Source organism: Melopsittacus undulatus (genome assembly GCF_012275295.1).
Source record: "Melopsittacus undulatus isolate bMelUnd1 chromosome W unlocalized genomic scaffold, bMelUnd1.mat.Z SUPER_W_unloc_2, whole genome shotgun sequence".
Taxonomy (NCBI): Eukaryota; Metazoa; Chordata; class Aves; order Psittaciformes; family Psittaculidae; genus Melopsittacus; species Melopsittacus undulatus.
This window is the reverse complement of record NW_022993944.1, coordinates 2855474-2927270: the sequence shown is the minus strand read 5'-3', so window position 1 is coordinate 2927270 and position 71797 is coordinate 2855474. Positions and strand designations below refer to the sequence as shown.

At 44.1% G+C, this 71797-nt stretch overlaps 1 protein-coding gene across 3 annotated transcripts; it reads left to right on the top strand.

The window, feature by feature from the left end:
• The first annotated feature begins 24787 nt into the window (after nucleotides 1-24787).
• On the top strand, nucleotides 24788-62303 carry LOC117438226 (nuclear transport factor 2). Of its 3 annotated transcripts, none has more exons than XM_034073724.1 (5): nucleotides 24788-24888; nucleotides 45238-45362; nucleotides 48766-48837; nucleotides 52592-52690; nucleotides 61767-62303. In XM_034073724.1, the coding sequence occupies exons 2-5, from the start codon at nucleotides 45264-45266 to the stop codon at nucleotides 61878-61880; spliced, it is 384 nt and encodes a 127-aa protein (XP_033929615.1). In that variant the 5' UTR covers nucleotides 24788-24888; nucleotides 45238-45263; the 3' UTR covers nucleotides 61881-62303. The 3 variants fall into 3 exon arrangements, with proteins under 3 accessions (XP_033929615.1, XP_033929616.1, XP_033929617.1); XM_034073725.1 differs by lacking the exon at nucleotides 24788-24888 and adding an exon at nucleotides 24939-25301; XM_034073726.1 differs by lacking the exons at nucleotides 24788-24888; nucleotides 48766-48837 and having other exon boundaries at nucleotides 44932-45362.
• The last annotated feature ends 9494 nt before the right edge of the window (nucleotides 62304-71797 follow it).

Here is a 71797-nt window from a genome sequence, read left to right as displayed (position 1 = left end):
CTATATGAACTGTTGAAGGGAAATCCTCCCTCTTTAGAACGAACTAATTCAGCAGAGGGGGATTTTAGAAATTTCAAAACAGAGCTAATGAGAGCTGCAGCTCTGTGACTTCTGGATGTAACTAAATCCTTTTGGCTATATTCCTATGAAGAACAGGGAATAGCTTTGGGGGTCCTTGCTCGAAATCTAGGACCCTACAGAAGGGCAGTGACGTTTTTCAAAACAGCTGGATGAAGCAAGCAAAGGATGGCCCAGAGGCCTAAGGGCTGTGGCAGCAGTTGTCATGAATATTGAAGAAGCTCGCAAATTCACCTTGGGACAAAAATTACTGTGCTAATGTCCCGTGTTGTATCAGCAGTCCTGGAACAGAAAGTAGCCCACTGGTTATCTCCTTCATGTTTTTTTTAAATACCAGGCCACCCTTGTGGAACAAGATGATATAGAAAGTGTGGTCACTAACGTTGTCAATCCAGCATCCTTTTGCAGGAACAATCGACAGAACCACTAACACAAGACTGCTTGGCCACCATAGAGACTGTATATTTGAGCCGACCAGACTTGAAAGAAAAACCTCTGGAAGATGCTGATTCTTGGTTTACTGATGGTAGTAGCTTCATGAAGAATGGTAAACGAAAGGCAGGATATGCCATTACCACCACTTCACAGGTAACAGGGGCTAAACCTTTACCCTCGAACACTTCTGCCCAGAAGGCAGAAAAAAAATAGCATTAATGAGAGCCCTGGAATTGGCTAAAGACAAAAGGATAAATATTTGGACTGATTATGTACATGGTGCTATCTGAAAAGAATGAGGACTTTTGAACAAACATGCTGCAGAAATTCTACAATTACTGGAGGCTGTTCAGCTACCTGAAGAAGTAGCTGTTATGTACTGTAAAGGACATCAACAAGGTGACTCTGATCAGGAAATTGGAAATAATTTGGCCAATTCTGAAGCCAAACGAGCAGTTGAACAATCACAAATCATGTCCTTAATCCGTGATGGCAAACTAATAATTGAAAAATCTAAACCTAGGTATTCAAAAGGGGATAAAAATTGATTGAGGATCTAAAAGGACAGGAAAATAAAGAGGATTGGGTTCAGATACCTGATGGGCGAATTGTAATTTCCTATAACCAACTCTGGAAGTTAGTTCAGGGAGAACATAATAAAACTCATTGGGGTAGCAACTCTTTATATAAATATTTAGACAAACAAATTGTAGGAAGAAATCTATACAACACAGTTCAATCAGTGACAAAACAATGTCAGCTATGTCTTAAGAATAAGCATAAAACTGAAAATAGAAATCAAATTGGGACAATTGTAAGAGGAAGTTTCCTGGGACAGCAGCGGCAAATAGATTTTTCTGAATTATCAAGAAAAGGGGGTTATCAATATTTGTTGGAGTTAACAGATACTTTTTCTGGCTGGCCAGAAGCATTCCCTTGTAGGATAAATAATGCAAGACAACTGATTAAAACATTATTTAATGAGATAATACCTTGCTTTGGAGTACCAGCAGCAATTTCTTCCAACCGAGGTTTGCAGTTTAGTGCAAAATTGTTATGAGAAATTAGCAAAAATTGGAAATTGATTGACTAGTACATGCTCCATACAGGCCTCAGGCCAGTGGACATGTAGAAAAGATAAACTATCTGATCAAACAACAAATTAGGAAAATATGTCAGGAAATGAAATTATATTGGCACCAAGGTTTACCACTGGCTCTATTAAGATTTCGAACTAAACCTCGGTGGAAAGAAGAGGTTAGCCCGTTTGTAATTTTATATGGAAGACCATAACAGTCCCAAGTTAAAGGAGAAAGTCTGCAGGAAGTGGGGGAAGGTTATCTCTGACAGTTTTTGGTCAATCTGGGAAAAGAATTGGAGGAGATAAATAAGAGAGTAGCAGGGACAAGAGCAAGAGGTTTGGATTATCTGATTCACCCTTTCAGATCTAGAGACTGGGTTTATGTTAAGAATTTTTCAGGAGATCCTCTACAGGACAACTTGAGTGGACTGTACCAGATATTACTGACCACCTTTACAGCAGTGAAGATAAAGGAACAACCTGCTTGGATACAGAATAAAGAAAGCACCAGAACCAGAGAAGACGTGGCAGATGGAACCTTCAGTACTCTTACGTATGAAATTGCGTCGGTGATAATTTGGACTCATATGATAACTGGTGCACAAGTTTGAGACCAGAATTTATACCTGAAATTAATGCAAAATGTTACTGAAGTTTTAATCGTAGTGACTGTCGGGTGTGTGCACAGTTGCCTAAATCAAGAGAAAGCCTGGAACTGCCATTAATTGGAGTTCCAATTCCTAACACTGTTTCATGGACAAATCTGTGGGTGAACACTAGCAATTTGTATTCAAATGAAAGGTTCAAATTTGGAATAGTTAATCCTAATCCAGGCAATAAATATTACCCCTGTGCACAAAGATGTATTACACCAGGAACCAGGGTAGGAGACTATACTTTCTTAAATGCCACAGATGTAGGTCACCATTCAAATTGCAATTACACTATTAATATAGATGGTATCGTAGTTCAGTGGTGGCCCGTTCCTAAAGGGAAAGGATGGTATTGGTTATGTGGAGAAAATGCTTATAAAACTTTACCCCAACTGGAAGGGGGCATGCACCTTAGGTGCTATAATACCCAATTTTACTATTATCAACAGGTATCCTTCCGGAACCTGGATTAGAAGTTTTGTTAAACGGATTAAGCAAAGGTTTAACCCTATTATTGAACGGCACACTGCATTTCATAGTTTTGTGAGAGGGCTAATTCCATCTTTGGGAGTAAGTGAATTAGAGAAAGCAATTGTAAATATCTCAGCAACCATAGAGGAAATGGAAAGTAAAGGTATTGATATAATGCAGGCAGAACAACAAAACATAACGAGCCTATCTAAAGTGGTATAAAACCGAATGGCTCCAGACATGTTATTGGCATCAGAAGGAGGAGTTTGTTCCATAATCAATGAAAGCTGTTGTTCCTACATAGACCAAAGTGGCAGAATTGAAACATATCTAGAGGAAATTTGGAAACAAACTAAGATATTTCATGGGACGGCCATGGATGACACCTCCTATGGTTTCGAAGAAATATGGAAAAACTACATGGTTACCTAATCTCTCCTGGTTGAGGCAACTGATTGCAAGAATATGGATGTTAATTATTTTAATATTGTTTACTTGTGGTATGATACAATGTTCCCTCTGGTGTTGTAAACTATCTATGATAAATTATGAAGATTGGAAAAGGAAATCAGGCACCAAGTAGAAATGGGAAATTATTTCAAAGGACTTTGGATGGTAATGGTAATATATAAGATGTTGCAAAAGAATTTGCAAAAGGACAGAAAAAGGGGGGAATTGAAACAAGGGGAACAGAAAATCACAAAATGGAATTTATAAACCTTTAGAATTAGTTTTAAGCAATGTTAAGTTCAATGGCTTTGTAACAGTAGCAGTGGGAAATTACTGAGGTGCATAATACATAGAAAAAATAGAGTACAGCTAGAGAACATACTGGCACAAGATAAATCGTTATAGTTGATGTGGTCTTAAGAAAAACAGTCTAGAAAAACAGGACACAGGGATAAGGAGTATCTGGGAATAGCAGGTGTCCAGGATAGGCTGTGGGTAAACTAACTGATAAGTAGGAGGATAGGGGGATTATTATGTCTCTGGTGCTAGTGAACCAATTAAACTGGTATGAGCATCTACTGCGCGTGCTTCAAAGGCTGCCAGAAGTGATGAAGATTTTTGGAAGAAGTAAACGACCCTCAGAGACCACCACCACAGTTCTGTACGCATGCGGGGAGCTTTCTGGAAAATGATGTAATCCATACGTAGCCTCATGAATATGTATGTATGCCCAGGGACTATATAAGGATGGCTTGTGTAGTAATAGAGAGACACACGTTAGGAGGAGTTATCCCCCGTGTCTCCCGGCGCCGCAATAAAGAATACCTGCTTGTCAGCTTGAAAACTTTGTTGGCAAGTTTGTTCCTGGAGTTTTCTCCGAATCACTATGCTTAAACAAAAGTATTGTCTGTCCTAAATACCTGCCATTGCCATCTTGCCAAGGCATTGATTACTGCTGGAGGGGAAGAAGCAGATGCTAATTCTACTGACAAAAGCAGATGAAAGGTCCTGCTGATAAGCCAGGGAGAGGCAGACTGGGCGATCAAGCCTTAAGACCATGACAAAAGCACAAATGTTTGGTCCTATTAATAAGCGGCAGGAGAAGCAGACTGGGCGCCGACTAACCCTAAGTCCATGTTTGAAGATTAAAAGGTGTAAAGGTTAAGAAGAGGGAGACTCATTTACTTCATCCTGAAACCCCTGCCCATGATTAGAAGGGGCACTGCGCAAGTGCAAAGGACCTTCTGGCTCATTATAATACGAAGCGGGGATAGATAATAAATATGTATAGGCGGATCGGGTGAGCCCAGGTTTTCGCTGTATCCCAAGTTTTGGGAGCCAGGACGGACCTGCTAGGGGGGCAGGTGAAGGGTAAGCGAACCCACCAGGTTTCTGCTGTATCTCAGATTCTGAGAACCGTGAGGAGAGTAAGCGGAACCATAGTGTGAGTGGGGGATCCCATGTGTAACTTTGTGTTTTTGTGTGACTGAGACGTAGCATAGCTACAAAGCGAGTGTGGAGTCCCAGTCCGCGGTTCCGTGTCTCCGCGAGGAGAGCGGCCGGAGACGGACGAAGCGTCTATATTTTTTTTGTACCTGTGTGTCCTGTCTGTGAGCGGGGGGGCCTGGCTGCCCCTCCCGCTATCCTGTCTGTGTAACCCTGTGTGTGTCCTGTCTGTGAGCAGCTTAGAAAAGGGCGGAGGGGGAGTGTCCGGCTGCCCCTCTCGCTGCTTTTTTTTTTTTATCCTGTGCATCTTGTGTGTGTACAGCCATTAAATTATAGATACCCAATCGGTAATTCTCTGAGAACAGAAATAAAATGATTATTTTGTGGAAAAAGCCACAAAAGTTCTGGAGGATCCTCTGGGAGGGTAAAAAAGGAAAACTGGGAAAATATTTGTAAAAAAAAAAAAAAAAAAAAAGTATCAGAAAATTTGAAGAGGCATGATTGTAAAGGAAATTTTGCTGTAACCGAAACTATGATCTAACAACAGGGGAGCTGATCTTCAGAACCCAGAGATATTATTGTACTGACCCCCTTAAGAATATCATACAACTTGTGTGTAGGTGCTCTCATTTTTATAAGTGCATTTGCAGAGCACTGGGGATGAGAAGCTATAGAGATCTATAAAAGATTGGCTGAAATGGGAGCCGGTCAAGACAAGGAAATTCTGAAGAAAAGCCCATTGGGTTACATTTTGGCACATTGGAAAGAACTGAGAGGGTCTTCTGGGGCCTCTGTAAACAAGAAAACGTTGGTAAAATATTGTAACCAATGCTGACCTTCATACACTTTAGAAGATCAGGAAAAATGACCTAAAATGGAACTTTGAATTATTATATATTGTTATAATTAATGTTGTTTTTGAGGTGATAAGGAAAATGGAATGAAGTAATGTATGCAGATATGACAGAGTGCAAAATTAATATACCTCTTCCTGATGCCTTAATTTTGACTTTGGAAAAGGACAGGAAAAACTAAAAGCTAAAGAAATGTTGTTCAGATTGTGATATTGGGGAAAGATGTTAAGAAGTTAAGATGTTAGAAGGAGAGAGCTCGAGCAGCTCCTGTGTTTGAGCATGGAATGGGTGCCGGGATAGGCAAACAAATGGAAACAGACATGTTGACAGATGGGACTGAAGGGTTGTTGGATAAATGTGGACTGGGAGTAAAGGAGGAAACATGGAAAGTGGATAAAAAGAAAGCGGTTGCTTTAAAACTGGTGGAGAAGGAATGTTGAACAGAGGTGGGGGAGTAGGCTTTTCTGTGGAACCGGATCTGTGTGTGTGTTATGAGGAATCTGGACCCTGGAAGTGAGACTGCCCTGGAGGGGAGTGCCATGGGGCGGCTGCAGTGAATGAATTAGAACTAGAATGACATAAAAGCTGAAAAGAAGAGAGTTTATCCCCTCGTTGGGAGGGACCATTTCTTGTTCTTTTAACTACAGAAACGGCGATAAGAGCTGCTGAAAAAAGGTGGACACACGCGTCTCGAGTAAAAGGACCCATAAAAAAAAAATGGAAAGTTGTGACTGAACCCAGAGACGCCAAGCTGACCCTCTAGAGGACTTGGATAAGTAACTGAGAGAATTCATATTGACTCCTGTAAATCTGATATGAGAAATGAAGATATAGTTGAAATTATTTTAAGAAACCATAGGATAAGGGCCAGTATTAGTCCATGTCCTCCTATATGCAAACACTGCAATTTGTATATTAGACCTAAGTGTCCCAATTGTTTGAAGCATATTATTACTCATAGGAGAGACCATGAACAATTTTTGAGAAATCAATTACAGTTCTTTTTGCATTCAGTGTGAAATTACCACCTCGTTGGAACAGTTGTTGTGGGTCAAATACTACTGTCATAGTAGCCGACGGGGAATATACCTTTAACCTACCAGAGAGGGCAAGACCGGAGGGAGTCGGTGCTGCAGCTGAAAAGGTCTGCCGAGGGCTGCAACCCCTGGGGCTGTGACCGCTGAGCACTATGATCCTGACCGGACCTCTTTTGGTGTCGGTTCTGATAGGAACCATATGAGAAGATGCGGTGGCTTTTAAAAACATTCACAACAACTATAGTTGAATGTATTACCACAACTAGATGAAGGAGAATAACCTCTAAAACCTTGGTATATCACACTGTTTATGAATGCAAAGGAACAAAGATAGGCAGTTGCATATATAATCAAACCCAGTATGAATTGTGTCAGGAAAAACAAGCAAAACTGTGTGTTATGATCCAAAGGAACTTCCAACCTTGTATTGGGGTAGAAATGAGAACAAATTCAGAAGAAGGGAAATTAATTGGAACAAGTGAAGTTATAACCAATTTGAGTACCTCACTGCCAATGATTTTTGATGCATATGATATTATAGATGAGGATTTAGATACTAATTGTGGAAGTCTAGAATGGAGGCAGTACTACAGTAGCCAACCAAAATATATTTGCCCAGGTGGATACCAATGTCATATAAATCCTGATTATGTACCTAATCAAACAGCTAGGTATCAGTCATCACACCTCTGTGGAAGAAAAGGATGGTCTTGTGTATGCTGGGATACTGCAGGCTAGGGATGTGATTATCAATGTAAGACTTTACAAGCTTCAATAGCAAGAATACAAACAAACAATAACTGTACAACCCGTGCCTGCAATCCAATAAATTTAACTCTCATAGATTTGAAAAAAAAAAAAAAATGGAAACAGAAGCAAGTAACTAAAATTGGACTTAAAATATATGGAACTGGGGAAGACCCAAATGTGATTATTAGTATTAAGAAAAAAAAAAAAAAACTGGAGTCCAATATGAAATTCTCACAGTTGCTAAAAATCTCCTTGTAAATCTTGCTGAAAATATATCTAAAGCATTGAATGTAACTAACTGCTATGTTTGTAGGGGAACTAACCAGGGAAAGAGATGGGCCTGGGAGGCAATGGAGAGTAATATAAGCGACCCTACAATCTGGAAAAATCGAAAAGGAAACAAAAGGAGACAACAATGGATCTTGCAAATGGGTATAATCGGAAAAAGTTGTTGGCAAAATTTAGAAAATGGTGTAAAACCAATAGGAAATTTACTTTGTGAAGGGGGTTATATGTGGAAGAGAGCAAAGAAAGACTGGGGAAGATGGGGAAATCCCATAGAAATAAATCACCAATTCAGTAACTGGACTAATGAAACTAACATACCAAACAGTTGGCCTACTCCAAATGGATATTATTGAATCTGTGGTAAAATAACTTTTGCATTTTTACCCCAAAATTGGACAGGTTCATGTATATTAGGAACGATCAGACCTATTTTCTTCTTATTAAGGAGAAAACAATATAAAAGAGAGTTACAAAATGGAAAGACAATGAGTGGCCACCTGAATGAATAATCTATTATGATTTGACAACTTGGGCAGAAGATGTATCCTGGGGATACAGAACTCCTATATGTATGTTGAATAGAATTATAAGGTCACAAACTGTGGTAGAAATAGTAGTAAATAAAACAGAAAATGTATTAGGATTAATTGCAAAGCAAAATACTAAAATGAAAACTGCAATATATCAGAATCGTGTGGTTTTAGATTGCCTGTTGGCTCAAGAAGGAGTGGTCTGTGGAAAATTTAATCTTAGTGATTGCTGTTTAGGATTAGATCTATTGTTCTTAAAAGAAGGAGGGTTATGTGTAGCTCTCAATGAAGAATGTTGTTCTTTTGCTGACCATACTGGAGTAGTCCAGGACACCATGTCTGAACTCCGGAAAAGGTTAGATCAACGTAAGAAAGATCGTGAGGCGGGCAGGTCATGGTATGAAAACTGGTTTAATGTTTCACCTTGGCTAACCACTTTGTTGTCCACTTTAGCAGGACTGCTTATCATGTTGATTTTGGGACTTATATTTGGGCCTTGTATATTATGCTATATTTTACACTTTATTAGGGAACGATTTGACATAGCTAAACTGCTTATTTTAACTATGAGGTCTGGGGCAAATTATAAGAGTGTATCTATTGATGAGGATGAAGATTGTTGTGAATATATTATGTCACGTAGGGGCTACACTGATTGTAATTGTGAGGTATTACCCTGTGAGTGTTCTGATAAATGTTGGGATTGTAGAAAAAGGTTTATTTGCAGTGCTGAGAATGAAAGCAGCATCTAATAAACAATAATAGGATAAAAAGAAAAAGGGGGGATTGTGAAAAACTAAAGAATAAGGTATTGTTTATTAAGATATGATACACGGGTAGCCAATGTACAGGGGGGTAATACAGAGAAATTGTACAAGGGAGTTAAAGGAATTCCTTTGCTTAAACAAAAGTATTGTCTGTCCTAAATATCTGCCATTGCCACCTTGCCAAGGCATTGATTACTGCTGGAGGGGAAGAAGCAGATGCTAGTTCTGCTGACAAAAGCAGATGAAAGGTCCTGCTGATAAGCCGGGGAGAAGCAGACTGGGTGATCAAGCCTTAAGACCATGACAAAAACACAGATGTTTGTTCCTACTGATAAGTGGCAGGAGAAGCAGACTGGGCGCCAACTAACCCTAAGTCCATGTCTGAAGATTAAAAGGTGAAAAGGTTAAGAAGAGGAAGACTCATTTACTTCATCTGGAAGACCCCTGCCCACAGGAGGAAGACTCATTTACTTCATCCTGAGACCCCTGCCCATGATCAGAAGGGGCACTGCGCAAGTGCAAAGGACCTTCCGGCTCATTATAATACGAAGCGGGGATAGGTAATAAATATGTATAGGCGGATTGAGCAATCTCATGTCTATGTATACCTTAAGAGAATAAGTGTAAAGGGACAACCACCCTGAGGTGTGCATGCTTTGGAGGAGGTATCCCCATGCACCTCAGCGCTGAATAAAAGCATACCTACTTTACAACTTTAACTAGTTGTGGAGTCTATCCGCGCATCAATTTGGCGAGCCAGCCAGGAGACCTCTGTCCGGCTGCAGGATCGGCCAAGGGGTGGACATCCTCGGCGCCACAGGCCGTTTGCCTGGAGGACCTCCACTTCTCGTCTGCTCACTGCGGGGACAGACAACAACCTGTGCCGGCTGCGGAGAAACGGTATGCTTGGGGTTTTGGTAATTTGGGTTTTGGTAATTTAGGTTTTGGTAACTTAGGTGGCCTGTAAGGCGTACGCGTGGCCCGGGGCTGCTGGTAAGGCGCGCAGAGACGTCTGGCGCACAGCGAAGTTCCCCTTGGTTGGTATGGCTTGCAAGCGGGGGGCTCGCCGACCGATAGAGCGGCTGCTAGCGATCCTGGGAGCGGATCGGGTGAGCCCGGGTTTTCGCTGTATCCCAAGTTTTGGGAGCCAGGACGGACCTGCTAGGGGGGCAGGTGAAGGGTAAGCGAACCCACCAGGTTTCTGCTGTATCTCAAATTCTGAGAACCGTGAGGAGGGTAAGCGGAACCATAGTGTGAGTGGGGGATCCCATGTGTAATTTTGTGTTTCTGTGTGACTGAGACGTAGCATAGCTACGAAGCGAGTGTGGAGTCCCAATCCGCGGTTCCGTGTCTCCGCGAGGAGAGTGGCCGGAGACGGACGAAGTGTCTATGTTTTGTGGTCCTGTATCTGTCCTGTGTATAAAATTAAAAGAAAAGAAAAAAAAAAGAAAAAAAAATGTAAAAATGTCAAAAAAAGAAAAAAAGAGGCATGATTGCAAAGGAAATTTTGCTGTAACTGAAACTTGTGTAGGTGCTCTCATTTTCATAAGTGCATTTGCAGAGCACTGAGAAAGAAGCTATAGAGATTTGTAAAAGATTGGCTGAAATGGGAGCCGGTCAAAACAAGGAAATTCTGAAGAAAAGCCCATTGGGTTACATTTTGGCACATTGGAAAGAACTGAGAGGATCTTCTGGGGCCTCTGTAAACAAGAAAACGTTGGTAAAATATTGTAACCAATGCTGACCTTCATATACTTTGGAAGATCAAGGAAAATGGCCCAAGAATGGAACTTTGAATTATGGTACATTGTTATAATTAATGTTGTTTTGAAGTGACAAGGAAAATGGAATGTATGCAGATGTGACAGTGCAAAATTAATATACCTCTTCCTGATCCCTTAATTTTGGCTTTGGAAAAGGACAGGAAAAACTAAAAGCTAAAGAGATGTTGTTCAGATTGTGATACTGGGGAAAGATGTTTAAAGTTAAGGAGGGAGCTGGAGCAGCTCCTGTGTTTGAGCATGGGATGGGTGCCGGGATAGACAAACAAGTGGAAACAGACATGTTGATAAATGCGGACTGGGAGTAAAGAAGGAAACATGGAAAGTGGATAAAAAAAAGCGGTTGCTTTGAAACTGGTGGAGAAGGAATGTTGAGTAGACGTGGGGGAGTAGGCTCTTCTGTGGAACCAGATCGGTGTGTGTGCTATGGGGAGTCTGGACCCTGGAAGTGAGACTGCCCTGGAGGGGAGTGCCATGGGGGGGCTGCAGTGAATGAATTAGAACAAGAATGACATAAAAGCTGGAAAGAAGAGAGTTTATCCCCTCGTTGGGAGGGACCTTTTCTTGTTCTTTTAACTACAGAAACGGCAATAAGAACTGCTGAAAAAGGGTGGACACATGCGTCATGAATAAAAGGAAAGAATGGAAAGTTGTGACTGAACCCGGAGACATCAAGCTGACCCTCAAGAGGACTCGGATAAGTAACTGAAGGAATTTATATTGACTCCTGTAAATTTGATATGGGAAATGCAGATATAGTTGAAATTATTTTAAGAGCCAAGTGTCCCAGTTGTTTGAAGTATATTATTACTGGTAGGGGAGACCACGAATAGTTTTTGAGAAATCAATTACAGTTCTTTTTGCATTCGGTGTGAAATTACCACCTCGTTGGAATAGTTGTTGTGGGGTATACCTTTAACCTACCAGAGAGGGCAAGACCGGAGGGAGTCGGTGCTGCAGCTGAAAAGGTCTGCCAAGGGCTGCAACCCCTGGGGCTGTGACCGCTGAGCACTATGATCCTGACCAGACCTCTTTTGGTGTCAGTTCTGATAGGAAAATCATTCACAACAACTGTAGTGAATGCATTACCACAACTAGACAAGGGAGAGTAATCTCTCAAATAATGATCTACCACACCGTTTATGAATGCAAAGGAACAAAGAAAGGCAGTTGCATATATAATCAAACTCAGTGAGAACAAATTCAGAAGGAAGATTAATTGGAGTAAGTTACAATGAAGTTATAACCAATTCGAGTACCTCACTGTCAATAATTTTTGATAATTTAGATACTAATTGTGGAAGTTTAGAGTGGAGGTGGTACTATAGTAGCCAACCAAAATATATTTGCCCAGGTGGATACACCTCTGTGGAAGAAAAGGATGGTCTTGTGTATGCTGGAATACTGCAGGCTGGAGATATGACTATCAATGTAAGACTCTATGAGGTTTAATAGCAGGAATAGCTGTACAACCCGTGCCTGCAAGCCAGTAAATTTAACTGAAATTTAACTGAAAAATTGGAAACAGAAAAAAAAGTAACTAAAATTGGACTTAAAATATATGGAACTGGAGAAGACCCAAATGTGATTATTAGTATTAAGATCAAAGAAAAATATAAAGAGTCAATACAACATCATGTATTATCATGAAATGGAAACTGGAGTCCAATATGAAATTCCCACAGTTGCTAAAAAAAAATCTCTTTGTAAATCTTGCTGAAAATATAGCTAAAGCATTGAATGTAACTAACTGCTGTGTTTTTGGGGGAACTAACCGGGGAGAGAGATGGCCCTGGGAGGCAATGGAGAGTAATATAAGTGACCCTGCAGTCTGGAAAAATCTAAAAAGGAACAAATGGACCAGGCCAACAATGGCAGATTGACTTTACAGAACTGCCAAGGAAGGGGGGTATAGGCATTTGTTACTAAATTGAATAATAATCAAATGGTTTGCTGTCTTGGATTTAAAGGACTCTTTCTTTGCTTAATATTGGCCAAAGAAAACCCGAATTTATTGGCTTTTGAATAAGGAAAATCCTGGCACTGTAAGGAAAACTCAACTAATTTGGACAGTATTACCTGAAGGGTTTAAAACCAGTCCGACAAGTTTTGAAATCAGTTAACACTAATCCACCACTCAGAGGACAATATGTACCTATTAATTGCTACAGGAACAAAGGAAGAATATGTCTTGTTAATGGTGGGATTGTTGAATTTTCTGGGACTGAATGATTATCAGGTATCCAGACAAAAGGCCAAACTAATTCAAACCTGAGTTTCCTACCTAGGATATGAAACAACAGGAGAACATAGAAGTTGGAACTGCTAGAAAAGAAGCCATTTATCAAACACCATGACCATCAGCCATCAAGGAGTACGTACCTGGGAATGACTGGATGATGCAGACATGGATACATGATTATGGTGTTCTGGTAAGACCACTATATGAACTGTTAAAAGAAACTTCTCTCTTTGGAATAGACTGATTCTGTAGAGGAGGGCTTTAAAACAGAGCTAATGAGAACTGCAGCTCTGTGACTTCCGGATGTGACTAAATCATTTTGGCTATATTCCTATGAAGAGCAGGGAATAGCTTTGGTCCTTGCTCAGAAACTAGGACCCTATAAGAAGACAGTGGTGCATTTTTCAAAACAGCTGGATGAAGCAAGCAAAGGATAGCCCAGATGCCCAAGGGCTGTGGCTGCAGTGGTCATGAACATTGAAGAGGCTTGCAAATTTACCTTGGGACAAAAGATTACTGTACTAGTGTCTCATGTTGTATTAGCAGTTCTGGAACAGAAAGAAGCCCACTGGTTATCTCCTTCATGGTTTTTTTTTTGGTTTTTAAATTTAAGCTGGTGACTCTGATCAGGAAACTGGAAATAATTTGGCCAATATTGAAGCCAAACAAGAAGCTGAATCCATGATGGCAAACTAACAATTGAGAAATCTAAACCTAGATATTCAAAGGAGGATAGAAAATTGATTGAAGATCTCAAAGGACAGGGAAAAAGGGGGTTGGGTTCAGATACATGATGGGCGAATTGTAATTCCCTGTAATCAACTCTGGAAGATACTTCAGGAGGGCAAATAAATTTTCCTGAGTTACCGAGAACAGGTTACCAATATTTGTTGGTGTTAACGGATACTTTTTCAGGGTGGTCAGAAGCATTCCCTTGTAGAATAAATAATGTAAGACAAGTAATTGGAACATCGTTATATGATATACCTTGTTTTGGAGCACCAGAGGCAATTTCTTCCGACCGAAGCTCGCACTTTAGAGCAAAATAGTTACAAGAAACTAGCAAAAATTAGAAGCTGATTGGCAACTACATGTACCATACAGGCCCCAGGTCAGTGGGCAAGTAGAAAAGATGATACATCTGATCAAAACATCAGACTGGTAAAATATGTCAGGAAATAAATAAATATTGGTACCAAGCCTTACCACTGGCTCTATTAAGGCTTTGAATTAAACCTCGGTCAAAAGAAAAGGCTAGACCATGTAAAATTTTATATGGAAGACCATATGGGGTCCAACAGGGAGTGCCTCTCCAAGTGGGAGAAGAAAACCATGTGGCTGGAACTCGAAAAAGAGGACTGGAGAGTCCAGTACATAATATACAACCTGGAGATTAAATCTTTCAGACCCACAGAGGAAGAAGATCTCAAACCAAGGTGGAAGGGGCCGTTCCAAGTATTACTCACAACTTTCACTACTATCAAAATTAGAGAACAAAGCGTCTGAATTCAAAAAGGCTCCAAAAGCTCCCTGGAAAGTCACATCGAGCGGTAATAACAGACAAATTTGTGAAAGATAGAGTGATCCATGAGTGTTAACACAATGTTGCAATTGTAATCAGAATATAAATCCAGGTATGAGATAAGGGCAGTACAAGTTCTGCACATACTACATGAAGCTTGGCCTAATTAGGTGTATACCCGGCTGCTAGTGTCCGTTTGGTGTACACCCACAAGAGGCAACAGGCATCCTGTGGTTTACAGTCACAGGGGACAGTGAGCATCTTGTGGTTTGGGTCTGCAAGACACAGTGGATGTCTTGTACAAAAAGTTTTAAGTGTAAAACAAGAAGCAGCGGGCGTCCTATGGTTTACAATCACAGGAGGCAGTGGGCATCTTGTAGTTAGGGTCCTGCAAGACACAGTGGGTGTCTTGTAGAAAAAGTTTTGGTTTTTAAGCAGCAGGCATCTGGTGGTTTGAGTCCTGCAAGATACAGTGGGTGTCTTGTAGAAAAGGTTTTGAGGATTTCAAAGGTATGTGCTGCATGAAAGTAATCTGACCATTCTGAATCAATCCATGCTAAGCTGGGAAAACTGCAGGGGAATATGCAAAAGCTTAAAATTGTTGGAAGTGGATTGGATGAGGAGTTACTGAATGGTTCAAAGATATACTTAACCAAGGCCTTCTCCAGGTATAATTTTAACATGGATAGGTCTGTCATAAATAATAGAGTAAAAGAATTTACTCACTTTATAGAAAAAGGGGGGACTGATACACGGGTAGCCAATGTACAGGGGGGTAATACAGAGAAATTGTACAAGGGAGTTAAAGGAATTCCTTTGCTTAAACAAAAGTATTGTCTGTCCTAAATATCTGCCATTGCCACCTTGCCAAGGCATTGATTACTGCTGGAGGGGAAGAAGCAGATGCTAGTTCTGCTGACAAAAGCAGATGAAATGTCCTGCTGATAAGCCGGGGAGAAGCAGACTGGGTGATCAAGCCTTAAGACCATGACAAAAACACAGATGTTTGTTCCTACTGATAAGTGGCAGGAGAAGCAGACTGGGCGCCAACTAACCCTAAGTCCATGTCTGAAGATTAAAAGGTGAAAAGGTTAAGAAGAGGAAGACTCATTTACTTCATCTGGAAGACCCCTGCCCACAGGAGGAAGACTCATTTACTTCATCCTGAGACCCCTGCCCATGATCAGAAGGGGCACTGCGCAAGTGCAAAGGACCTTCCGGCTCATTATAATACGAAGCGGGGATAGGTAATAAATATGTATAGGCGGATTGAGCAATCTCATGTCTATGTATACCTTAAGAGAATAAGTGTAAAGGGACAACCACCCTGAGGTGTGCATGCTTTGGAGGAGGTATCCCCATGCACCTCAGCGCTGAATAAAAGCATACCTACTTTACAACTTTAACTAGTTGTGGAGTCTATCCGCGCATCAGATATATGTTAGGTATATATATATGTTAAGCCCAATATAAAGGTTAGACAACAAAAGATATGAAATTGCTTATGCACACAGTTAACGGACACAGTTTATGCAAGATAAGATAAACCACAATCGCTTACACCAATTAAACCAGAAACCGTTTATGCAAACATAAGATGACCACAAGGTGTTACAGAAACTGGCTTGCAAGATGTTCCAGGAACTGGCAGAAATAAGACAAACCACTCCATATAAGGACATAAATGAAGGGTCAACTATGGAACAAAGGAGGAAGACTTCTTACTTCGGCCTCACCGACCACCGGGAGGCAGAGGTCGACCCCCTAGCAACAGCTGAAGCGTGCGCAGAGTACCTCAACTACGTCATGAACACGGAAGTAAAAGATGTATAAGGGAGGGCTTTTTGAACTGCTCAGTACGGCAGTAGGCGGAGCGCAGACTCCCCTGCCGTCCAGCGCTGTCTTTGCTCATATTCTACTTGCTATAATTAATAAAATTCTAATTGGATTATGATCCGTTGTGGTCTCAATTTATAACAGTCCTTTGCACTTGCGCAGTGCCCCTTCTGATCATGGGCAGGGGTCTCAGGATGAAGTAAATGAGTCTTCCTCCTGTGGGCAGGGGTCTTCAAGATGAAGTAAATGAGTCTTCCTCTTCTTAACCTTTACACCTTTTAATCTTCAGACATGGACTTAGGGTTAGTTGGCGCCCAGTCTGCTTCTCCTGCCGCTTATCAGTAGGAACAAACATCTGTGTTTTTGTCATGGTCTTAAGGCTTGGTCACCCAGTCTGCCTCTCCTGCCGCCTATCAGCAGGACCTTTCATCTGCTTTTGTCAGTAGAATTAGCATCTGTTTCTTCCCCTCCAGCAGTAATCAATGCCTTGGCAAGATGGCAATGGCAGGTACTTAAGACAGACAACACTTTTGTTTAAACAAAGGAATTCCTTTAACTTCCTTGTACAATTTTTCTGTATTACCCCCCTGTACATTGGTTACCAGTGCATCAGAATATGATTTAGGTATGTCTTTCACACAAGTAAAACATCCCCAAACCCAGTTCTCTCCTTCTCAGGAACACCAATTTATCCTAAAGCCTGAAATTTCCAGGCTTGGGTTCTATGTTTGGAACTGACTCCACATCACATTAGCTAGTATGAGGGACCGCAGGGGGTCCACGCAAATCCTTCTCCTTTGTCTTTCCATATGAAGAACAAATAAGAAGTAGCTTTTTCTGTATATTCACAGCTTTGCATTGGTGTGTAATCAACTCAGTTCTTATACCTTCCTAGAGAAATCCGACGGGTCAGGCTCGCCATGCACAAACTGTTCACTCATGTAAGAGTGCCACAGATTCCACAATTTAAAAAATAGTTTTTGTTCATGACACAAATTCTTAAGCAGAGACCACAAAGAACTGTGATCAGGATGATGCCATTCATTCCACAGACATCTTTCCCCTGCCAGGGTGGAGAGACATCAGTAGCAGACTCAAGGTGCAGAGCACATGGATACATCTAAGGATAGAAGTTGGAGATCTGAGAACATCATGATAAAGGCAGTGGAAAAGCTCATCATTTTCTCCCAGGCATGAACCAGCACCTCAGTCAGAAAACAAGGGTGAAAGGGGAAGAAAATCACATCTTTATTGTTCAGCTACTCTTCACCTGGACTCAGCAGAGTAACAGCTACCTGTAGTCTCCATTTCCAGGCTACATAGGGCAAGAAACCATAAGATAGTGAAACAAGGGGAACATAAAATCACAAAATGGAATATATAAACCTTTAAAATTAGTTGTAAGTAATGTTAAGTTCGATGGCTTTGTAGCAGTAGCAGTGGAAAGTTACTGAGGTGCTTAGTACATAGAAGAAAAAATAGAGTACAGATAGAGAACATACTGGCATAAGATAAATCGTTCTAGTTGAGGTAGTTTTAAGAAAAATAGGCTAGAAAAACAGGATGCAGGGATAGGGAGTATCTGGGAATAGCAGGTGTCCAGGATGGGCTATGGGTAAACTAACTGATAAGCAGGAGGACAAGGGGACTGTTATGTCTCTGGTGCTAACGAACGAACTAAACTGGTGTAAACAGCTACTGCACATGCTTCAGAGGCTACCAAGAATGATGAAGATCGTTGGAAGAAGTAAACGACCCTCAGAGACCACCACCACAATTCTGTACGCATGCAGGGAGCTTTCTGGAAAATGATGTAATCCATACATAATCTCATGAATATGTATGTATGCTCAAGGACTATATAAGGATGGCTTGTGTAGCAATAGAAGAGACACACGCTAGGTGGAGCTATCCCCCGTGTCTCTCGGCGCCGCAATAAAGAATACCTGCTTGTCAGCTTGAAAACTTTGTTGGCGAGTTTGTTCCTGGAGTTTTCTCGGAATCAATAGCAACCAATAGAGCATTGGCACACAGGTTTGCCTTTTTTTCATGGAAGAAACTTGTTGGAAGACATTATCTACCCGGGCTTGCACAAAGTATTTGACACTGTCCCACATGACATCCTTGTCTCTAAATTAGAGACATCAGTTTGACAGGTGGAACAGTTGATGGATAAATAACTGGTTGGATGGCTGCACACAAAGAGTTGTGGTCAACAGCTCAATGTCCAACTGGAGAACAGTAACGAGAGGTGTCCCTCAGGGGTCAGTGTTGGGACCGGTCTTGTTCAACATCTTTGTCAGTGACATGGACAGTGGGACTGAGTGCACCCTCAGCAAGTTTGCCAATGACACCAAGCTGAGTGGTTCAGTTGATATGCTGGAGGGAAGGAATGCCATCCAGAGGGACCTCAACACGCTTGTGAGATGGGCCGATGCCAGCCTCATGAAGTTCAACCAAGCCAAGTTCAAGGTCCTACACCTGGGTGGGGGCAATCCCAGACACAGCTACAGGTTGGGCAAAGAAGAGATTTAGGGCAGCCCTATGAAGAAGAACTTGGGGGTGTTGGTTGATGAGAAACTGAACATGAGCCAGCTTCAGTGTACACTCACCCCGGAAAGCCAACTGTATCCTGGGCTGCATCAAAAGGAACGTGACCAGCAGGACGAAGGAGGTGATCCTGCTCCTCTACTCTACTCTTGTCAGACCTCACCTGGAGTATTGTGTACAGTTCTGGTGTCCTCAACATAAAAAGTACATGGAACTGTCAGAGCAAGTCCAGAGGAGGGCCTTGAGGATGATCGGGGGCTGGAACACCTCCTGTATGAAGAGAGGCTGAGAAAGTTGGGGCTGTTCAGCCTGGAGAAGAGAAGGCTGCATGGAGACCTTATAGCAGCCTTTCAGTATCTGAAGGGGCCTACAAGGTTGCTGGGGAGGGACTCTTCATCAGGAACTGTACTGATAGGACAAGGGCTAATGGTTTCAAACTTAGGGGAGATTTGGGTTAGATATAAGGAAGTAGTTCTTTACTGTGAGGGTGGTGAGGCACTGGAATGGGTTGCCCAAAGAATTTGTGAATACTCCATCCCTGGCAGTGTTCAAGGCCAGGTTGGATGGAGTTTTGGGTGACATGGCCTAATGTGAAGTGTCCCTGCCTATGTCAGGTGGGTTGGAACTAGATGATATTAAGTTCCTTTCCAACCCCAACTATTCTATGATTCTAAGACACCTGGAGGGGGCTTTGGACAAGGGCCTGAAAGGACAGGACAAGGGGGAAAGGCTTTAACCTGACAGAGGGAAGACTGAGATACAATCTTAGGTTCCTCTCTGTGAGGGAGGTGAGGCACTGGCACAGGTTGCCCAGAGAAGCTGTGGCTGTCCCATCCCTGGCAGTGTTCAAGGCCAGGCTGAAAAGGTCTTGGAGCAACCTGATCTAGTGGAAGGTGTCCCTGTGACAGGGTGTTGGAACTGGATGAGCTTCAAGGTCCCTTCCAACCCAAGCTATCATAGAATGATTCTGACATTAAGTTTAGGTTATCTAACAAGAGCTAGACAGAGAAAAATATATATATTAAAAAAAAGTATTTGGTCAGCTTGTTTGCAGTGAAAGAAGTTGGCACAGAAAGTATGGAGTGGTAGAAAAACACCTTCAAATAAATACTTACAAACAGATAAGTGGTCTAAAAAACATGGATTTGGCCCACACAACATCCACTCAAATGGCAGCAGACTTAAGAGGGTGCAGAAGTCCTTGTTATTGGGTAGTACTGAGTACTAGGAAAAGCAATAAATCTGGCTGATCTTGATCCTCTTTCCTCAGCTCTAACGTTGCACTAATGGAATCATAGAATAGTTAGGATTGGAACAGACCTTAAGATCATCTAGTTCCAACCCCCCTGCCATGGACAGGGACAAATCACACTACACCATGTAATTCAAGGCTCTGTCCAACCTGGCCTCAAAAACTGCCAGGGATGGAGCATTCACAACTTCCTTGGGTAACCCATTCCAGTGCCTCACCACCCTCATAGTAAAGAACTTCTTCCTTATACCTAATCTAAACTTTCCTGTTTAAGTTTGAACACACCACCCCTTGTCCTAATACTACAGTCCCTAATAGAGTCCCTTCCCAGCATCCTTATAGCCCTCTTCAGATACTGGAAGGCTGCTATGAGGTCTCCATGCAGCCTTCTCTTCCCCAGGCTGGGGTCTCACAGAGGTGAGAGTGACTGGTCTGTAGTTCCCTAGGTCTTCCCTTCCTGAAACTGGGGGTTATATTTCCTTTTTTCTGGTCATCGGGAACTTCACCTGGCTGCCATGGCTTTTCAAATATGATGGACAGTGGCTTTGCAACTTCATTCACCACTTCCTTCAGGACCCATGGATGGGTTTCATCAGGTCCCATGGACTTGTGCATGTACAGTTTCTTAAAATTATCTCGAACAAGATCCTACAGTGGACCTAAGATCTTCATTCTCACAGTCCCTGCACCTGCCTTCCAAGACTTGAGTGGTGTGGTCAGAGCATTTGCCAGTGAAGACTGAGTCAAAGAAGTTATTGAGAACCTCAGCCTTCTCCAAATCCAGGGTAGCCAGTTCTCCTGATAGCTTCCAGAGAGGGCCCACATTGTCCTTAGTCTGTCTGTTATTTGCAATGTACCTATAGAAGCCCTTCCTGTTATCTTTCACATCCCTTGCCAGATTTAATTCTAACTGGGCCTTAGCTTTCCTAACCTGGTCCCTAGCTTCCCAGAAAATATCCCTATATTATTTCCAGGCCACCTGTCCTTGCTTCCACCTTTTATAAGCTTATTTTTTTCCCTCTAAGTTTCTTCAGCAGTTCCTTATCCATCCATGGAGGTCTCCTGTCCCTCCTGCCACATTTCCTTCTAGTCAGGACTCAGCACTCCTGAGCTTGGAGCAGGTGATCCTTGAATATCAACCATCAACCAGTCTTGGGCCTCGGTGCCCTCTAGGGCTTTATCCCATGGAACCTTACTAAGCAGATTCCTGATGAGGCCAAAGTCTGCTCTCTTGAAGTCCAGGGCAGTGAGCTTGCTGCATGCCTGTCTCACTGCCCTGAGGATCTCAGACTCCACCATCTCATGATCGCTTCAGCCAAAGCTTCCCTGGAGCATCACATTTCCAATCAGCCCCTCCCTGTTGATGAGCACGAGGTCAAGCATGGCACCTCTCCTTGTTGGCTCATCTATTATTTGCAGGAGGAAGTTGTCTTCCACACAATCAAGGAACCTCCTGGATTGCTTATGCCAGGCCATATTGTCCCTCCAACAGATATCAGGGTGGTTGAAGTCCCCCATGAAGAGAAGGGCCTGTGAGTGTGAGGCTGTTCCTATCTGTCACTTCATCCAGAGTCCCCTTGATCAGGTGGCCTGTAACAGATCCCCACAGTAATGTCCCCCATAGCTGTTCTCTCTTTGACCCTGACTCAAAAACCCTGTTGATTGATCATCTGTCCCCAGACAGAGTTCTATACTCTCCAGCCTATCTTTGACATAAATAGCAACTCCCCCTCCCCACCTGCCAGGCCTGTCTTTCCTAAAGAACCTGTAACCTTCCATTCCAGCACTCCAATCATAGGAGCCATCCCACCATGTTTCTGTGATGCCAATGACATCATATCCCTGTAGTCATGCACACATCCCTAATTCCTTTTGCTTATTCCCCATAGTAGAGGTGTTGTTATGGCAGCATCTCAGCCGAGCTCCAAATAAAGCCAACTCATTGGCTGGAGCAGCTGAAATATCTCATCACTCCAACCATTTATTACAGGTGCTGGCAAGCAACTGGGAGAGTTGGGATGGATTGAAGCTTCCCTCCCCCAACACATCTAACTTAAAGCTGCCTTAAGGCACTGGAGCTGCTCTAAGCTCTCCCTTTATAGGAGCCTTCTCCACACTGAACCAGCACAGCTCTCTCAGCCTGGCTCCAGAGCAGAGCTGCTCCAGCCCTTGCAGTAGCTCCGTGGCCTTCTCTGGACTCGGTCTGTTAGCGTAAGTATGCACACATAACCACCGGAATGATTATATGAGGTGCTTTACTGCAGCGCTGGGAAACCAGGGGCACTCGCCCAAATCTGGCTTCCCCTTTTTCACATTGTGTTCACAATTTATACGTTAAAAGTTTCACAGTTAATGCATATTCAACATCGGTTGTTACATCACTAATACATATGCATCAGGGATTGCCTCATCAGCCCATTACGGCATCAGCCTCTTCTGCGCTTGCAGGAGTCTTCCTCAGATGAAGTAAGCAGTCTTCCTCACAGTGTATTTTTCACCTTTGGCACAGTTGAACGCCCCAGTAATCACACAACTCGCTAAACCCAGCCATATCTGTAATTCTTCTGATAACTAGCAAAGATTTAAAACAGTGTGACCTTCCTACAAAATTTATAGCAGGACGGGCAGAAAAGGAGTATCCCAAGCTAGCAGATGTTTGGGAGGCTCTGTCTCTAAACTAACTGATAAGTACAAGGATGGTGTGAAATAACTCCTTCATGTTGTGAAATATGAATTCACTTCTCTAAACAAGATAACAAGGTTTTATTAAGGGACAAAGTCAATAAAGCAAAAGCAAACAGCGTTGGGCACATGACCATAGCCAGAGGCGCAAGTGATTAGTATTTGGTACAGGTTTATATACTTTCACTATTGCATTAGTCACATACATATTCATAATCCCTGCATATAGGCAGGGAATATTATAATTAAGTCCAGTAATTTATTATCATACGTCTCCTCCTCTTGGCATCTGCGCACTGCTCTTCAATAATTGTGGGCAGGGGTCTTAAGGATGAAGTAAGCAGTCTTCCTCATGTGAGTAGGGGTCTTCAAGATGAAGTAAGCAGTCTTCCTTACAGTGTGCTTTTCACCTTTGGCACAGTTGGATGCCCCAGTAATCACACAACTCGCTAAAAACAGCCATATCTGTAATTATTCTAATAACTAACAATGATTTAAAACAGTGTGACCTTCCTGCAAAATTTATAGCAGGACGGGCAGACAAGGAGTATCCCAAGCTAGTAGATGTTTGGGAGGCACTGTCTCTAAACTAACTGGTAAGTAAAGGATGGTGTGAAATAACTCATTTATGTTTAATGGGGTCACTAAATCTTGTTATCTCACCACAGACTTACAACACAAACATTGTTCTTTAAAACTAAAGATACTTTAGAGGACCAGTGTGAAACAGTTAACTCACATTTAGTGGGGCCACTAAATTCCACAGGCTAACAACATAAACATTGTTCTCTTTCTACAACCTAAGTTAAGCTAAAAAGTACTTTAACTCTGTATTTTACAGGCATTAGCTTTTCTTCTATCAAGCATGCAAACCCCCCCCTTTTCTTCTTTTTAACTTTACAGATTCTTCTACTATGTGACTCCAGTTTGCTCATCTTATGTCTTTATTGAGCTTTGGTTTTGTTACTATAAACTTGTATAGTTATATCCACATAACCACATCTATGATTTGTGAAAGCCAATACATTTATGTGTTTATCACAATGTTTAGTGTGGTCACTAAATCCTGTTATCTCACCACAGACTTACAACACTAACATTGTTCTTTAAAACTAAAGATACTTTAGAGGATTAGTGTGAAACAACTCACATTTAATGGGGCCACTAAATTCCACAGGCTAACAACATAAACATTGTTCTCTTTCTACAACCTATGTGAAGCTAAAAAGTACTTTAACTCTATTTTACAGGCACTAGCTTTTCTTCTATCAAGCATACAAACCCCCTTTTACTTTTTCTTAATCCATTTGGCTTGAGCCATAATTTTCATTTCTGGCTTTTCTCATTTGCTCATTTTTTTGCAAAGATTAGTTTTGCCTTCTCAAAGGGATCATCACGAGACCGAATTTTTAACATAAAATTTCACCCTTTTCTAGCACGTCCAACAGCTCCACATCCTTCTTGGGCTGTTACCCCAGAGCTGGATGCAGGACTGCAGGTGGGGGTTCCTCAAAGGGCAGTAGATGGGGAGAATCACAGAGATCTGTAGCTCTGACTGCTTCTCATTTCCTCCTTCCTCGCTCGGGGCCTATAGTCCTCAGAGCTTCCCTGTCCGGGGTAACATCCCATCCCAATTACAGGTCTGGTACAGCTGTAGTGAAAGTCCAGGCCTAAGGTGGGTTGAGGGTCCCATCATCCACCGCGGCCCTCACAGGGCCGCGATCCTCCTGCTACTGGCTCGCAAGAGGACAGAGCACGGTAGAGTCACCCAAGGAAGGCTGGGTGGTAGTGGAACAGGCAGGAGCGCTAGGTTTGCCTAGTAGCGGCTCCAAGACCGTGACGGAGAACTCAAGGTGGACTCTAGTGAGGTGAGAGAAACCGCCCTCCTTTACCTGCGCCTTCCCTTCCGTGTTCCGCCACTATCCCACAGTGCTCCTCAACACCGTCTTGCGAACCTAGCGCCGCGAAGCCCCCCTCCCTTCATTCAAATGAGTCCCCGCGAGCGGCGGCGCGGAGCACACCGGGAGTTGTAGTCCTCTACTTCCTTCTCATAGCGCGCTCTGGTGATCGGTGGGACTTGCTATCCCGGTGTGCCTCGGGACAGGGAATGGAATTTGGTTGAGAGAGGTTGAAGGCGTTTGCGTCACGCACAGTGTTACTGCCGCCATAGTGGGAGTTGTTGGGTGAGTGTGAGATGGTAGGGCCGAGGATTGGCCTTCCCTCAGTTCTGCCACCGAATGGTACATGGTGCGGTGCAGCCCCACCCCGCGCTCGTTGGCCGCGGCCCTTCCGTGGACTGGGCTGCATCCTGTGGTCACAGCCGCCCTGACTTTCTCCGTCTTTGAGACGCCGGCAGCGCAGTCTCGGAGGAGCCGCGGCCAGCGCCCGCACTTAACGGCTGAAGGAGCCGCTTTGTCTGAGGCTGAGGGGTCTGGGCGCGGTCTCACGGGAGGTGGTGGTAGGCCTCTATCCTGGCTCTTCCGGTAAGAGCGAGGGGTCTGAGTCCTGAGGGCGTAGTTCCGGGTGGCTGGGAGGTGACGGCTGCTCCTCTGACCTTCCAAAGTATCGGCACTGCACGGGAGAACGGCTGTCTGAGGTACCGGGAGTTTTTCTCTGTGCTCGCTGGTGCTTCCACCTCGTTTTGCGATAGCCAAAACGATGTCTGTGAGTTGTCGCGGGGGGAGGGTGGAAGGTAGAGGGAGTGAACTCTCGGAGCTGATTTGTGTAGCCGAAATTTGCACTGGAGTGTGCTTCGAGTGTTCCTGTTGTTCTCGCTGTATTACTGCTTGCCAGGAGTTTGTGCCAGGATTGAAGTGGTAGAATCACTTTGTCACATAGGAAATGCAGCGTTCATGCTTCCTTGGAGGAAAGCTACCAGAAGTACATGTGTTCAGGGATTTGCTGCAGCCGGGTGGGTTTTCCTTTGAGTTACTAGTTTCCAGTGTGATTCTACAAGAAGTCTTTTAAAAGACACAAATGTGTCTTTTAGAGCTGTATTTCTGTCATATGCAGTGTTGCAGTCAAATTGGAACAAAGTCCTGGTAAATGCTTGAATATTCAGAGCTCATGTACCAAATATCCATTCTCCTGTCTCCACAGACTGTTACTTGAAAATTAATCTGATTCCTTAATTAGCTGCCTTCTCACGTTGATATTCTTTTTAATTTCTCTTTTTCTGGTGTTCAAGCAATGCTTTCTGTGTGGTGACTTTAAGTTTTCTTTTAGCAGTGGCAAAACCAGGCATTTCACAGATCTCCACATAGAAGTGCATACCATAGATAGTATCATTACTAGTGAAACACAATCTAATTTAAAGTACAATGATATTTTAGCTTGCTTTTGGACTATTCAGCTGTTTTCCCACTGGAGTCCTAATTATTATCTGAAGTGCTTCTCAAAGTTTGTAAGCTATTTGGTAGATGAGTTGAAATAGATTTACTTTAACAACCATGTTCAGTTCTTTAGAACAGTGCAAGTGGGAGCAACTTTCTGTAGTTCTCTGCTGGGATTTATTTTGTCTCCTTAGTAGTGGAGTTGCCTAGTTAGTGATGGTGTAGACTATGTTTTGTGTGAGGGTTATGATATAAACTAATAGGTAACATTCTAAGTATGATTATTTTCGGTTGTTCTAAAACTCCTGGGTATTGTGGCTTCACAGACAGTTTAGATATTCATGTTTGTGTACATATATACCATGTTTCTGGAAGCAGGATTGTTGTATGAGGTAGATATGTTCAGAAAAGTTCTGGTGACTTTCCCAGATGCTTCTTGGAAATTTGGAGCTTAACCAAAGACCTGATACCAATTGTATGGAGGTGAGATACAAGCAGCCTTGCTTACACACATGGAAAGTTTATGGATCATAAAGCATATTGGAGAAAGCTTTCTATGTTTGGAATGATACCAGTCAATAATAGAGGAATGCTGGGGCTAAACCTAAAATTATGGGGCAATATAATGTGAAATAGCAATGTTATTTTGGTCCTCTTGTATTTAGCACTGCATGAGGGTACCCAGAGTCACGTTTTTAGGGATGATTACCTTTGTGCTATCTTCATAGAATCATACAATTATTAGAATTGGGAGGGACCTTAAAGATCATCTAGTTCATCTAATTCAGGGCTGTTATTTACACAACTGGCTGCCTCCATGAACATGCAACACTGATTGTTTTCAAATGTCCTGAACTTCAGTTTTGAACCACAAGAAAAATTGCAAGGGTCAGATTGCAGTTCTTGGTAGAAGTTCTAGTTAGAATGAAAATTAACACTGAATGTTATTTTCCTACTGAGTTCATGAGCAAACCTGGTTAAGTTTGATTTGATAGAGAAGAACATATAACTGAAATTTGGTGCCTTTGCTTCTATAACTTAAGAAAAAAAAAAGGAGCTGTTTTTTAACTGGAAACAGTTGTCATGATACAGATAGGTAGAACTATCTTCTGCTGTTTCTTGGAGATTTAATGGTATGTTACAGTGTGTATAAGGTGAAGAAAAATTCAGTGCAGCAGTTCTCCCCAGTTCCCCAATGTCTCCTCTGTTACTTTAAAACTGAGCAGTCTTGGGTTCATCCTGGGGAAAAGACATGGAAACTTTAATTCAGTGTTTAGCTTTCATAAAGAATACTGGGGGGGGGAATGGCAGATTTGTAGCATTGTTGACATTGTTTTCCTTTCCAATTATGTGTAATAGATGTCTCTATTTGAAAATCACTTTGATGCTTTGTGACTTCACTGGATTGTCAGGTTGCAGACAGGACAAGCATCAAGCTGTAGTCACAGCAAAAGCTTTTCCAGAGTCCTCCCCATGTGTTTTGTTTACTAGTGGCCTTGTACCTGCTGACATGTATAACAAAAAAAAACCCATCTACTTCAGGTTGGCATAATTCCTGCATTAATTTCTTTTAATGAAGTTGAAATAGAGGAATAAAAAGAGAAGGGGGAAGTCAATTTATTTTCTGTATTTTTTAAATGAAACAGACTGTACCTTTTCTTTCTTCCCTTCTTTCCCTTTCCATCCTTCTACTGTTCACATATACAGACCTGAAAGCATATTTAGAATAATGAAACTTCTTGCACAATACAACCCATAGCAATTACTTGGTGAAGGTCTCTGTTGGAATCAGTAATTTCTGATGGTCCTGGAGAAGTGATTTTCAGATTAACCTCCATAGATTGGTCAGATGCTGTGGAGATGATAGCGATGGTACCTAGGAGAAGCATTTCTTTCTTTCAGTCTCTGAATGCCTGAATTTGCTTCTCAATGGGAAATTTCAGAGGTTTTTAAATGGAAAAGGTTGACTACTGAATTAGCATTTATCAGAAAAGTGCAGTGTATTTAAGGTAGATGTCCCTGAGTAAGTTGTAGTATTCTATCATCCCTATGTTAATGTACCTGATGCCTGGTCTTGGGCTTGCTTAGCCTGTGGAAGAGAAGGCTTGAGTGGTGCTTAGGTAATAGCCTCTGATACCTGTCAGCCATTATCAGGAGAATGGAGGCAGGCTTTTTGGAGGGGTGCTGGGTGGAGGGATAGGAGACAAGGGGCATCAACTGGAACAGGAGGGATGTGGGAGAGCTGCCCACTGCATGAGGACAGTCAAGCATTGGAAAAGATTGCCCACAGAGGTTATGTAGTCTCCATCATCAAGAGGTTTTTGGGATCAAGGTGTGGATAAAGGCATGGTCAATCTTGTCTGATCTCTTAGCTGACCCTGCTTTGAACTGGAGAAGGTACCTTATAACCTGAATTATTCGGTGATAATTTGCATGTTTTCTTCTGTTGAGTGTATGTGCCTTTGCTAAAGGAAGGTGACCTGTGATCAGGTGATTGTGGGTGTAGTTGAATAGACTGTCTGAATTATAGAATCAACCAGGTTGGAAAAGACCTTTAAGATCAAGTCCATTCCCCAGCACTGCCAAGGCCACCACTAAACCACATCACTAAGGGTCTCATCTACATGGTTTGTGAATGCTTTCAGGGATGGTGACTCCACCACTGCCCTGGGCAGCCTGTTCCAATGCCTGAGCACCCTTTGGGGAAGGAATTGTTCCTAATCTCCATCTAAACCTCCCCTGGTGCAGCTTGAGTCTCTTTCCTCTTGTCCTGTCTCTTCCTTGGGAGAAGAGACTGACCCCTCCTGCTCCATCCTCCTGTCAGGCAGTTGTAGAGAGCAATAAGGTCCCCCTGAGCCTTCTCTTCTCTGGACTAAGCAACCCCAGGTGCCTCAGCTGTTCCTCAACACACTTGTGTTCCAGGCCCTGCACCAGCTCTGTTGCCCTTCTCTGGCCCCACTCCAGAACCTCAATGTCTCTTGTGAGGGACCCAGAACTGTACATGGGATTCAGTGTGTGTCCTCACCAGTGCCCAGTACAGGGGGTTGATCCTGCCCTTTTTGTAGAGAGTTGTCATATTGGCCAACCTCCAGTCCTCTGGGACTTGCCTGCTACACCAGGACTGCTGATAGATGATGGAGGGAAGTTTGGCAAGATCCTCTGTCAGCTCCTTCACTCTTGGGTGGAACCCATCTGGCCCCATAGACTTGTGTACGTCTAAGTGGAGCAGGAAGTCACTAACCATTTCTTCTTGGATTATGGGGACTTCAATCAGTTCCCCATCTGTCATCCAGCTCAGGGGACTGAGTACTCTGAAGATGCTGGTGTGACTATTAAAGACTGTATTAAGTGGTTCTGTGATGCTTGTCCCATTGTGTTTCTACAAGTGTGTGCAGGAGATGCACCTATTCAATTTTAGTGGCAATAGAAATTAGTGAAGGAAAAATAGTCTAAAACATGTTTGCCATTTTGCTTTTTCATTTTTTTATTGCAGTCTAAAGTCTGCTTGTTCTTTTTCATCTAAGTGATCAAAAATACCTGGTAGAAATTGGATGAGTAACAGGAACTGAAACACCTTGAGAGCTCTTTCATTGTCCCTATTTACTCTTGTTAATCAGTAGTGAAGGTTGCAGCAACTGATGGTCTAAACTGTGTTTGCTATGGATTCACATGTACCCCTGGGCCAACAACACCAATTTAAGGGCGGTATTGGTGCTGACTTTCAAACTTTCCAGAAAATAGCTTGAATTCAATCTTAAGAGGGTTTAACTTTGGTGCAGTGGTATATAGGGCCAGCTTGAATATCCAGGGAGTGTGATTTATTAATGTTGTGATTACTTATGGAATAAGTGTAGTCATATCTTCAGGTCCTTTCCAACCCTAATGACTCAATGACTCCGGGACTTTAAAGCTTGCATGTGTCCAGGTCTGATAATGCAGCAAACATAACTGCTGATAGAAACAATTATTGGGTCTTTCTCCATATTGCAGAGATGTGCTGATATCTCACATGCTCCAGATGTTGCTGGTGCTTATGTGTTCCAGGGAAAGCCATCTGTTGGCAGCCAACTCTTTCTACTTGGCCAGGTGAAAAAGTGGCTTTTCCTTATGTTACACCTCTGTGTAGCTCTGATGTAACTTTAACAGAAGGGTTGACTTTGCTGCAGTGTGCTGATAGAGAATTTCTCCAGGTTGTTCGGTGGTTCCTTGTTTGTGAAGGAGGCAATGGGAAGAGGTTTCATCCAGACCTCTTGCAGAAATGGGTCTTAGAAGGACTGTGTTCCCCTTTAGGAGTTACAGGCAGTCTTGGTGTGTTTGTGCTCTTCTCTCATATCCAGAGTTATGGCAGAGAAGGGGGAGGGATGAGTGTAGATAAGAACTCCTAAACTGGGTTAAGCCATGGTAAAGATTCTGTGGACAGAATACCTGCTGCCTGAGGCCCTGGTCTAATTCAGGGTCACTCATGGCCCATTGTGAAGGCTTCATTCTCTTCTAGTCTTCTGCTGTTTCATACCTTGATGCATCTTCCTTCTTGACACTACTGCTCTCTGCATCATGCAGCTTCCCATGGTATTGGTGCCATCTGCCATGTGTCAAAGCAGATGAGGGGGAGCTTAATTAAGGCAGTTGTCTCCCTCCTGGACTAGTATGGCTGGTGGCACAGGACAAGCTGGGGGAACTTAGGAAGAAGTCGGGAGAGAGGCTTTGGGGTGTAGCGTCACCTTTGATTTGGCAAGGTTAAGTAGCAGCAGAAGCACTGGGCAATATGGACTCTGTGGGCAGGGCTGCTGGGATTGTGGGGCTGTGGAAACCAGATGATGTTGAGAATCTGTAACTGTGTGTAGGAAAGCCTGGTGTGTTAGGAAAAGGGGAAGTTCTGCATGGTGTAGGGTGTGAATTCCCTCTCTTGTGCTGCGGGATGCTGGCCGTGAGAGCTTTGCTGTGCGTGCAGAGATGCTGTGTACGTCAAGGTGTTGTGCAGCAGTGGCAGTGCCAGATCAAGGGATGGGCATGGGATGAAGATATTGGGGATACCATGGTATCTTGTAGGGTGAGATTTGTAGGAAGGCGTGGTCAGAGATAAGTGGAGGGCTGGAGTTTACCCTTGAGGATGTCAGCGTGTGGCCTGGCAAAGGTATTAGAAAATGTGATTTAGATGTCACTGTGGAACAGTCCCCTGTGGAACGGCAATCCTAGTTCTGCAGTATCAGTGTGTACCCGTTGAAGAAATGGTTGCTGGCAGCTGCAGTTTTTGTGCACTGGGTTGGGTTTTTAGCTTGAGCACTGACTGCTGTGATATTTGCTGAGGTGAGTAGTTTGAGACAGGACGCCTGCAACACCAGAGTGGAGCAGGGGGAGATCAGCGTCCGGGAGCCTCACCTCAGAGCCACAAGACCCACCGAGGAGGGAGCCTCAAGTCCTGGACAGGACTTGCTCAGGAGCTGCAGCTCAGCTCCCGCGAGGAGGTGACTCAATGGGGGCGGAGCCAGGAGGAGTGGCACCAGCTGTGAGTGGTTAAAAACCTACCCAGGGAGCATGGCGACCTGAGCGGGCAAACAGAGCGGGTTGTGGCAGTTTGCATGGGCAGGCGAGCGGGATGGTGAGCACTCGCAGTATGACCTGGCTCTGGTCTGGGAGCTCTGCCTTAGCTGCCCCGGTGGTGGCCAGCGTAGGCACCCAGACAGAGCTGGTAAGAAGGGAGGCTGCGGTGCAGAGCTCAGAGTGTGGAGAGTGCCTGCACTGGTCTTGTGAGGGAAAGGTGCAGAATGGGCAGGGCTGTGTTCGCTGCTCCCTGATGGAGGTCCTCCTCCAGCAGGTGGCTTACCTGCGGGATGCTGTCAGTAAGCTGCAAGATGTCAGGGAAGCTAAGAGGAAGCTGGACTGCTTGCTCCAGGCCCAAACAGCACAGGGGCCTCAAGCTTCCCCTCTAACTCATGGAGGAAAGAAGGAGGCTGTTAACAAGGGAAGCTGGGAATTAGTAACAAAAAAAAAAAACACCAAAAGGAGGAAGAGAGCAATTAAAAGCAAGGGGCTTCCTCCTAAATCTGCTGTACCCACCCAGAACCGCTTTGCTGTCCTGCAGGGGGTTGATGAGGAAATGCACTTGCATCAGAAACAGTCGTCTGGTGCACTGGTACAGAAGGTCTCTACTGGTGCCGGCAGGAAAAAGCGGCGGGTCGTAGTAGTAGGGGACTCTGCCTTGAAAGGGACAGAAGCGCTCATCTGTTGGCCTGACCCGGTCGCAAGGGAGGTGTGTTGCCTACCTGGGGCACGGATCAGGGATGTAGCGGAGAGGCTGCCTGCTCTAGTAAGTCCCACGGGCTATTACCCACTTCTAGTGATACATGTGGGTGCTATGGATATAGATAGTAGTAGCCTGAGGAGTATAAAGAAGGGCTACAGAGCTTTGGGAGAGGTGGTCAGGGGTTCTGCAGCTCAGATAGTCTTTTCAACAATTCTCCAAGACACAGGGGAGGACCTTCCAAAGGCAAGGAAGATTGGACAGGTTAATAAATGGTTAAAAGGGTGGTGTCATAGTCAAGGGTTTGGGTTTGGGTGTCTTGAACACGGGACCCAAGTTTGTAGGCCAGGCCTACTGGGGTCTGGTGGAACTGCTCTGATAAAGAAAGGGAAGAGTGGCTTTGCTGGGAGGCTTGCCAGACTTGTCAAGGATGCTTTAAACTAGTTGTGTTGGGGGAGGGGAGCATCATTCCATCCCAACACACCCAGTCAGTTGTCAGCACCTATAATAAATACTCTGAGCAATGTAGTGATATCCTAGCTGCTCCAGCCAATGAGCTGGCTTCGTTTGGAGCTCAGCTCAGATGCTTCTATACAAATGCCCGTAGCATGGGGAATAAACAAGAGGAATTAGAGATGTGGGCACATCTACAGGCCTATGATATAATAGGCATCACAGAAACATGGTGGGATGGCTCCTTTGACTGGAGTGTTGGAATGGAAGGTTACAGGCTTTTTAGAAAAAAATGGCACTGTAGGAGGGGAGGGGGAGTTGCCCTTTATGTTAGGGATAGGCTGGAGTGTATGGAACTCTGTCTGGGGACAAGTGATCAGTTAACAGAAAGTTTGTGGGTCAGAGTTAAGGGGAAATCAGTGATGGGAGACATTATTGTAGGGGTCTGTTACAGACCGCCTGATCAAGAGGATCCTGTGGATGAAGAACTCTACAGACAAATAGGAAAAGCCTCACGCTCACAAGGCCCTTGTTCTCATGGGGAACTTCAAACACCCTGACATCTGTTGGAGGGACGGTACGGCCCGGCACAAGCAATCCAGGAGCTTTCTTGATTGTGTGGAAGACAACTTCCTTCTGCAAGCCATAGAGGAGCCAGTGAGGAGAGGTGCCCTGCTTGACCTCGTGCTCACCAACAGGGAAGGGCTCGTTGGAAATGTGACTCTCCAGGGAAGTCTTGGATGCAGTGATCATGAGCTGGTTGAATTCGAGGTCCTCAAGGCAGTGAGAAGAGCGTGCAGCAAGCTCATTGCCCAGGACTTCAAGAGAGCAGACTTTGGCCTCTTCAGGAACCTGCTTAGCAAGGTTCCATGGGATATAGCCCTAGAGGGCAGGGGGGCCCAAGACTCTTGGTTAATATTCAAGGATCACCTGCTACAAGCTCGGGAGTGTTGCATTCCAACTAGAAGGAAGTGCAGCAGGAGGGCCAGGAGACCCCCTTGGATGGATAAGGAGCTGCTGAGAAAAATTCACAGGAAAATAGAGGCTTATAAAAGGTAGAAGCAAGGACAGGTGGCCTGGGATGAATACAGGGATGTTGTCCAGGAAGTTAGGGACTGGGTTAGGAAAGCTAAGGCCCAGTTAGAGTTACACCTGGCTGAGAATGTTAAAGATAACAGGAAGGGATTCTATAGGTATGTAGTGGCTTAAGAACAGACTAGGGTCAATTTAGCCCTCCTTTGGAGGCTTTCAGGAGAACTGGCTACATAGGATTTAGAGAAGGCTGAGATTCTGAATGGCTTTTTGCCTCGATTTTCACTGGCAAGGATTCTGACTAGACCACCCAAGTCTTGGAAGGAGGACGCAGGGACTGTGAAAACCTAGACTTTGGGCCCACCGTACATGAGGATCTGGTTCAAGACCATCTTAAAGAACCTGAATGTACACAAGTCCTTGGGACCTGATGAAATCTATCTGCGGGTCCTGAAGGAGCTGGCGAATGAAGTTGCTAAGCCACTGTCCATCATATTTGATAAATCATGGCAGTCAGGTGAAGTTCCTGATGACTGGAAAAAGGGAAATATAAGCCCCATTTTCAAGAAGGGGAAAATGGATGACCCGGGGAATTACAGACCAGTCAGCCTCACCTCTGTGCCTGGCAAAATCTGGGAGCAGATTCTCCTGGAAGGCATGCTAGGGCACATGAAAAACAACAAGGTGCTTGGTGACAGCCAGCATGGCTTCACTAGGGGGAAATCCTGCCTGACAAATTTGGTGGCCTTCTATGATGGTGGTACAAAGTTGATGGACAGGGGTGGAGCAGTTGACATCATCTACCTGGACTTGTGCAAAGCCTTCGACACTGTCCCACGACATCCTTGTCTCTAAATTGGAGAGACATCACTTTGATAGATGGACCACTCGGTGGATAAAGAACTGGCTGGATGGTCACACTCAAACAGTTGTTTTCAATGGTTCAGTGTTCGGTTGGAGACCAGTAACGAGTGGTGTCCCTCAGGGATCAGTGTTGGGACCGGTCTTGTTTAACATCTTTGTCAGTGACATGGACAATGGGATTGAGAGTGCCCTCAGCAAGTTTGCTGATGACACCAAGCTGTGTGGCTTGGTAGATATGCTGGAGGGAAGGAATGCCATTCAGAGGAACCTTGACATGCTTGTGTGGTGGGCTGATGCCAACCTCATTAAGTTTAACCATGTCAAGTGCAAGGTCCTACACCTGGGTTGGAGCAATCCCAGGGACAGCTTCAGGTTGGGCAAAAATAAAATCCAGGGCAGCCCTGCGGAGAAGGACTTGGGGGTGTTAGTCAATGAGAAAATGAACATGAGCCAGCAGTGTGCACTCACAGCCCAGAAGGCCAACAGTATTCTGGGCTGTATCAAAAGAAGCATGGCCTGGACTGGGACTGGAGCACCTCCCATATCAAGACAGGCTGAGAAAGTTGGGGCTGTTCAGCCTGGAGAAAAGAAGGCTGCATGGAGACCTCATAGCAGCCTTCCAGTATCTGAAGGGGGCCTACAGGGATGCTGGTGAGGGACTGTTCATTAGGGACTGTAGTGGTAGGACAAGGGGGATCGGGTTGAAAATTAAACAGCAGAGGTTTAGATTGGATACAAGGAAGAAATTCTTTACTGTAAGGGTGGTGAGGTACTGGAATGGGTTGCCCAGGGAGGTTGTGAATGCTTCATCCCTGTCAGTGTTAAAGACCAGGTTGCATGAAGCCTTGGGTGATATGGTTTAGTGTGAGGTGTCCCTGCCCATGGCAGGGGGGTTGGAACTAGATGATGTTAAGGTCCTTTCCAACCCTAACTGTTCTGTGATTCTATGATATTTGAGGCGGGTATAAATGCTTTAATATGAGAAGATTCTGGGAAATTGAGTAATGTTAATTAAAGTGTTAGACTCTGATGTTAGCTCAGCTTTGTTACTGTGCTTATGCATAGAAGCTGTTAATCAAATGGACTGTGATGTTCTGAAGAGGATGTGATGAGGTAGCTTAGAAGTGTGTTGTGGTTTAAGCTGAGAACCATGCAGTTGTTTGCTTACTCTCCTCTTCTTCCTACCCCTGCTCCCTATATAGCTGATGAATTCATCTAGTCCATAATGTTGTGTTCCGTCTCTTGTAACAGTCTTTCAGAGCCGGAGAGACTGTGCAGTGTTGGATTGTTGCCTGCTGATGACACCGCGGAACTCATCTGGTCACTGCTGAGCCAGTCTGATTTCGTCTAAGTTCATTCTTTGATGGGATGATGGTCGGAGGGAAGTTGGGGTCAGTTACTGGTGACCTGAAGACATCTAGTTGGTGGGCTATAAAAGTGCTACATAGCAGGCAACAGCATACAAATGAGTTAATTAGCTGTGTTCCCCTGAAGTCAAATCCCCTTGAGATTACACGTCGGACCTCCCCATCTTCCCGCATTACCCACAAAGTCTGTCGAGGTGCCTGAGCAAAACCCATGAGTGGGTTTGCCTTTACCTGAAGCAGGAGTCACCTAGACTGTCTTCCCCAGGAAATTCTTTATGTGCACTACAAGAACTGTATCCCCTTCTACAGTATGTAAAAGTTCTGACTGGGTGGGCCAGCCTTGTTGGCAGATCCTCTGGTGTTGATCAATCAGGTGACTTTTGGTAAATGTGTATCCCAATGCTTGAAAGTCCCACTAACCACTGCTCATCAGTATAGTTTTTTAACAGCTTGTACCGTTTGATTTTCCCAGAGGCTCGTGCATGGTAGGGGATGTGATATACCCACTCAAAGCCAGGTTCTTTGGCCCAAGTGTCTATAAGGTTGTTCTGAAAATGAGTCCTGTTGTCTGACTCAGTTCTCTTTGGGATGCCGTGTTGCCATAAGATTTGTTTCTTAAGGCCCAGGATAATGTTCTGGGCAGTGGCGTACGTCACCACATATGTTTCCAGCCATCCGGTGGTTGCTTCCACCATGGTATGCACACAGCACTTGCTTTGGCGGGTTGGTGGGAGTACAATATAGTCAATCTGCCAGGCCTCCCCATATTTGTACAGGACCCATCAGTAAACAAGGCATATTGCTTTTCATTTTCTGACAGTTTATTATATGGTGGGGCCTCTTCAGCATGCATGACCTCTTCCTCCAGTGACATTCCAAATCTTTGCCCTCTGTCTTGTCCATGATGAGTTCTAGAATTCCTGTATTACTGGGATTTCCTGTTCTAGCTAGTTGTGCAATTAGTGTGGCTCACTTAATCCATGTAGCATCAGTTGCATGATCTGTAGAGGGAGACCCTGCCTTTGAATATCCAGCCCAGCATAGGCAACTAGGGTGCCAGGAGGAGCTGTACTTCAGTGCCCATCACTTCTGAAGCAGCTCGAACCCCTTCATAAACTGTTAGTATCTTTCTCAGTTTGAGTATAACCTGCCTTGGATCCTCTGTATCCCCGACTCCAAAAGCTGAGGGGTCGACCTCGAGTGTCCCCTGGAGCTTTCTGCCAGAGACTCCAGGTAAGACCATTCTCCTCAGCTGCGGTGTGGAGTACACTTTTCACATCTGGCCTTGTCCAGAGTGGTCCAAGGGCTACTGCATGAACTAACTTTCGTTTAATTTGCTCAGTCTTGTTGTTGCTCAGGGCCCCATTTGAAAAATGACTGCTATAGCTTAACCTATGAGAAAGTGATAAAGGAAATAAAGTTAATTAGCTTAAGGAAGCTTTTTACTCTTCCATGAGGAATTAAGGTGGAATATTCAATAAAACTATAGTTTTGGTTTTTTGCTCATCCATTTCCAGTCCCCTGTCATGGGCAGGGACACATTCCATTAGCCCAGGTTGCCCTGTCCATCCAATTTAAAAATGGAATAGGTATGTTTAGCTTATCTTTAACCTCATACTTAAATAAAATTAAGTTTCTGAGGTGTACTTGAGAGCTAACATTCAGCCAGCATTAGTTAAAGGTCAAAACTCACAGCATGCTTTTGGGGTGTGCTGTCCCATCAAAGCTCCTCCTGCTGAGCCTCTCCTCTTTCACAGGCTGCAGAGCATCCCTTTCTGAACAGCGACGACCACTTTCCCAGGTCTCTGTGCTGTCACGTTCTCTGTTCCATAGATTCCAGCCATTTTCTTCCACAAGTAGTTCTGGGGATCCAAGCTCTAGCATTTCTTGGTTTGTATTTTACTTTGGTAGTTGAATTTACCACTCTGAAAACTTGTATGCTACCTCCTGTTACACCATTGATCTAATAAGATATTTGCTCTTCTGTAAGTCTGGCCAAATTTTTGTAACCTTAAAACTTCTGGCCTAGGGTTTGAACCATTTCAGTTCCCATTTGTGTGAATAATGCTCCAACAGCCAAAGGCCTAAAACATGAAAAGAGCTTTCTTCTCTGCACAGAAAGCTAGGTCTGGTGATACTTGATATATTGGTTTGCTTCTTTTAATAATTTGACAATTCCAGAACCACTTACAGGTGTGTAAGTAGTTGATATCTAAAGGAGGCCAAAATAGATGTCATGTCTTGCATCTTAAACCAGAATTTCACCCTTTTGCACACTTGCTGTACAACACAGATCTGTAGCTCAAGGGTTCCTGGTCAGGGATTGCAAAGAGGGTCTAGTGGCTGTCAGAGCTTGATGTTAGGAACTATAATAGAGTTTGAAGTAAGCTCAGATCTTAAAATATAATGTCATGGGTATTGAGTGCAGTGCTGTTGTGTTTTGAATTTTAGCCCATTTCTTCACTCTTTTAGAGAAAACAGGATAAAGAAAATTAATTTGCTGTCTTGAAAAGCTCATTGGTATGTTAAAGCAGTCATTTGTACTGATCTTGCATGATCATTTCTAGACTGGGTCTGCCTGGACTTTTGCACATGCTGTATGTCTAATCCCTCTGTTTTTAGAGGGACTCTTGTTTGGAAGTGCAGGATGCCCCTGAGCTTCCAGTACCTTCCCTGGGACTTGCAGGTTCTCAGCACTGTGAAAACTCATGGTTTGTAGCTTGAAATTGCTACAGACTCAAAGACAAATGCCAAATGTACTTCACCTTTAGTGACAGCATAGAAGAGGGAACTAAGTGTGTTAAGCAAAGAGCTAGTGAATTAACTCCTATTGTGTATCATTGAGAGAATATTCTTCTTTAAAGTTGCCTGGGGATGGTGAAATACTGAGGAGCTGAACACATAAATCGGTTTGTACAAGGCACTTGCAGTAGTCAATATTAACATGCTGGTTGTTTACAGTAAATGAGATGAAGTTGAAATAGCAAGTGCTTGCCAGCTTCTTCTTTTGGTAGAATTGTTGAAGTATGTTAATATAAGGTGGTAGCAATTGATCAGTTTTATTTTCATTCTCCACTTCTGTATGTGAGTTGTGACTTTGTTACTGTAAATGTTGGTTGAAGAAACTCCCCAAGGCTCTATGTGGAGTTCTAGAAAGCAGCATTCTTTATTGGAGCACGGGGCGCATACGCAAATCATTTTGCAAAGGTGAGCGCACCCGATACTTGCCAGCAGTGGCTATATACTTAGCCATTTGTCATGGTTTAAACGAAGTCCACACACAGCTCGTTCACTCACTCCCCCCCCTTTGCTCTCCCGACTCCCAGAGAGTTAGGAAGGAGAATCCAAACAATGTAGTCCCCAGGGGTTGAGATGAGCACAGTTTAATAGCTAAGGTATAACACAAATCATTACTGCTATTACTATTACAAACAATAATGATAAAGCCAATAACAAGTGAAGAGAATACAACATCTCACCAGCCACCGACCCATAACTCACCCCACCCTGCCCGACCGAGCACCTCCTCCATCCCCCCAGAGCTCCAGCTCTTCTGGGTCCTCCCCAGTTACATCCTGGGCATCACGTGCTATGGTATGGAATACCTCTTTGGCTAGCCTGGGTCAGGTGTCCTGTCTCTCCTTCCTCCCAGCCTCCCCTTCTCCCTGGCAGAGCATGAGCTCAGAAAAGCCCTTGAACAAACCAAACACCTGAGCAGTAACTCAAAACATACTTGCAATCAGCAACCGTTCCCAGCCCAAAAGTCAAAACACAGCACTGCACCAGCTACCAAGGAGAAAAATGACTGGTACTGCTCAAACCAGGACAATAATTATGCTGGTTTCTGTAACATAAAAACTTGGGCCTCCACAGCCTTTTCATGAGGAACATGCATCTGAATTTTTTGTTTTTTTGTTTGTTTATTCTTTTTTAAATGTAATTTACGCATGTAATTTACCCAGTATATCTCTATCCAATAGTAGCATGGGGCACACAGGCATGTAACAAAATCTGAACATCTGTCAACATCTGTTTGGCAATTTTAAAGGTTGTAAGAAAGTCTGTGTTCCTATCCAACCTGTGGCACCAATGCCTGAAGCTGTTTTCTTGCTTGCTTACTTGCCTTTTACAAGTACTTAGAATAAGTAGCTTTTGTTTCTACAAGAAATTTTTATCTTATCATAGAATAGTTAGGGTTGGAAAGGACCTTAATATCATCTAGTTCCAACCCCCCTGCCATGGGCAGGGACACCTCCCACTAAACTGTATCACCAAAGGCTCTATCCAACCTGGCCTTGAACACTGCCAGGGATGGAGCATTCACAACTTCTTTGGGCAACCCATTCCAGTGCCTCACCACCCTCACAGTAAAGAACTTCTTCCTTGTATCTCAACTTCCTCTGTTTCAGTTCGAACCTATTACCCCTTGTCCTACCACTACAGTCCCTAATGAAGAGTCCTTCCCCAGCATCCTTATATAGGCCCCCTTCACTAATGGAAGGCTGCTATGAGGTCTCCATGCAGCCTTCTCCAGGCTGAACAGCTCCAAATTTCTCAGCCTCTCTTCATACAGGAGGTGCTCCAGCCCCTGAGCATCCTTGTGGCCCTCCTCTGGACTTGCTCTGACAGTTCCATGTCCTTTTTATGTTGAGGGCACCAGATCTGTACACAATACTCCAAGTGAGGTCTCACAAGAGCAGAGTAGAGGGGCAGGATCACCTCCTTCGACCTGCTGGTCACGCTTCTTTTGATGCAGCCCAGGATATGGTTGGCTTTCTGGGCTGCGAGCGAACACTGCCAGCTCATGTTCATTTTCTCATCAACCAACACCCCCTAGTCCTTCTCTGCAGGGCTGCTCTGAATCTCTTCTTTGCCTAACCTGTAGCTGTGCCTGGGATTGCTCCGACTCAGGTGTAGGACCTTGCACTTGTCATGCTATAACCCACAATACACAATATTGTATTATATCAACCAACAGTATAAATAATTGTGGACTCGAACCCCTTCCCACCATCATTTGAACTGTTTCAGGGAACTTGCACAAGAGCAATGGTGGTCTGATTGTGATAAGTCTCTCAGGCCACATTCATTATTTTCCCCAAATTGTATTGGTCTTCCCACTTAAGCTTTTGTACCTTCCATGGATTGACCTTTTATTAAATGACCTAATTCTCTCCTTCCTTCCTTCCTCTGATTCAGGATCAATAGTAGTGCACTTATAAAACACCTCTTTTAATCTCTCCATGAATCCAGAGGGTGATTCATTTATATATTGCATTATTTCATGTAGCTTAAACCAGTTCACTGCCTTGGGGACCGCATTCCTAATACTGAATGAAATCCACCTCTGATATTGTTTCAAAGCCTGCCTGTCCTGGTCCTGATTAGGGTCCCAGTTAGGATCGGTGGTAGGCATGTGAAGATTCACTGTACCTGTCAATGTGCCTGCCATTATTTGTTGTTCTGCTGTGGTCCAAGCCGTATGAATAATGATATTCCTGTCAACACTCTCACAAACATGATGCATAATTACCAGCCACTTGTTTCCAAATATTCAGATCTATAATGGTAAAGGGAATCTTTATTGTGACTGGACACAGCTTGTTTTAAAGTCACGATCATAGTTTCCCCTTTCCTCTAGTTTGCCTTGCTATAGGGCAAAATCCTTCAGCCCCCTCTAACATCTCTACTTTCCTGTGTCTGTGCTTGTGCTTGATTCTCATTGTCTGCACCTTCGGCCCCATTATTCACAATACCCCTTCTCTGGGGGCTACCATCAAATCCAAATCCTTCTCTGCATTCTTCAAATGTTTAGTGCATAACTGTCCTATGCTGCACAAAGAGCAACAGTGTTTAAGCAAATTTTACTGTCTTTCTCCAAGGACAATACTAACGGGTTGTCGTGGTTTAAAACCTAACCACACTTTTTCTCACCCCCCTGCTCCCAGAGGGATGGGGAGGAGAATCGAAAGAATATAACTCCCACAGGGTGCGATAAGAGCAGTCCAGTAACTAAGGTATAACACAAATCACTGCTGCTACCACCAATAAAAATAATGATAGAGGAAATAAACAAGGGGAGAGAATATGATACCACCCGCTGAAATGAGCCCGACCCAGAAGAGCACAAGACCAAGCCCTTCCGGCAAACTCCCAGTTACCTCCCCAGGCATGACATGCTGTGGTATGGAATACCTCTTTGGCTAGTTTGGATCAGGTGTCCTGTCTCTGCTTCCTCCCGGCCTCCCCTTCTCCCTGGCAGAGCATGAGACTCACAAAGTCCTTGATCACAGTAAACATTTGAGCAGTAACTCAAAACATACGTGCTATCAGCACCGTTCCCAGGCTGAAAAGTCAAAATACAGCGCTGCACCAGCTACCAAGAAGGAGAAAAAATGACTGCTACTGCTGAACCCAGGACACGGGTCCTGGGGTGAAAGATTAAAACCACAATCCTTTTGCCATTCCAGATGATTTCTCAAAATGAAAAACATTTCAACATAGGCTACTTCATCCCAGTTTCTTTCTTGTCTCAAGAATAACATCAAGTGTATCAAAGTATTATAATTAATTGTGCCATTCATAGGCCACTTTTCCCCAAATTCCAGTTTGTATAATGGCCACCACTGGTTACAGTATTTTGCCAAAGTCTCCCAGGTGACTGTGCCACCTGGGGGTCCACCACTTTGTTTCCAGTGTTGAAAAATGCAACCCCATGGGGATTTCTTCAACACCCCCAACACCCCCCTCCCCCCTCCCCCCCCCCCCCCCCCCCCCCCCCTCCAAGGCAGTGATTTGGACTTCCACCCAGATTGCAGAGTGTTGTAAAATACAATCCAGCCGGGACCTTTTCAGGACTCTCCCTTTGGAGGCAGTGGTACCCATGATCCTGACCACACCCAGATACCAGAGTCGGACAACCAGAACCAGACTACCTACCATGCAGGGTGTCCCCTGTGACTGCTGTGGAAAGGGACCAGAAAGAATGCCTTTTTGAAGAAATAAGTTCATGGTCTTACTGAGGTCCCGAGTTGGTCTGGGAAGCTGTGGTTCCTTTCAGGGGAACTCCCCCAAAGCCAGCATGAAGGTCACAGAGACTCCCCAGATCTGTGGGGAACACGGCAGAGGGTTCCTGTTTGGGTGCCAAATTGTTACTGTAAAAGTTGGTTGGAGTGTCATTGTTTAAGCCCAGGTGGTAACTCAGAACTGAGCAGCTGCTTACTCACTGTCCACCTTCTTCCCTGCTAGCTCCTGGAGGGATGGGGAGGAGAATTGAAAGAATGTAACTCCCATATATTGAAATAACAACAGTCCAGTAACTAAGGTATAATACAGATCAACTACTGCTACCACCAATAATAATAATGGTAAGGGAAATAACAAGGGGAGAGAATATAAAACTAAAAGAGGAAAAGGATAACCACAAGTGCTGGACAACAGAATTGCTTAGCACTTGCCAACCGATACCCATCTTGACCCAAGCAGCAATCTCTGCCTTCTGGGTAACTCTCCCTAGTTTCTACACTGGGTGTGATGTGCTGTGGTATGGAACACCTCTTTGGCTACTTTGGGTCAGGTGTCCTGTCTCTGCTTCTTCCCTGCTTCCCGTGCACCTCCTCACTGGCAGAGCATGAGACTGAAAAGTCCTTGATTGGAGTAAGCATTACTCAGCAACAACTGAAAACAATGGGTGTGCTTACCTTTGCAAAATGATTCGCATGTGTGCCAAATGCTGCTTTCTAGAACTCCACATTGAGTCTTAGAGAGTTTCTTTATATTCTGGGTTCAGCTGTAGCAGGTATATTTCTCCTTTTTAGTAGCTGGTGCAGTGTTGTGTTTTCAACTTTAGTCTGAGAACAATGCTGATAACACACTGATGTTTTAGTTGTTGCTAAGTAATGTTATACCTGGAAGGCCCAGTTGGCTGTTCAGGGTGGGCTGGGTATGGATTGGTGGGTGGTGAGCAATTGTATTCTCTCCCTTTGTTATTTTCCTTATTATTGGTGGTAGCAGTAGTAGTATTGTGTTACACTTTAGTTACTGGACCGTTCTTATCTCAGCCCCTGGAGTTACGTTCTTTCAGTTCTTCTCCCCATCCTTCTGAGGGAGGGGTGTGGGGTGGTGGTGTGAAGAGCAGGGGAGTGAGCCAGTGGCCGTCTGGTTCTGAGTTACTAACTGTGCTTAAACCACAACAGCAGGTTAGAACAATTTACTGTATTTCACTATGTTAGTTTAAATATACACACTATTGTTAGTTTAAATCTATGGTATAAGCCTGCAACTTCATACTGAAGTAACTCTAGAAATATCCAAATAATAAGGAATTTAACTAATTGGTATTCTAGGTTTTTACGTACTAAAATCTAGAGTATTGATTTGGAGAAAACTCCAGGAACAAACTTGCCAACAAAGTTTTCAAGCTGACAAGCAGGTATTCTTTATTGCGGTGCTGGGAGACACGGGGGATAATTCCTCCTAACGTGTGTCTCTCTATTGCTACACAAGCCATCCTTATATAGTCCATGGGCACACGTACATATTCATGAGACTACGTAAGGATTACATCACTTCCCGGAAAGCTCCCCGCATGCATACAGAATTGTGGTGTTGGTCTCTGAGGGTCGTTTACTTCTTCCAACAATCTTCATCACTTCTGGCAGCCTTTGAAGCACGCGCAGTAGATGCTTGTACCAGTTTAATTGGTTCGTTAGCACCAGAGACATAATAACCCTCCTATCCTCCTACTTATCAGTTAGTTTCCCCGTAGCCTATCCTGGACACCTGCTATTCCCAGATACTCCTTATCCCTGTGTCCTGTTCTTCTAGACTGTTTTTCTTAAAACTACATCAACTATAACGATTTATCTTGTGCCAGTATGTTCTCTAGCTGTACTCTATTTTTTTCTATGTATTATGCACCTCAGTAATTTTCCACTGCTACTGTTACAAAGCCATTGAACTTAACATTGCTTAAAACTAATTCTAAAGGTTTATATATTCCATTTTGTGATTTTGTGTTCCCCTTGTTTCAGTATAGAGGTGAATTTTGTCCCAGTTTCTCCAAAGAAAAATTCTTTTCCTCTGAGGGGACCTGTGTTTATTGGTGCCAAACAAGCCAAGTGTTATGATTATTTCTGACAATGGTTTGTGTTTTTGTTTGTGTGTGGTTTGTGGCTTTTTTTGTTTTGGTTTTTGTTGTGGTTTTTTGGTTGTTTTTTTTTCCTCCCCCCCTTTTTTTTTCAGCCACAGGCTTTAGGTGAGGATTCAGAATGGGAGACAAGCCTATCTGGGAGCAGATTGGGTCCAGCTTCGTACAACATTATTACCAGCTTTTTGATGCAGACAGGACTCAGTTAGGAGCAATATATGTAAGTATCTACACAAAGGGGGCTGGGGCTCTGTCCCATTACCTGTCTAGGTTTCCCCAATTTTGATGGGTGGGAATACACAGGGTAGGATGGTGGCTTATATCCTGATTCCAGGGTATTAGTCAGTGCAGTCACACTTACTCAACTTTTATTTATTGCATTTCTTTTACATTTCACTTCTGTTTTGAGCTTTGTTTGCCTTATAGACAGACTTATATAAAAGCCTTGATTGGCTGTAGACAGTGGTTTATAGTGGAGGGGGCTGATGGTAATCCTGTGAAATTCCCTGTAAAAGCAAATATTCTACCCTTAGTTTGCCATTAACACACACATGTAGATATGCTTGGGTCCCTTTTGATGTGATTTAAGTCCTAATCTGTTTAGCAGTTCTTGCTGGTGTTTCTCAGCTCTTATGCTGTGTTAATCCTCTGAACATTAAAATAGATCTAAAAATTTGGATCTAGTTTAAATATTTAGAATTTGTTAAATAAATCTAAATTCAGTTTGAATTTCTTAAAAAAAAGTTTTATTTTTGCTCCTTATTTGAGACAAAGTAGACTTGGCTTCCAAAATGAAAGATTGTAATAAGCCCAAGGAGCATCAGCTGAGTTTTGGGTGAAGATTCTTTCAGAGCATGTGAAGTGCTCTGCCTATGGAGTTAATTACTGGTGTTGAGGAATACTGCTGGGTGCCTGAGGTGTTTCAGCAAGGCACTCAAATCTTACAAGTCTCTTAGCAGCATATCCTGTTTTTCTGACCTGTTTTTTATCTGCTGGATGAGATGTCTGAAGCTTCACCAAGCTCTTGAGGATTGGAACTGTTGCACGAACAGTTCTGCATCTGATCCCCCTCCTTATATCTTAGCAGTATCCACCAGCACTGACAGCGTTTGCCTTTTGGATGTGTTTGCTCTCTGATTGCTGCCTTATTTTGGCTAAGAAGCTGTGTACAGGGAGCCTGTAAAGCAAGAAAAAACAAGTAGCCTGTGTTCAATCCACAGCTGTAAACAGGAAGGCACTTATTAAATTCTGTCATGTTATTACCAAAACACATTCAGTCCTCAGAAGACTGGTGATAACTAGGGGCTAATTTAATTTCCTGGAAGTTTGGTCTGGCCTTTCACACAGTGAACTCCTGGCTTTTTAATACCCTTAGGATCTTTCTGCCTTTTATCATTCATTGGAGAGACCTAGGCAAATGTAGACAGAACTGCTACAGGTCACCAATATGTATTGTTTTGTGGAGTTCTTGAACTACAGAGGACGTGAGCCTGTTCTGTGTGGCTAAAATGCACCAGGGTCACAACTTGTCTCAATTAGAGGAGGTTCTGCAGAAATGTGCTTTTACAGATGAGCTTTTTGCCTTCATAGACCCTGTGGGAGCAAACAAATTTTATAGCATGTGGGAATGCAGCAGAGAGCTCTTGGATTTCTTTTGCATTTCTTTATCTACTTCACCTAAAGGTTCAGTTTTCTACTTTAGTGGTGTAATCCAAGTCAGTTGAGCTTTTTTCACCTGTTCCAGGTAGGGATGTGGGCCAGTCACTTTTTCTGTGAATTACTTGACAACTTGTTTTACAGTTACCCACCTGCAGTTGTTTGCCAGGAAAATGCTGCAGCTACTTCTTTCCTCTGTTTTGGGTGTGTGGCTACTATAATATCTTGTTATTTTTATGCCATTTTTTTCATCTGTAGATGAAAAATTTTATTTTTTAAGCAGTTGCTCCCAGATTCTCAATACAGCAAGTGGCTGTGGAGGTAACCTGTAGCAGAGAGTCAGGTGGACACTAATTCGGTACTGATTGTTTCAGGTGCTGAGTGTTTCAGGAAGAATAGATTTCCTCACCAACTTAATCTTTGTTCTCTGCTGCTCTTTGAAGCATCAGGAGGGTTCTGCACCACTTGGTGCTCACTGGCTGATTGCTAAAGTCAATTCAGTAAGGCAGGTTCTGGGTCTCCTCTGCTTTTGTGGCTTTCCATACTTGAAGGCAGTGATTTGAATGCTTGAGAGGATGGCCTCATTCCCTGGCCTGGCTTCTCAAGTTATGAGTGTCAGGGGTTGATGTCATGTAACATGCAAGTGGTGTCAGCTAGGTGATTTGCTATGTGACCTCGGGTTACACAGTCCAAGTCTGTCTTCTCATAAAAGGAGCATGTCCAAACTCAAGAGTTTGAGGCTGTATTCAGGGGCTCTTCATACTACTTTTGGTTGCATCTGTGACCCTGAAATGCTTCATGCTGTTGCCTCTGGTCCCCTTCTTTGCTCTTTTGGCTCTTGCCGCACTGTATAGCTCCTCCTGATATGTGGAGGACCAGAAGCTTTTTCAGAGTGGTTGTGATGTTGTGCAGGTGCAGCACAGTGTGGCTGAAAGAAGTGGCTTTTTTATGTGTTGTGGATCAAACACAAGCCTTGGGAAGTCTGCCGGAGAGCATGCAAGTGGAGTTCTTAGGAATCTGCCATTTTCTGCAGAGGCATTCACAGCTTCAGTGAGAGTTGAAGACTGGGTGGGAAAGAGTTGGGAATTGTGTTCCTGGAGGTATTTAAACTCAAAAAAGTAGAAGGAACTCCCATCTATGGTAGGGTGTGCAGGAACTTGGGCAGCCGGGTATAGTGTGAGGGTGCTGTTTGGAGATGGCAGCAGGTGAACTTTGAGCTCAGTGGAAACCAATTTAAATGTCTGCCAAGGTTTAATATTGGGTTTGAGAAGGCAGAGCTATGTCAGCAATTGGATATTGTGACTCCAGTTTAAACAGAGGGTCCTAAGCTGAGCAGAAAGCTTATTGTCAGGTGCAACAGCAGCAGACAAGAGCATGCTCAGAACACCCTCCCTCATATCCTGGAAGTGCCTGTAGGCTGAACCATCTCAGTCACTTCATGCTATGCAGGGCAGTTTGTTAGAAAACCTTTAGAGGCACATTCTGTGTTTCTGGGTGTGAGTAGGATATGCAAATCAGTACCTGAGAGGAAAAAGAATTAATAGTGTAACTCATTTTGTCAGATTTCTTAATGTATTTTTGTCTTTCTACATGCTTGACTTTGTGTCCATAGTTTGTTGGGGTTTTTTTGTTTGTTGGTTTGGGTTTTTTTTTTGGGGTGGGGGTGTTAACTTTTAAATTTGTTTCTGAGAGCAAGCTTTGATCCAAAGGCAGGAACTTTCTTTGCTGGTACAATCATGATATTTAAATTTAGTCTACTTAATTCCTAGTTGATTCTTCCAAACTTCTTCAGTTATTCTTTGTGGCTTCTTTCCATTTCTCTTGGAGGTAGTTTTCAAACAGCTGGATTCTAAGGATATATGCCAAGTAAACAAAGCCTCTCACCAGGGTTGTTTGGGGTTAAGGGTTACCTAAGTAGGCCAATGACTTTTTTTTTTTTCTTCCTCCCCTCCCCCCCCCCCCCCCAGATTGATGCATCATGCCTTACATGGGAAGGACAGCAATTCCAGGGCAAAGCAGCTATTGTTGAAAAACTCTCTGTAAGTCTGTAATCCTTCCTGAATGCTTTGTGAAACAATTCTGAAGACTCTAAGTAAATGGATTCTGAAAATTTGAGTTAGGCTTCAGCAATTTAAAAATCTCAAATATGGGACTTGTGCTTCCAACTTCTGGTCTTCAAAAAATGTTACTTGTGATTAATTCTATGTAGTGGGGTGTTCCATTGGGGGTTCTACTGGAAGAATGTTAACTGACTCCCTTAGTTTGTGACTGTAATTGCATTTGACTTTATTGAAAAAAAAACAAACACAAAAACCAAAGAAACAAACAAACCCAAAACATAGTTCAGAAGTTGACCCTGTGATCTAGAGGAATGAAAGGTGTTTTGGTTGGTTTTTTGTTGTTGTTTTTATTTTCTTTTTGAAAGCATGCCAAGGAAGTAGCAATAGCAAACCTGTTAATTGAATCTGCCTGTGACAGGCTAAACATGTTATTTCAAGGAACCATTTGCTTTCTGATACATAAACTGCAAATAAGTACTACAGTGGAGAACCCATCTTCTCAATGCAGCATTTCTCAGCTGTTCAGATATGAGCAGTTATGGTTCAGGACTTTGAAACCAGTATTTCCTCTTCAGCAAGTGACAGGAGACCATTTCTTACTTCATAGAGACTGGAGCTCTGTGTTCATTTAGTTAAACTTGCAAAAGTTTTATCTTTTTGAGTAAATCCATGCTTCTGTTATAAAACTGGATGTACTTATAAGTTGTCATGAGATTAGAAAGTTTTTCTCTTGCAGGATGTGGAGGGCGTGCTTTAGGTCCTCAGACATTCTGTTCAGAGCATGGTATATCAGGCTGATACACCATTTTTATTGTACATTGAGAAGAAAAATCTTTAACTTGGATGCTTGTCTTGTTGCACAGCTACTGCTCCTTTGTTTTGGAATCACTGCTTTCATCGAGGACATCTTCAACTGTGAAGGCTGAGGTTTGCCCTTGGGTCTGCATCTTAGGTGCCTGCATTGCCTTTGAGAAGGCCATAGCTAGTGCACCTGTACCTTGCTACAGAGTGGGAATTAACACTTGTTCTTTCTGTCATACATAATTGGTGCTGGACTTCAGAGTTGTTTCAAATAGAGTACCTGTCCTAATCAGGAGCAGCCTGATTTCCATTGAGCATTTGAGGTAATTATCCTGTAGTTCTATGAACCTCCTGGACTGAGGAGGAGGCTGGAACAGGTAGTTTTATTGCCAGGAGTGAGTTTGAGTTACTCAACTTTATTCTTGCAAAATTTCTCTTGCCTGACTTCAAAGAAGATTCAATGGCTTTGGTGGTGAAAGCCCAGACAACTTTTAGTGTCAGAGGGCACTTTATCCTGCTCTTGTGAGACCCCGCTTGCACCACAGTGTTCAGTTCTGGTGTCCTCAACATAAGAAGGACATGGAACTGTTGGAAAGTCCAGAGGAGGCCATGAGGATGATCAAGGGCTGGAACACCTCCCATATGAAGACAGGCTGAGAAAGTTGAGGCTGTTCAGTCTGGAGAAAAGAAGGCTGCATGGAGACCTCAGAGCGGCCTTCCATTACCTGAAGGGGGCCTACAAGGATGCTGGGGAGGGACTCTTCATTAGGGACTGTAGTGATAGGATGAGGGGTAACAGGTTCAAACTAAAACAGGGAAGTTTAGGTTAGATTTAAGGAAGAAATTCTTTACTGTGAGGGTGGTGAGGCACTGGAATGGATTACCCAAGGAAGTTGTGAATGCTCCATCCCTGGCAGTGTTCAAGGCCAGGTTGTATGGAGTCTTGGGTGACATGGTCTAGTGGAAAGTGTCCCTGCCCATGGCAGGGGGTTGGAACTAGATGATCTTAAGATCCTTTCCAACCCTAACCATGCTATGATTCTATGACACAAAACCCCTGGTTGTAGTTTGGCTTCTTACTTGTTAGCTGCTTTTTGTACTCTTCATACCTAGAAATGCTTCTCTCCAGTACAGATGGATGTCCATAAGCAACCATCCTTTTGAGGTAGCCTCTCTCTATTGTAAAAATTCGGTGATCTCTCCTGTCAGCTGACCCTAGTCTTTCCAGTGGGATTTTTCCCCACTGCATCACCTGAGTAGTTTATTTGGCCAGCCAGCCACTGGGAAACTTTTCTCTGAATGTGACAGTCAGGTACTTGAAACAGGCACTGTCTTACCCAGCCTTGTATTTGGCTCCTTGTCACTGTTTTGTAGCACTCTTGACTCCAAAGCTGCCAAGTCTTCTCTCCCCAGTCTCATCTCTCATTGGCAGTTTGTTATACTGAAAGCTGGGTTCTGGGTACAACCACATTCATTCCCTTTCATCCCTCTGCCTTTTCAAGAGACTTTTCTTGCAGGACTTCTTCAACAAGAAGTTGTGCTAAGGTGAGAGCAGGCTTCATAGTACTCTTTTCTCAAAGGAAGGGTGTGCAATGCCCCAGCCTATGTGGGCACATTGCGTGTTCAAGTTTGGGATGGTAACCCTGGAAAATATTCTGCTGGTGGTTCAGAAAAGACTGCTCTGGATTTTATTTTTTGTTCCTAAATGTCTATTCTATTTTACAAACCAGTTGGCTCACTTTGCAGTTCATTGTAGGTTGTAATTGTTCTCCCAGCCGAGAGGAAACACTGCAGGCTTTATTAGAGTGTTCTTGAATAGTGTCCCTCTGATTAGAGGACTGCTTCCTACACTTCCTTTGCTTCCCCAGGTCCTGATCCTTCCACAGTTTGTGTTCTCTGTTATCTAAGGATTTAGCTTCAGGTATTCTTCCTAGTGCCTTATGCTTGTAGAACCAAAGCTGTACTTCACATCCTTGATGCTGTGACTCTGGTCTCCCATTCTTGTACTCTAGGCCTTCTAGGTAGTTTTTCAGGCTCCTTCCACTAGAGTGGAATGCAGAACTTGTCAAAGAATGTGTTTGGGTCTGCTTCAGCCTGTTAACAAACTAGGAAAATGAAGCAAGGGCATTAAAGTACACCCTGAGGTCTAAAAGACCACATGCTGCTGTCCTCTGCAGTGCATGGACTCTTGGTTTGGTGGTCTCTCAGAGCTCCATCGTGCTGAACTGCTGCTTCTAAAGCATCTAGCATTAACACAGCTTTTGATAGAACAGTGCCAAAACATCATTTTATGACAGGACTCTGAGAGATCCCCTAGATATTTGATACTGCTTAGAATCATCCATGGTTGGAATATGAATGTGGTCTTGGTTGAAAGAGAAGAATTGTGACCCAGTGTCTGGTGTTTCTCAGCGTGTGTTCCTTGTACACTTAACTCCAGACACACTTGCACTGGCTATATGAGTATCAAGGGAAGACAAAAGGGGAGAGGTGGATTTGCAGTCTTGAAAACTGGTTCTGGATCAAACACGTTTCCTTTCTATTCATAGCCACTTGAACAAAGAAGCAAACTGGGACTTGTATGGTAAACTCCAGTACTGGTTCATACAGTCTTTGAACACCATTAAGAATAGAAGCAGCTTTGTGCCTTCATGTGAACTTTCAGCTTAGAGTTGTTTTGAAGCTTGTCAGGCAGTGTAATTAGACCAGGAAAAGGTGCTCTTTACTGTATAGGGTGACGTTATTTCATGTCTCAGTGCTTGAAAAGCACAACTGTTGATCAACCCAGCCTGAGTAGTGTTGAGTTTCAACAACTGTCCATGCACTACTACCAAAATAGTCTAATGCTTCATAATGTTGGATTTGCTTGATCTTTGTTTTGCCATCATGCAATGACTGTACACTTCCTTATTTTGCTTTCTTTTCATTGCAGAGCCTCCCTTTCCAAAAAATACAGCACAGCATCACAGCACAAGACCACCAACCTACACCTGACAGCTGTATACTCAGTATGGTAGTGGGACAGCTTAAGGTAAACTCCTTCCATGACAGGTTAACAAATGCTTATGTTGTAGGTTTTATTTTTAGGATTCTAAATCATCTGATCTCTGAAAACATTAAAATACCCTCTCGGGTGTGGAAGGAACACCAGTAAGCTTGTATTGGGGCATCATTCTTCTGCTCTTCCAGACTGTCAAGAAACTGCTTATCCCTTCAGATAACTAGCACTAGGTAAACCACCTGTAATTTGACAGCCCTATGTTCCTGCCAAGTAAATTGCCATCATTTTTTTACTGTGCATACAAATACTGGGGGCTCTAGAAGCATTAGTCTTTCCCTTACCCTGATTCAGTAAGATTTCGGTGTCTTCTGTTGCATTTAAAAGCATCATTACAGTGTTCTTGGGCAATATAAGCACATCTAGTTTAATGTGCTCTTTGATGTAACATATGCGTCAAGCTGTGACTTAGCAGACACTTTGTTAGCTGTCAACCTGTTAGTAATACCATGCTTTTTTGTTTGCTATCACAGTACACAAGAACACAGTCCTGGTGTTAATACAGTTCAGTACTTCTGTGGTCAAAACTGGTTCAGCAGTCAGAGTGTGGCCTCTGAGATCAAGCACTTATTGTTTAAACAGCTGCTGCTTGTGAAGAAATCTGATTATTTTTCAGGCTGTAGTATGATTACATTGCTGTTTAAGTTGTTGTTGTTCAGTTACACAGCTGAACTGTGTAAGCTGACCCAGTCCTGTTGTTTTGAGGATGTGTTGTATCTTATACCGGGGTCACAGAGTTGTAAATTGATAGGACTACTTATGAAATAAATTGTCCTGTAATCTGCAAAGAATATCCTGTATGAAAAGTCAGCTAAAGGCAGAACTTGCTCACAGTAGGCAGTGTTTATTTACAAAATGTGAAATTACATAGCAATAGTTAAAATTACCAGAGTTAGTTTTGTCAGGGCTTGGTCCAGCCATGCAGACAAGTCAGAACTCTAAAGCCATCCAGTCTTTAAAAGAAACTGTGTTCAAGTAACTCTAAAGTAGCTGTTCAGGCTTCCTTTTCCTGTCAGAACTGAATGGCACCTTGTCCTGGTTTCAGCAGTAGCAGACATTTTTTTCTCCTCCTTGGTAGCTGGTGCAGTGCTGTGTTTTGACTTTTGGGCTGGGAACGGTGCTGATAGCACCTATGCTTATAGTTACTGCTCAAATGTTTGGTCTGTCCAAGGACTTTCTGAGCCTCAGTGCTCTGCCAGGGAGGAGGGGAAGCCGGGAGGAAGCAGAGACACGACACCTGACACAAACTAGCCAAAGAGGTATTCTGTACCACAGCATGTCATGCCCAGAATGTAATGGAGAGTTACCTGGAAGGGCTGGAGCTCTGGGGGGACGTTGGAGGAGGTATTGGTCCGTGCTCGGTCGGGCAGGGTGGGGTGAGTTATCGGTCGGTGGGTGGTGAGGTGTTTTATTCTCTTCACTTGTTATTTCCTTTATCATTATTATTATTATTGGTAGTAGCAGTAGTGATTTGTGTTATACCTTAGTTATTAAACTATTCTTATCTCAACCCGTGGGAGCTACGTTTTCTTGATTCTCCTCCCCAACTTTCTGGGAGTTGGGGGAGAAAGGGGGGGAATGAGTGAACGAGCTGTGTGGCTGGGTTTAAACCACGACACACCTCTGGTATCAAAATATTCAAACTTGTACTGACTGAACTGTTAACTAAGTAAACAAAGGATGAAAGTCTGAATCTGCTATGCCTCTTAATTATTTTGGGCTGGGCAGTTGAGAAGAGCAGTTCCCAGTGTGTTGCATCCATTTCTAAGCCTAACATAGATAGCTTTGGCTCTCACAACAGTTGCTCCTGCTTCCTAGCTGCAAGTTGGATTCCAGCTTTCTTGTTGCTCAATCCTACCTGCACACACTGTTGAGGAAAGACAGCCATACCCAACCATCGAAAGCATTGAATTGCAGGGCAGGCATGAAATCAGACATTCTGAGGTCATCTGTCATAGTCTTGGCTATGCACAAAACTCACTGATGAGTCCAAGACATCTTGACTCAATATCTTAGGCCATTCACATCTGCACCTGGTTTCGCACAGTCATGTTTTTAAGGTTATTGCAAAATCATCAAGGAGATGACCACTTGCAACAATGATTGTGTTGAATCCTGTGCCAAGATATTAAGTTCTGAAAGATTCTGTAGAGCTTTGGTGTTTTCTCATCCATTAGTATTGTCATTAGGGTTGTAGATGCAATCTAGGAGCTTTCCATAAATACCATAGCTTGAAGTAGTATTTCTTACTGTGCTGGTTTTATTCTCTGAATAACTTAAGCTTCTTGAAATTATCCAGAGTAACGCAGGGATAGAATGTTAGTGCATCTGTGTATTTGGGAAGAACAGGGTGGATTATTATTATTATCATCTGGCATGGTTTAAACCCAGCTGGTAACTCAGAACAACACAGCCACTCGCTCACTCACTCCCCCCCCCCCCCCCCCAGGGAAGGAGAGGAGAATTGAAAGAATATAGCTCACATGGGTTGAGATAACAGTCCAGTAACTAAAGGTATAACACAAAAACACTGCTGCTACCACCAATAATAATAATAATAAGGGAAATAACAAGAGAAGAGAATGGCAGGTGCTAAGCAGTTGTAATCAGTACCCAGCCAGACCCAAGCAGTGATCTAGTCATTCTGGGTAAGTTTGGTGAAGTTCCAAAGCACTGGAGGGGCCCACTGGCCTACATACTTGCCTATACTATCCCACACACCCTGCCGCTCATGACTGTCCAGCCTCAGAGAGAAACTCTTGGTCCTCCTATATCATCGTCTAACCCTAGACAAGACCCAAACCCGACTCTGCTTAACTTTTGAGATCAGACAAAATGGTTGTGGGTAAAACACACTCTGTATATGACCCAACTTGGTGGTCCCTATCACAATCAACAGGCAGGTCTCAAGGGTACCCGAAGCCCATTCAGAACTTTCAGAACTCTCAAATGATGCTGTAAATAGTCTGGTGGGGGGGCTGGGAAGGTAAGGGAATGTCTCAATTATAGGTTAACCCCATCCCTCCAAGGAGGGGAAAAAAAATAATAAAAATTTAATGGGTAAACACTTTGATTATATACCTCCCAATGTATAGAGGTGATGATGTCGTGGTTTAAACCAAGTCTGCACAGCTCGTTACTCACTCCCCCCCCTTGCTCCCCCAACTACCGGAGAGTTAGGAAGGAGAATCCAAAGAATGTAGCCCCCACGGATTGAGATAAGCACAGTTTAATAGCTAAGGCATAACATAAATCACTACTGTTACTACTACTACAAATAATAATGATACAGCAAACAAGTGAAGAGAATACAACACCTCACCAGCCACCGACCCATAACTCACCCCACCCTGCCCGACCGAGCACTGACCGAGCACCTCCTCCATCCCCCCAGAGCTCCAGCCCTTCCAGGTCTCTCCCGGTTACATCCTGGGTATGATGTGCTATGGTATGGAATACCTCTTTGGCTAGCCTGGGTCAGGTGTCCTGTCTCTCCTTCCTCCTGGCGTCCCCTCCTCCCTGGCAGAGCATGAGCTCAGAAAAAGGCCTTGAACAAACCAAACACCCGAGCAGTAACTCAAAACATGCTTGCTATCAAGCAACTGTTCCCAGCCCAGAAGTCAAAACACAGCACTGCACCAGCTACAAGAAGGAGAAAAAATGACTGGCACTGCTCAAATTAGGACAGATGACCATACTCAGAATGCAAGCCAGACCGGTTTCATGATCAATGAGTCTATTTTATTACAAGTCATTACCATCAAGTACAGTGAAACAAGAACCTGGTCCTGGGCCCCCCAGATGATTAAACACTAAAACAGCAAAGACCGGCTGTAAGTAAGGTGTATGACATGCTGAAACTCTGAGATCAAGAGCAACAACTTTGAGAGCCAATAAATCAGTATTGTGATAAGTGGCTATTAATATGAAATAATGAATACTTACCATAAATAGGCACACCTTGGTCAGATCTGTTGATATCTCAACCCTTCGATCCCCATGTTGGGTGCCAAAAAGAACTGTCATGGCTTAAGCTGAGCCAGTAATTCAGAACCACACAGTTGCTCACTCACCTGTGCCCTTCCTTCCTCTTCCCCATCCTGGAGGGGGAAGGAGAACTGAAAGAATGTAACTCCCATGGGTTGAGGTAAGACCAGTCCAGTAACTAAGGTATAACACAATCCACAACTGCTACCTCCAATAATAATAATGATAAGGGAAATAACAAGGGAAGAGAATACAACCACTCACCACCTGCCAACTGATACCCAGCCCAACCTGAGCAGTGATCTAGTCCTTCTGGGTAATTGCCCCCCAGTTTCTATACTGGGCATGACGTACTGTGGTATGGAATACCTCTTTGGCTAGGTTAGGTCAGGTGTCCTGTGTCTGCTTCCTCCCGGCTTCTCCTCCTCCCTGGCAGAGCATGAAACTCAGAAAGTCCTTGGTCAGAGTAAACATTACTGAGCAGCAACTAAAACCATCGGTGTTATCAGCGTTGTTCCCAGGCTGAAAGTCAAAAGCACAGCACTGCACCAGCTACTAAGAAGGAGAAAAATTACTGCTACTGCTGAACCCAGGACAGTATACATGCCTTATAGCCAGACTGTCTTCCCTAGCAAACTCTTTATGTGCACCAAAGGAATTTTATCCCCCTCTGCAGTATGTAAAACTTCTGACTGGTCTGCGCCAGCCCTGTTGGTGTTAACCAGCCAGGTGGCTTTTGGTAAATGTGTGTCCCAATGTTTGAAAGTCCCACCACCCATTGCTCTCAGTGTAGATTTTAACAGCCCATTCTACTGTTTGATTTTCCCGGAGGCTGGTGCATTGATAGGGAATGTGATATACCCACTCAGTGCTATGTTCTTTGGCCCAAGTGTCGATAAGGTTGTTCCAGAAATGAGCCCCATTGTCTGACTCAATTCTCTTTTGGGTCCCATGTCACCACAAGATTTGTTTCTCAAGGCCCAGGATAATGTTCCAGGCAGTGGTGTGGGGCACAGCATGTTTCCAGCTATCAGTTGGTTGCTTCCATATGATAAGCACATGAGACTTGCCGTGGTGGGTTTGTGGGAGTGTGATATAGTCAATGTGCCAGGCCTCCCCATAATTGTACTTCAGCTATCGTCCTCCATACCAAAGAGACTTTAACCACTTGGGTTGCTTAATTGCAGCACTTTTCACAGTCATGAAGAACCTGGGCAATAGTGTCCGTTGTTAAGTCCACCCCTCAATCACAAGCCCATCTGTATGTTGCATCTCTGCCCTGATGGCCTGAAGTATCACGTGCCCACCAGGCCAAAAATAATTCACCTTTATGTTGCCAATCTAAGTCCATCGGAGCCACTTCAGTCTTAGCAGCTTGATCCACTTGTTGGTTGTTCTGGTGTTCCTCAGTGGCCTGACTCTTGGGTACATGAGCATTTACGTGGCGTACCCTCACTACCAGTTTCTGCACCTGGGCAGATGGGTTTACTTCTGTATTACCACTTCCTCTGCTTCTCTTGCTGGGACCACCCTCACAGGGCATTTGCCACCATCCATGAGTCAATAGAGAGATAAAGTACTGGTCACGTTTCTAGTTCAGCAACATCCAAGACCAGCTGTATGGCTTTCATCTCTGCAAACTTACTTGATTCACCCTCTCAGCACTTTCTGCAACTTGTCTTAGGGGACTCCATACAGCTGCCTTCCATCTCCAACACTTTCCCACAATACTGCAGGACCCATCAGTAAACAAGGCCGACTGCTTCTCACTTTCGACAGTGTATTATATTGTGGGGTCTCTTCAGCATGCATCACCTCCTCCTCTGGTGACATTCCAAAACCCCTGATCTCTGGCTTGTCCATGATGACTTCTAGAATTCCTGGACTACTGGGATTTCTTCTTTGAGCTCGTTGTGTAGTTAGTGCAACCCGCTTATTCTATGTAGCATCAGTTATATGATGAGTAGAGGAGACCCTGCCTTTGAACATCCAGCACAGCACAGGCAACCAGGGTGCCAGGAGAACCTATGCTTCAGTGCCAGTCACTTCTGAAGCAGGTCAAAACCCTTCATAGGCTGCCAGTATCTCTTTTTCATTTGGGGTATAGCTGGCCTCAGATCCTCTGTGTCCCCAACTCCAAAAGCTGAGGGGTCGATTTTGAGTCTTCCCTGGAGCTTTTTGCCAGAGGCTCCAGGTAGAACCATTCTCTCTGGCTGTGGTGTAGAGTATATTTTTTAAATCTGGCCCTGTCCAGACTGGTCCAAGGGCTACTGCATGAACTACCTCTTGTTTAATTTGCTCAAAGGCTTGTTGTTGCTCAGGACCCCATTTAAAATCACTCTTCTTCTGGGTCACATGATAGAGAGGGCTCACGATCAAACTGTAATTTGGGATGTGCATTCTCCAGGAACACACAACACCTACAAAAGCTTGTGTTACTTTCTTATTAGTTGCTGGAGACATTGCTGTTATCTTGTTGATCACATCTGTGGGGATCTGGCGATGTCCATTTTGCTGTTTTTTTCCAAATTTTGAATCTCCTGTGTAGGTCCCTTGACCTTACTTTATGTTATGGCAAAACCAGCTTTCAGCAGGATTTGGATTATTTTCCTCCCTTTCTCAAAGACTTTTTTCTTTGTATCACCCCACATGATAATGTCATCAAGGTATTGCAGGTGTTCTGGAGCTTGCCCCTGTTCCAGTGCAGTCTGGATCAGTCCATGGCAGATGGTAAGGCTGTGTTTCCACCCCTGGGGCAGTCGGTTCCAAGTGTACTGGACTCCCCTCCAAGTAAAAGCGAACTGTGGCCTGCACTCTGCTGCCAAAGGAATTGAGAAAAATGCATTGGAAATATCAGTTGTGGCATACCACTTGGCTGCCTTTGACTCCAGTTCATACTGAAGTTCTAACATGTTCAGTACAGCAGCTCTCAAGGGTGGTGTGACTTTATTCAGGCCATGATAGTCTACTGTTATTCTCCACACTCCTTTAGACTTTTGCAGTGTCCGTATGGGGCTATTAAAGGGTGTGTGGGTTCTACTGACCACTCCTTGGCTCTCCAGTCTACAGAACAGCTTATGGATGTGAATCAGGGAGTCTCAGTTGGTGCGATATTGCTGCCGGTGCACTCTTGTGGTCATGACTGGCACTTGTTCTTCAACCTTCAGCAACCCCACAACAGAAGGTTCTTCTGAGAGACCAGGCAAGATGGACAGCTGCTCAATTTCCTCTGTCTCCAAAGCAGCAATACCAAAAGCCCATCGGTACCCTTTTGGGTCTTCAAAGTACCCTCTTCCGAGGTAGTTTATGCCAGGGATGCATGGAGCCTCTGGAGCAGTCACAATATAGTACTTTTACCACTTCCTCCCAGTCAGACTGATTTCAGCCTTCAGTACAGTCAACTCTTGGGATCCTCCTGTCACTCCAGAAATATAGATGGGTTCCATCCCTTGACAGCTTGATGTCATCAGTGTACACTGTGCAGCAGTATTTGCTAGAGCCTTATACTTCTGTGGGACTGATGTGCCAGGCCATCTGATCCACACAGTCCAGTAAACCGAATTGTCCCTCTCAGCCACCTGACTGGAGGCAGGGCCTCTCTAATCGTTATAATAAGAATGTCCACATACGTCTTGTAGAAAGGGATTAGCCTTCCTTATCACAGGAGCTGGAGTAAAATCAGCTCTTCCACTCCATCTGGGAAGCTGCTCACTAGAGACTGAAGCTGCAGCTTTCATGGAATGATCCTCCCATGGATTGAGATGAGAACAGTAATGTAGCTGAAGTATAACACAAACCCACTACTGCTACCCCCAAAAATAATTATGATAAGGGAAATAACAAGGGAAGAAAATACAACCGTTTACCACCCGTCCAACAATACCCAGCCCCACCAAAGCAGCAATCTAGTCCTTCTGGGTTTTTGCCCCCAGTTTATATACTGGGCATGACATTCTGTGTTATAAAATACCCTTTTGGCTAGTTCAGGTCAGGTGTTCTGTATCTGCTGCTTTCTTTTTTCTCTTCCTCCCTGGCAGAGCAGGAGACTCAGAAAGCCCTTGGTCAGAGTAAACATTACTTAGCAACAACTAAAAGCATTGGTTTTATCAGCGTTGTTCCCAGGCTGAAAGTCAGAAAAACAGCACTGGACCAGCTGCTAAGAAGGAGAAAAATGACTGCTACTGCTCAAACCAGGACACCTTCCACTAGATAATGTCACCCAAGACTCCATACAACGTGGCCTTGAACACTGCCAGGGATGGAGCATTCACAACTTCCTTGGCAACCCATTCCAGTGCCTCACCACTTCTCACAGTGAAGAATTTCTTCCTTATATCCAACCTGAACTTCCCCTCTTTTAAGTTTGAACCCATTATGTTCTACCTTTGTAGTAAATAACAAATATAGCACAGGTCCTATGCTAGTGCATGCAGGTGGATTGTCAAAGGCAGGAATTTTGAGGCTCTGCTGCAAAGTTTCCCTGGGTTTGGAACACCTCATTGCAGCTATAGCAGATACTTTGCTCCCTTTGAGGTGTTCTTGACAGCAGAGAGGGGAAGTACAGTGTTGCTGGCCAGCTGAACCTGCTCTGGGAATGCTTTCAAAGGCCTCAATTAGTGCCTAGGTCATTGAGGCAATATTGATACTGACTTCCACAGAAACTCCCTTCTGTCACCAAAGCACAGTAGCTAAAATCTGATTTTGAAGCACCCTGGTTTATGCCTGGTTCCCAGGCAAGGCCCAAAGCAGATGTGCGATTCAGCACCGAGGCAGGCATGCTCTTATCAGTGTGGTGAAGCTGATGGAATGACATGGCCCCGAGTCTTCCAGAAAACCCAAACTTCAGGTCATTGCACTATTTTTGTGTCCTTAGGCCTTCTGTGTTTGTCTGCAAAGTGCTCTGGAGCATAACTTCTGGTTGTATTATTTTCTTTCTCAGTACTCTGCATCTTACAGCATGTGACATCACTGTGAACGTTAGCTTTTCAGTTGTCTTATGAGTTTTGGAATACATTTGTCAATAAAAGAGCTTTTTGAACTTTTTTTTCCTCTCTCTCTGCAGGCTGATGAAGATCCTATCATGGGATTCCACCAGATATTTCTATTAAAGAACATCAACGATGCCTGGGTTTGCACCAATGACATGTTCAGGCTAGCACTGCACAACTTTGGCTGAGCTGGCAACCCTGAGGCACCCCAGCTTTTTTTTTTTTTAGGTTGGTTTTTTTTTGACTCCTCTCCTCTTACTGGTATTATTCACACTCATGGAACATTCCAAATATCATACACAAACCTGCAGTGCTGCAGAGTATGAGCAAAGCAAGAGCTGTGACCTGCCCTTCTGCTGAGTTTACATTGTCATAGATGACTTTTTTGTGCATGATGTTTGGAAGTTAGACTTAGCTGCATTTGACAAGAGAAATTTGTGTTGTACCAGCATGCCTTGGAAAGAAGTAATAATGCAAAAGGTGGTTGTTTATGTACTGACACAATGCTCTATAACCCAAAGAAATGAAAGAACAGCAGCCTGTACATCCCAGATATTGATGTGTTCAGATGTTTCACTGCTACACAATAAAACCTTGAAATTTTCCTAACAGTTTAATTTGTTTTAATGACTTGGATATGGAGTAGGTGATAGCACTTACTGTGGATGTCCTGTGTCTGCCTTGTATAGAAATGCTTACAAATGACGCAGACCGAAGAGCGCTTGACAGTTGTACCAAGGAAGGCAGTTCTGATATGCCCTTGGCCATACAACTTCTTTCTTCCTCCTTCCCAGCAGCTTTTATAGCAAGACTTTTAGCTTTGTTTTTAACACTAAGTTAGTTCTCAGCTGCTAGATTTTACCAGGACAAATGCCTCAATACCCAAGGATGACAGCAGTCACAGCAGCCTGTAGTTAATCTTCATGATGGTCATTGTGGTGTATCAAAGACAGACTCCAGTTATGGTGAAATCTGAAGAGCTTTATTGCTGACATCCCTTTTGTAGTCCACTAAGTGCTAAGCAGTAACTTTCCACTCTCTTTCTTCCTTGTCATCCTGATTCAGCAAAACTGCTAAGGGTTACAAATACTTACATTGTTTGGTCTATCTGAGTTGCACATCCTGCTTTATCTTGTAAACTGCCTGCTTTGTTTTGCTAAGGGATCTTGACACTTCATTGTTCTCATTACCATTCCCAAGGCTTAAGCCTGACCAGAGCAATTGTACCTGGTGTTTTCTTTACAGTTCCCAAGGGACCAGGGAGATAATACCTGGATCCATTTTATTAACTATTTCTGCCCCCTCGAAGTAGAATAGGCCAGCTGTACTTTCTTCACAGGCAGGACATCACCACTGCCCTCCTGCAGTTTGTATCCAGCTCTGAAGCTCTGACCAGATCCATGCTCTGTGGAGATTTTTGAAGCATCCCTGTGCTGTCAATAGAACTGGTTGGTAGTACAGCCTTTTCTGTGCAGGTTTCCAGGACCTGGTTGGCTGTCATGAGTCCTCCACCCTGGAGGTCGTGGTGTTCCACCACTGAAGGGATTTACTAATCCCAGACTGGTTTGGGTTGAAGGGACCTTAAAGCTCATCCAGTTCCAACCCCCTGCCACAGGCAGGGACACCTTCCACTAGAGCAAGTTGCTCCAAGGCCTCTGGCCTTGAACACTGCCAGGGGTGGGGCAGCCACAGCTTCTCTGGACACCCTGTGCCAGCGCCTCACTGCCCTCACAGGGAAGAGCTTCTGCCTAAGAGCTCATCTCAGTCTCCCCTCTGGCAGGTTAAAGCCATTCCCCTTGTCCTGTCCCTACAGGTCCTGTCCCTACAGGTCCTTGTCCAAAGCCCCTCTCCAGGTTTCTTGTAGCCCCTTTAGGCACTGGGAGCTGCTCTAAGGTCTCCCTGGAGCCTTCTCCAGGTTCCGTCCAGCAGATGAGGTGGCACAGGAGCAGAATTGCCGTCACTTTGCCTTCAGACCTCTCTGGACTGTTAGGACCCAGTTTAAAAGGGATTAGCATGCTTTGCTGGACTTGCTTTTGAAGTTTATGACCGTGGCATTGCCCTTTTTTTGAGGAAAGCCTGGAATGGGGCATGCTCAAGCCAGTCATGACTCAAATATGCCTGCTTTGGCCTTTGAATTTAAATAGAACTTTCTTGGAAGCTGATGTTAGGACCCTCCTGCTCACTATTGCAACATTCTCATGTTCCCAATTTCAAATTCAGAACTATTCTGTTGCTGCTTCTATGCTATGAAAGTTATGCTCAAGTCTTCACCCAAAGAAATTAGCTCTTTCAGTAGAAAGAGACATTTTGTGTGGTTGCTGCTAAGCAAGGATCATTGTGCTGGAGCTCCAGATCCAAACAAAGCCTGGCAGAGGAGTGAGAATCTAAGAACCTTGCTCTACAGAAGGGTCTGCCCTGCAAGGTCAGGTTATTCCTCCACATAACGAGCTCAGGAAGCCAGGAGAGAGCTTGCTTAAAAGTCAGTTTCAAGGGGAAAACATGGGGCAGGTGTTAGTTTTAGAACTATCTAAAATGAGATTCTTTGAGGCCATTAAAAGCTCAAAGCAGTTATCCCCTGGAATTGGCCATGTAGATTGTTCAGGGGTTCTTTCTCCTGCCTTTCTCCACACAGTCACTCTTGGATCCTTACTGAGACAAATACTGCTGTTTCTAAATCAGTATTGCTTAATATTCTTGACTCCTACAGGAGCTAGTTGGCCTGTGAAGGGACACGGCCAAAGCGGAGGAGTCCTGGGAGGCCCCAGGAGATCACTAACCTCATAACCAGCCCACCTGAGCCTTCACGAGTGAGGCTTTACGTGTCCCCCATGGTACTGGGCCTAGCAGGAGTTCATATTGGCAGTACCACCAGGGCCATGGGTGAGATTGCCTGACAAAAGAAGGGCTACAGATGTTGTCTGGACTTCTGTAAAGCTTTTGTCACAGTCCCCCACAACGTTCTCCCCTCTAAACTGGAGAAACACGGATTTGATAGGTGGACTGGTAGATGAGGAACTGGCTAGATAGTCACATACAGAGGGTCATGATCAATGGCTCAGTGTCTGGATTGACACCAGTGACAAGTGGCGTCCCTCAGGGGTCCATATTGGAACCAGTACTGTTTAATATCTTCATCAGCAACATAGTGGGATTGAGTGCATCGTCATCAAGTTTGCAAATCATAGAATAAAACAGATTGGAAAAGACCTTTAAGATCAAGTCCAACCATTCCCCAGCACTGCCAAGGCCACCACTAGCCCATGTCACTGAGGGCCTCATCTACATCGTGTGTGAACACTTCCAGGCACTCCACCACTGCCCTGGGCAGCCTGTTCCAATGCCTGACCACCCTCTCTGTGAAAAAGTTTTTCCTAATATCCAATCTAAACGAAAATCTGTTATCTAGATGACATGAAGCTGAGTGGTGCATTTGACACGCCTAAGGGACAGGATGCCATCCAGAGACTTGGACAGGCTCAAAAGGTGGGCCCATGCAAACCTCATCAGGTTCAATGGCGCCAAGTGCGGGGTCCTGCACTTGGGTTGGGGCAACCCCTGGTATCATTACAGGCTGGGGGGTGGAGGGATTGAGAGTAGCCCTGTGGAGAAGGACTTGGGGGTACTGGTGGATGAAAGATTGGACATGAGCGGGCAATGTGCACTTGCAGCCCAGAAAGCAACTGTATCCTGGGCTGCAGCCAGAGGAGCATGTCCAGCAGATCAAGGGAGGTGATTCCAACCCTCTGCTCTGCTCTGGTGAGACCCTACCTGGAGTCTGCATCCAGCTCTGGAGTCCTCAGTACAGAAAAGACATGGACCTATTGGAGAGGGTCCAGAGGAGGGACACAAAAATAATCAGATGGATGGAGCACCTCTCCTGTGAGGATAGGCTGAGAGTTGGGCTTGTTCAGCCTGGAGAAGACTCCAGGGAAATTTAATTGCGGCCTTTCAGTTCTTAAAAGAGGTCTATAAGAGAGATGGGGAGAGACTTTTGAGCAGGGTCTGTTGCAACAGGATGAGGGGTGATGGCTTTAAACTAAGGGGGGATTCAGGCTGGATGTGAGGAAAAAATTTTGTACAGCAAGGGTAGTAAAATCCTGGGGCAGGGTGCCCAGAGAAGCTGTGGCTACCCTGTCCCTGGCAGTGTTCAAGGCCAGGTTGGATAAAGCTTGGAGCAACCTGCTCTAGTGGAAGGTGTCCCTGCTCATGGCAAGGGGCTGGAACTGGATGAACTTTGTCCCTCAATAAAACCTTGTTATCTCCTTTAGAGGAGTGAACTCATATCTTACAAAGTCAATAAAGCAAAAGCAAACAGTGCTGGGCGCATGACCATAGCCAGAGGCGCAAGTGATTAGTATTTGGTACAGGTTTATATACTTTCACTATTGCATTAGTCACATACATATTCATAATTCCCATGTATAGGCGAGGAATATTATAACTAGCTCCAGGAACTTATTATCATAAGTCTCCTCCTTTTGGCATCTGCGTGCTGCTCTCTGATGATTGTGGGCAGGGGTCTTGAGGATGAAGTAAGCAGTCTTCCTCATGTGAGTAAGGGTCTTCAAGATGAAGTAAGCAGTCTTCCTCACAGTGTACTTTTCACCTTTGGCACAGTTGGATGCCCCAGTAATCCACACAACTCGCTAAAAACAGCCATATCTGTAATTCTTCTGATAGCTGGCAAAGATTTAAAACAGTGTGACCTTCCTGCAAAATTTATTGTAGGAGGGACAGACAAGGAGTATCCCAAGCTAGCAGATGTTTGGGAGGCACTGTCTCTAAACTAACTGATAAGTACAAGGATGGTGTGAAATAACTCATTCATGTTTAGTGGGGCCACTAAATCCTGTTATCTCACCACAGATTTACAATACAAACATTGTTCTTTAAAGCTAAAGATACTTCAGAAGACCAGTGTGAAACAATTAACTCATATTTAGTGGGGCCACTAAATTCCACAGGCTAACAACATAAACATTGTTCTCTTTCTACAACCTAAGTTAAGCTAAAAAGTACTTTATATTTTCCAGGCACTAGCTTTTCTTATATCAAGCCCCACCCCCTCTTTACCTTTACAGATTCTCTTATTATGTGACTCTGTTTTGCTGAAGAGTTCTGACCCTTTTTTAACTTGCTGTCTAATCTTGCGTCTTTATCGAGCTTTGGTTTTGTTACTGTAAACTCGTATTGTTATATCCACATAACCACACCTATGATTTACAAAAGCCAATACATTTATGTGTTTATCACAACTTTAAGGTCCATTCCAACACAAACCAGTCTGATTTGAGATGCCTCAAAAGGGGGAATCAGTGTAGACCCTTGAACACTACAGCAACCAACTCCTCCACCATACCCAAGTCCAATCTCGGCACATCTTTTGCTGAGAGAAGGGACCAGGTTCGGGATAACTCCTTTCATGCCATGCCAGGAGCCCTTTATCCCGGCGGCTGTTTCCGTTTCACCAATCAGGGCTTGGGCTGGAGGCGGAAGTACAGATGGTGGCACGTGCAGCTCAGTAGCTATAGTGTGGGAGGTGGCTGGTCAGGTAGTGGGTTGGGTAGGGTTGAGTCCCATTTCTTCGTTCTTCAGCATCTGTGTAGAGGATGTGACCCAGCACCTGTGGGACATTCTCAAGTTGGACCAACCGGGAGATGAGGGGCCAGCACCGGGGGGTGGGGAGGCCGCTGGTGACAGGCCTGGCCTGGCCTGGCGGGAGCTGCTGCGCTGCTTTGTCTTGGGGCTGCAGGACTCTCCCAAGCAGGGTTTCTGGTGCTGAGCAGGACTTGTCTCCCTTTAGGGCGCCTGCATCGTCCTCTGCTGGAACCATCCCTCCTAGGGTGAGGGGCCCTGCTGCTGCCCCCGAGGTATGTTCGGGGAGTGTAGCTGGGTGAGGAGAAGAGCAGAAACCTGGTGTGAGGGGCCTCGTTGGTTGGGGAGGATTCTCATGGCTGAGCAGAGTGGGAGCAGTGGGGAGACAAACCTTGCTGTGGCTCTCTGGGTTCTTGTTATCCTAGAGCTGTCAATGCTGATCTCTACACAAGCCTCCTTCTTTTACTCAGAACACTTGGAGTTTTCCCCAGATGTCTTATTGGGCTCGGTGGAAGGGGCTGCTAGGCATCTTTGAGATCAATGCCATCTTAATTTTACAATCCCAGACTGGTTTGTGCTGGAAGGGACCTTAAAGCTCATCCAGTTCCAATCCCTGCCATAGGCAGGGACACCTTCCACTACAGCAGATTGCTCCAAGCCTGTCCAACTTGACCTTGAACACTGCTAGGGATGGGGTAGCCACAGCTCTGGGCAACCTGTGCCAGTACCTTACCAACTTCACAGGGAAGAATTTCTTTTTCACAGGCTTTTTGCTCTCCTTTTTATTTGATTGTGAACTGGGATCATAAATACCTCTCTTAAAATGATTGTGAGTGTTCTTCCTTTGCTTTGAGCTATTCTACTTCTCTGTTCAGAGTTCAGTAGACTCTGCCTGTAAAAATACTTGTGAACAGCAGCAGGCTTGGGAATCAGCTGTACAATGCTCTATACTTGAAAGACTGAAAAGTCAGAGCAGAGATGGGGAGCACCTGTTTCACAAGCAGTTTCTGAGATGAAGGGATGCATCATGTTTGGGGAATGGTTGGAGTTGTTTCTGTTTTCTGAAGGTGATTTGAATTTCCTGTGAAGCAGCTTTCTTGGTGGTTGAAGCAAAGGTGGTATTTATTGAGTGTGGCTACTTTCTTTTAATTTCTTTCCTATTCATTCCTATGTCAACTCTAGCACCCAAGAAGGCAGTTGAGAGGAAAAGGAGCAATTTGAAAGTAAGTCAAGCAGTAAGAAACCTGTACTTGTTCTTAGCAGAAATCACTGCCTGGGTAATAGCAAATAGATTTGAAAGAATTTGACATAATAAGGTGAAGAGCAAGAGTTTGTTAACTGAAAGCCTCTGAAAATCCTGTTAGGATGTCAGGAAAGGGGAGCAGGGGGTCCTTCAAGACTTGTGAAAGAGAATATAAGCAGCCTTATGAATTAAATGTGTAGGGCTGGTCCTGTCTGGTATCAAGTTGCTGTGGTCAAAGTCCTCTCTAGTTGTGGTTTCTGTAAAACCCTGGGTTTCTGTCATGTTTTAAGCCCAGCCAGTAACTCAGAACCATGCAGCTGCTTGCTCATTCCCCCCTTTTCTTCCTGCTCCTGGAGAGATTGGGAGGAAAATGGGAAGAACGTAAACCCCACAGACTAAGAGCAGTCCAGTAACTAAGGTATAATACAAAACCACTACTGCTACCACCAGTAATAATAAGAGAAATAACAAGGGGAGAATACAGTTTCTCACCGCCTGCCAATCTATATCCAGCCTAACCTGAACCTTCTGGGTAACTCCCCCCAGTTTCTATCCTAGGTATGATGTGCTGTTGTATGGAATACATGTTTGGCTAGTTTGGGTCAGGTGTCCTGTCTCTGCTTCTTCCTGCTTCCTGTGCCCCTCTTTCCTGGCAGAGCATGAGACTGAAAAGTCCTTGGTTGTAGTAAGCATTACTTAACAACAACTAAAAACATGGGTGTGTTACCAGCACTGTTCTCAGACTAAAGCCAAAACATAGCACTGCACCAGCTACTAAGAAGGAGAAAAATAACTGTTACAGCTGAACCCAGGCCAGTATCCACTCCTGGACCTATTGCTACAATCCCTGATGAAGAGTTCCTCTCCAGCATTCTTATAGGCCCCCTTCAGATACTGGAAAGCTGCTGTATTAACCATTATACCACCAACGCCCAAATGGAAGACACCTGAAAACTTTTCACATACTCCACAGCTCGGTCAAGGTCAGGGATTGAAAAATAACCTCTTCTTCCTCTTCCTCTGATTTCTGTAGTAATAACTCCTGTTCAGATGATGTCCCCTGTAGTAAGTGCACTGGATTGTGAAAAACTAAAGAATAAGGTATTGTTTATTAAGATATATGTTAGGTATATATATGTTAAGCCCAATATAAAGGTTAGACAACAAAAGATATGAAATTGCTTATGCACACAGTTAACGGACACAGTTTATGCAAGATAAGATAACCGCAATCGCTTACACCAATTAAATCAGAAACTGTTTATGCAAACATAAGATGACCACAAGGTGTTACAGAAACTGGCTTGCAAGATGTTCCAGGAACTGGCAGAAATAAGACAAACCACTCCATATAAGGACATAAATGAAGGGTCAACTATGGAACAAAGGAGGAAGACTTCTTACTTCGGCCTCACCGACCACCGGGAGGCAGAGGTCGACCCCCTAGCAACAGCTGAAGCATGCGCAGAGTACCTCAACTACGTCATGAACACGGAAGTAAAAGATGTATAAGGGAGGGCTTTTTGAACTGCTCAGTACGGCAGTAGGCGGAGCGCAGACTCCCCTGCCGTCCAGCGCTGTCTTTGCTCATATTCTACTTGCTATAATTAATAAAATCCTAATTGGATTATGATCCGTTGTGGTCTCAATTTATAACAATTTCTGGTGCCGTGACTCGGATAAGGAACGGTGAGCTTTGGTCCTCCGGGGAGGCGCCCCGCGACATTTCGCGGCCCCGCGACCAACAGCTTACCTCAACCTTACCGACGAACCTAAATTCTAGAATAATGAGCAAAGGAAAAACCGGTAAAATCCCATAAAAATTCTGTGCACGGGAGTCCGGACGAAGACGCAGGACGCGTAAGTATTTTGCGAAATTCGCAGAGCGGAATTGTTCGCGGCGAAATTGTTCGCGGGTTTACCGTTCGGGCGGGATTGGGTTTCCTGGAATATAACGAATGAGAGGTTCGATATACTGAACCAAGCGAGTGTGGACCCTTAAGTACTGCGTTTTCCATCTCCCGCGAGGGACTGGGCCAGGAAAAAGGGGGAGCGAGTGAGCGTATATTTGTGGATATTCCAGAAGATGGGGGGCGAAGGGCAGCAAGCCTTCGACTCACATGAATACCCCTTATATAATTGGAGAGATTTCCCTGGAACCCTAGGGAAAGATAAGCAAAAAAATGATAGAATATTGTACTAAGATATGGGGAGGGAAGATGGGTCCCAGTAGAGTTCCCAGTCCCGGGGGCCCAGGCAGAGGTCCCCGGAATAAGACAATGGGTCAGAGTAAGAGTCGTAATTATAACCCAGGAAACGATCCAAGGAGAGATCCTAAGAATAAAGCAGGGAGCAGCCCACCGGATGCACCACCGGACGGTCCCCTGGGGTTAATGATAAAGTACTGGGACATTCAGCCGTCCCAGGAAGGAAAAAAGAGTAAGGAAAAAAATGGTCCATTACTGTATGGGCAAAAGAAAAAAAAAAAATCGACCCGATATTTGGGTCCGCAAGACACAGTGGGTGTCTTGTACAAGAAGGTTTTATGCACAAGAGGCAGCGGGCGTCCTATGGTTTACAATCACAGGAGGCAGTGGGCATCTTGTAGTTAGGATCCTGCAAGACACAGTGGGTGTCTCGTAGAAAAAGTTTTGGTTTTTAGGCAGCAGACATCTGATGGTCTGAATCCTGCAAGGTATAGTGGGTGTCTTGCAGAAAAGGTTTTGAGGATTTCAAAGGTATGTGCTGCATGAAAGTAATCTGACCATTCTGAATCAATCCATACTAAGCTGGGAAAACTGCAGGAGAATATGCAAAAGCTTAAAATTGTTGGAAGTGGATTGGATAAGGAGTTACTGGATGGTTCAGAGATATACTTAACCAAGGCCTTCTCCAGGTAACATGGATAGGTCTGTCATAAATAATAGAATAAAAGAATTTACTCACTTTATAGAAAAAGGGGGAACTGATACACGGGTAACCAATGTACAGGGAGGTAATACAGAGAAATTGTATAAGGGAGTTAAAAGAATTCCTATGCTTAAACAAAAGTATTGTCTGTCCTAAATACCTGCCATTGCCATCATGCCAAGGCATTGATTACTGCTGGAGGGGAAGAAGCAGATGCTAATTCTACTGACAAAAGCAGATGAAAGGTCCTGCTGATAAGCCAGGGAGAGGCAGACTGGGCAATCAAGCCTTAAGACCATGACAAAAGCACAAATGTTTGGTCCTATTAATAAGCGGCAGGAGAAGCAGACGGGGCGC

What these genes read in the sequence shown, in the direction of transcription:
- LOC117438226 (XM_034073724.1), top strand. Translation starts at nt 45,264, where the DNA reads ATGGGAGACAAGCCTATCTGGGAGCAGATTGGGTCCAGCTTCGTACAA. An exon ending in CTCAGTTAGGAGCAATATAT is followed by an intron (nt 45,363 to 48,765) that starts GTAAGTATCTAC and finishes CCCCCCCCCCAG; the next exon opens with ATTGATGCATCATGCCTTAC. An exon ending in CTATTGTTGAAAAACTCTCT is followed by an intron (nt 48,838 to 52,591) that starts GTAAGTCTGTAA and finishes TTTTCATTGCAG; the next exon opens with AGCCTCCCTTTCCAAAAAAT.